This window comes from Chlorocebus sabaeus, chromosome 3 (genome assembly GCF_047675955.1).
Source record: "Chlorocebus sabaeus isolate Y175 chromosome 3, mChlSab1.0.hap1, whole genome shotgun sequence".
Taxonomy (NCBI): domain Eukaryota; kingdom Metazoa; phylum Chordata; class Mammalia; order Primates; family Cercopithecidae; genus Chlorocebus; species Chlorocebus sabaeus.
This window is the reverse complement of record NC_132906.1, coordinates 63,377,097-63,449,185: the sequence shown is the minus strand read 5'-3', so window position 1 is coordinate 63,449,185 and position 72,089 is coordinate 63,377,097. Positions and strand designations below refer to the sequence as shown.

Here is a 72,089-nt window from a genome sequence, read left to right as displayed (position 1 = left end):
CAAGAAGAAACTGAAGAAACAGCCTGTGCTAAGTCTCTCCCTCTGGAGTTTATTACCATCAGATAGTTAGTGGTGGCAAACAACAGAGTTGTGGTTGTGAATCCCTATGGGTCTGCAGTGACCTCAATTCTTGTCTCCTCAGAAAGAATTTGACTGAGGGGCATGAGGCAGAAAAATACACTGAGGCAAGTTTCAGAGCAGTAGTAGAAGTTTATTTAAAAAACTCTGGAGCAGGAAACAAAGGAAAGTGCACTTGAAAGCAGGTACTTTGGAGGTCAAGTGAGGCATTTGACTTGGGGTTTTATATGTTGGCATACTTCCAGGACCCTGCGCCCGTTTCCCTCTGATTCTTCCCTTAGAGTGGGCCGCCCACATGCAAGGTGGCCTGCTAACACTTGAGAGGTGAACATGCACAGTGTTTGCTGGAGTTGTGTGCATGATCACCTGAGGCATTTTTCCCTTTTCTGGTGGAATGCTTCTGGAAGGTTATACTCTGCCATTTTGTCTCCTAATGCACACGCTGGAGTTCACTCACCCAGTTCCTGAGATTTTATTGGAAGCTGCTGATTACCAATTTCAAATGTTTTTATCTCATGGGAAATTCCCTCTCCCTGATGCCTGAGACCAATTATCATTTTAGTGTGACAAAGGCTGGATCATCAGGAAATTGCCTCTCCCTGGCACCAGCCCAACCAATGATCACTTTTAGGCAGGCAGTGTAATAACTGCCAGACCATCACCTGATTGTCACCTGACATTTCCTTGTGGGTGGGGGATCCCTCTCCTGCCCTGTGCATCCCTAACTACCTACTGTAACAAGAGTGTACTCTCTTTGTCCAATTACACTTATACACACTGTCTGCTCTCCATCAAATTTAAGCATGAAAATACACAGTTTATCTTGTTTCTTTTAGGTCTTTGTTTCTGAAGGCTACCACATCACATAAAACTTGTAAGAAATAGATGTATGTGTTTTTTTCTTGTTAATCTGTCTTTTGTTATAGGGTCTCAGTCATAAACTTTTTAATTGGTAAGAAAAAGAGATTATTTTTCCCCCTGCTGCCTTGTAATTCCATATTTTATCTTACAGGTCGTGAAAAATTATTTTAAGAAAGTCATAATGAATACATATATATATATGTATACACACACACGTGTGTGTGTGAGTGTGTGTAGAAAGAGAGAATAAAATGCTTAGAAGATTAACTAGAACAAGCATAGGTAGAAGGCAGAAAATATCTCAATGTCATTGACATTATTTGACCAAATTCCAATTATTCTTTCTTCTAAACACACAGTAAAATTCTACTTTTTGATTCTTTGTGATTTATTGGAGCTTTTGACTAATTCTCACCAGTCAGTCATAAGTGAAAGTCACATGCCATTTCTAGCTGATTGCATTTAATTCCTGATTAGAAACTATTCATATTATCTTTTCTCTTTCCCACAATAGTACTCTTTCCTTCTTTTCACGTCTCAGAGAGAGGAGAACAAGACGAAACCAAGTGGCCAAGCAGCCCATGTGGATATATACAATGAACAAGAAATAAACCTTTGTTGTTTGATGTCAGTGAGATTTTTTTTTTCTTGTGTTTGTGGTGATTGGCGTTGTTACTGCAGTATAACCTATGCTATCCCAGTTCACACAGGTATCACTATGTCCACAAACTGAAGCAAATGTGTCTAAAGCAAAACAAACTTCTAGGTGTCAGTAGATTTTATCAAATAATTCTTAAATATTTGCTAAGTATGAAACACCATCATATTACTTCTGAGTTGTCAAGCAAATTTGTGACGTGTCTTGATGACAAAGAAGCATTTTGATTGGCAGGGTATTATCAAAGTTCAGGATGGCTCTGAGGAGTCTTATCTGGAGTTAGAAACCAATTTTCCCCATCTCTTGGACTTTGCTTGTTAGAGGTGCTTTGGGGAGGTTAGGACATACCCACCTCAATTCTGCTTCTTTAGCACTCTTCTGATAACACGACATTTGTTTGCCTATAAGTTTGCCAAAACTGGATCATGTCAGTGAGATAATCTAACTATAATTCCAAGTTCCTTCACTCCATCTCTGGCAAAGGGATGTGCCTATTTTCTTGGTGATAACTCTTGCATTTATTATAGTTCCAAAGGCAATTCATGCCTTGACTCACCATGGTTAACAAAACACCACTGGATCTATTACAGTCTTGTTTGACAGTCACCACTCTCTTTTCTTTTTTGAAATTCTATAGTGTTTTTTCAACATCAACAACAAGTTCTCTGGTTCTCTGGATACTAACCAAGTGTTCAACAATTTTATTCAATTCTGACACTAACTACCCTGAGTTAATGCAGAGCTTACAGGTTATGGACTTGATCCCACAAGATTGCCAGATCCCATTTCAGGTGCCATTCATAAGTCCTGGGTCTCTTATACCTGGCTGTAAATTAGGGGCTCCAAGACAATCTCCTCAGGTTCAATAATTTGCTAGAATAACTCACAGAACTCAGAAATACACTTTACTGGTTTATTATAAAGGATGCAAATGAACAGCCAGATGAAGAGGCACATAGGGTCCCAAGCATGGTAGTTTCAATCTCTGTGGGAAGATGGTAGTATTCACCATCTGGAAGTTCTCTGAACGCTATTATTTAGGGATTTTCATGGAGGTTTCATCACATTGAAATAATCAATTAATTTAATCTCCAGCTCCTTTTCTCTCTCCAGTGGTTGGAGGGGAAGGTTTCAGGCTTCTAATCAAGACTTGAGGTTTCTGGCATCCAACCCCCAATCCTGAAGCTATCTAGAGGCTGACAAGAGCCATCAGATTAGAATAAAATCTCCTCCTATCACCCCAATAACACAGGAAACTACAAAGGTTTTAGCTCTGTGACAGGAATCAGTGACAAGAGCAAATATATATTTCCTCCTGAAAAAAAATGTACTTACAAAAATGTTTAAAGATAGCTTCCAACTGTTGCAGAACTTTCTCCAGGGTTCAGCTAAAACTGGGTTTTTGTCACAGACCAGGAAAGATTAGGCTTGTGGACATAGAAAGGTGAGGAGTGGAATTAATTGGCAAAAAGGAGAGGAAAAATAACTCTCGGCAAAGCCAGAGAGAGTCCTGCTAGCAGGTCTCCTGCCTCGCAGATTGAATCCTAGGCCACCACACAGGAACTGAAGAGGCCAGGCTCCTCCCCCATGCAAACTGCGTGAACTACCAGAGGCTCCCCTTCGTCCTTCCAGTGTGTAGGTGGGCATTGTTCTGAGCGGATCAGTCGGGAAAGGTGGTCTTCTTCTGGGACCAGCAGTCCAGGTTTTCAGACTTCAGGCCAATTTAGGCTTGAAGGCAGAGTTTCCCTGGGGACCCTTGGCTGTCTCCCGTCTCTATCATAACTAGCCAATATTAGACATCCTCTGGTGAGCTCATGAAATTCTATGTGCAAATAGTTCTTTGTGTTAAATACATCTAGCCTCCACTTATATATTCTCCCCGAACTATAAAGCTCACATCAGAATAGTGTTATTTCCCTTAATTTGTAGACTTATTCCAAGGTTCATCATGGCTCATGTCCAGTTGACTTTAGTCACTGCATGGATGAATTGTTACAGCAAATATATACCTTTGTTTCTTTCTATTGTGATGACATTTTCCAAGTGCACTTTAGGTCCAATATCCTGAGAAGTAGGCTCAAAATTGAGACTCAGAAATAGACTTTTTATATTTGATTTTCCCTCCGAGAGGCATTTTTTTCTAACTTACTGTTTCTCGAAATATGTGATTTCCCAAAGTGGATAATTTTGCAGCCTCATTCCCCATACTGGAGACGCAATTTCCTTGCCACTGACAGGAGTGGTTATCAATAACCTGTAGGTAATTCATCACATTTCTCCTCAGTCCTTCTAGTTTTGAATAAACTGAATTGCAGACAAAGGAATCAAATAGAAATAAAGTTAAGAACTGTGCATGCCTTCAAATTAGGTGGGAAAAGCTGTATATCACTGAGTTAAGCAACAACATAGTGTGAGAACTAAAAAATGTTAATTACTCTCACTGCATGACTTTGACTTTTCGCTGTGTAGATCTTCCTGGTACTTCCTTACTAGTTTAGGCCTAGGAATGTTGACAATTTGCAGAGCAGACGTACTTTCTCTGAATTTCTCTAATTTGTACCATACTAAGCTACTGCCCATGATAGCAGGGAGAGAAAGAGCATACAGGATAAAAGTTTTTATTTATTTATTTATTTATTTTATTTAATTACCTAATTTATTTATTTGATTGAGAGGTAGTCGTGCTCTGTCTCCCAGGCTGGAGTGCAGTGGCACGATCTCGGCTCACTGCAACCTCGGCCTCCTGGGTTCAAGTAATCTCCTGCCTCAGCCTCCTGAGTAGCTGGGATTACAGGCATGCGTCACCACACCTGGCTAATTTTTATATTTTTAGTAGAGACGGGTTTTTGCCATGTTGGCCAGGCTGGTCTCGAACTCCTAACCTCAGGTAATCCACCTGCCTCGGCCGCCCAAGAGTGCTAGGATTATAGGCATTAGCCACTGCACCTGGCCAGGAGAAAAGTTTTTAACACATTAACTCCATCCACATGTAAATAAGTACCAATGGATGACAATTTATTGATATTTACCAATTGCATAAGTTATCTTTTCTCACACTAGAAGGAATTTATAAGGCCACAAATTACTGTATTCCAATGGAAGAAATTTCTTGAAAACATAATATGTCAAAAAGTATTATCCTCTCCAATTATTTGCAGCCATCTCATTTAGTGTAAGCATTGTGTGCATTTTCATCTATCATCCTCTGATTTGCATTCCCTTCTCTTCCACTGTGGGAGAAGTACACATCCTCCCCCATTCCATGTGGAGCTGGGGGCAAACATCCTGTGGTTTGAATTCTTATTCCTGAACTTACTCTTCGTGTGAATGTTGGCAGGTTCTCAACCTCAGTTTCTAACATATAAAATAAAGAAAGTAATAGTAACTTTTCATAAGGTTCAAATGCTAAGGTAAATATATAGCTTTTGTAATCTTTTTTACATCTATTTTTTAAATAAAGTATTTGATTTTACAAATTTTATAAAGCATAATATGAGTTGTCTTGGATAAGTGGCCCACTATTGTATCATCTCATAGAGTAATTAAAATAGAGTAAGTTGTTAATTTAAGTGCTTTAGCCAGGCGTGATATAATGTTTGCTATTGTTAAATCAAGCGTAGCCTAGAGCTGCCTCCTTACATATTTTAAGTCTCTGTACATCGTGAACTATAACCTAAAGGGAGTTGTAAACAGGCTGTAGCCTACTCTTATGCCAATCACTGAGTTTTGGCCAATCAAAGGTGGCCAACTGTTCAAATCATGTTCAAAAATAAGGCAAACACAGAGCTTAACCAATCTGGTTCTTTCTGTACCTCACTTCCATTTCTTGTACATCACTTTCCATTTTCTTAAATCTTTTTCCTTAAATCTCCTCCCACCATGTGGCTGCACTGGAGTCTTTGAACTTCCTCTGACTCCAGAGGCTGCCCAATTTGTAAAGTGTTCTTTGCTCAATTAAACTCAGAAAAATTTATTTTGGCTAAGGTTTTTCTTTTAACACATTGATGTTAAGGATAATGATGAAAAAAAGACATTTATTTCTTAACTCACATGGGTTATATTTATATTTATTGCACAATCCTTTTCATTACCTCATAACCACAAATAATAAGGCCCTAACCCACCTTTTAGTTTCCATCTTTATCAGAAGAATTAGAGGTAGGGGTGTAAGTTCAGATGAGTTGGGAAGCTCTAGTAGCATTTTACACAGGTTAAGCCATCTTAGCCATTTATCTTGTATGAAGCTTCTTTTTTTTCCTGAAAATAATAGAGAATGTTTCATACGAAACCTAGAAGTTCATCTAGTGTCAAAGTGAAAAAGCAGTGATGATACTGAAAGGCAGGAAGATCCTAGGATTTGTATGTAGATGTGTCACTTTTCTCTGGATCTGACTCTCCTTGCTAGGAAAAAACACTAGTTTAGTTTCCATTAGATTTCAGTATCTTAGTACAAGCAATAAGCATACTAATATAAATACAAAATAATATATTTCAGTCTGGGGAGATATGAATCATATGACTGATTTATCTGCATAGTCACATTGAGCTTAACACACTTGATTTTTTAAAAGGTTAACATTATCTGCCAAATGAGTTTTCTCTTCCCCTTGAAAAAGCCTTGTAATAAAAGAACTGTTTGCACTCCTAGAGAACAGGATCCTATGGGAAACAAAGAGCTCACTGAACTCCTTTACATTATAGTAATCTGAAGAGAAACACAAGTCAATATTTTTAAGGCATAATATATGGGCTGGAAACTGCTATTTCCCTTTGGATAAAACATTCACTACTACTAAAATCTAGGCTCAAGTGCAACTTGATGCAAACAACCAAAACTATTCTAAAAATTACTCTGAGGGACTTATTTATAAAGCAGAATGGACAATAGATTTACTTGTCACTTTTATTGAAGACAGAACTGTAAAATGTAGCTTCTAGAATCGTGGGATTTGGTAATCATTTTTACCTGCAAACTTTTTGATACATCCTTTGGCAGTTGCCAGTCTTCTTCTAGAAATTGGATGACAAAGAATAGTTTATTTTTTCTATCATTCACTTTGAATAAGTTTGTCAAGGTAAAAGTGAGGTACACATTTAAGAAACTTGTATCTAGATTTAATGAACACAAGAGTCACTTTGAGGCAAATACCTTTTCAGAAATCTTTAATGGAAACTTTCGTCTCTGAATTCCGTTTATGCTTAGCTCCAACATGCCACAACTTTTGATTAGCATACAACGTTTCTCTATATACATGTGATCTTTTAAATTAAACTCTGCTTAGGTCATATTTTCTGTCATAGAAATAAAATGTCTTTTAGGTCTCCCAGAAATAAGGTAAGAATAAATTTGAATAAACCAAGTGGATGCAAAATATGAAGTTTAAAAGTGGGGTAATAAGTATGATTCTTGTTAACTTTAAACTGTCTTAATTTCGTCACCATCAGCACCTATTATTTTTGCATATTTAAATATTTTCTAAGCTACTACACACTTTCCCAATCTCCAGCCTGTATCTTTTGAACATTTTGCCTCCATGTTTTTTTCCCAAAATTTGACTAAGCTTCTGACTGATCGACTTACTCTAGCATCAATTATACTATAGTGCTGAATATTCATTTGTTTGACACTTTTTTCATACACAGATTTCGAATGTGTTTATTCTTCTAAACTATGTGTTAGTCATCGAAAATCAAAACTTGCCCTTATTTGACTTTCTACTAAGTAATGTGATATTGGCTTTGTGCATATAATAATCGATAATTACTTATAATTAATTTAGTACTAATTTTGATAACAATACTCTGGCAGTCAAATTACAACAGAAGAATAACATGACAATTTTGGTTGTATTTCCTTCCTTTCAGAAAAGCATTTCACTTTCTCTGTTGGCAGTAAAACATTTTAAATTGACTGCAAATTTGTGCAAAATCATTGGGAATTGTTATGCTTCTATGCATTTTTAAAGAGTGTATTTTTGTTGTGATTCTTTGGATCAGTAATTTTATATGTTTATTTCCCACTTGTTATTTTCAGGCTAATTTAGAGCATCATTCCTAACATCGGTAATGGAGTTTGACATCCCTGGAGTTGTTTTGTAAATAGAAACTTAATTTGGAGACAGTTTTATATTTAGAGAACACTTTCTAATTTATAGACTATAAAATGGAAGACAAACTTAATTCTTTTCTGTTTACACATTCTTCTTAACAAGGATCACAGTTATTATTGTGGACAATCTGAATAGGTATAAATGTAAGTCCTATTAAGAATTTCTCAGAAAAAAAGATTAACCTGAAGAGTAGCTTAATTATTTGGCTGTTTTTATTCAAAATTCTACCCCTTGGGTATTTTAATGTGAAGGAGGTGTGCATATGTTTATAGATAAAAACTTTTGAAAAGGTACTTTAAAATTAGGCTCAATTACTAGAAGGTGTTTTCCTTTAGATTACAATTTCCATTGGTGCAATAAGTATGAATTTGGAGACAACAACTTTGCCTTGCCGGATAGACTATATATGTAATATCGTTCAATGAAATGGCTTCAAGTTACTAATTTAAAACATTATGTTGTGCAAAAGAGCATAGGCAACAGTTAGAAAGTAAGTGAAAAATGTATTAGGCTACTTTCAAATCAATTCCAGTAATATGCACCTAAATAAATTATATGATGCATTTAGAAAACTAAAGTGTATGGTAATAGCCGTTACTCAATACACCTCATAGGTGATCTTCCTAGACAGATGGTCATAATCAACTTCAGATATGATTTGGATTTAAGTATTATCATTAAGGAGTATAGTATATGTAATAAATGTATATTATCAGGAGTAAAGCGAGATGGTGCTTTAAAGTCAAATATTTAATAAAGATAATGCATTAGAAAAGAATGCAATCACTTGCCCTCATTTTGGAAAATATTCACTAATATTACTGGAAAGTTATATGATTCTATTAAAATAAAATACTCTTTCTATAAATATACACACAATTCTAAGTAGCTATTACTTTGTCACTGAAGCAATGGATACAAATCTCTGGAAATAGTTTCTGACAAGGTAAATAATTTCCTAAAATAAAACTTACACTCAATAATTTAAGATGGAGTATGTTATTCTGTTACTTACATTGAAGGTGCTATGGTTTGAATGTCCCCTCTAAAACACATGTTGAAATTTAATTGCTATTGTGATGTTGTTAAAAGTCGGGACTATTGGCCGGGCACGGTAAATCACGCCTGTACTCCCAGCACTTTGGGAAGCCGAAGTGGGCGGATCACGAGGTCAGGAAATCAAGACCATCCTGGCCAACGTGGTGAAACCCCGTCTCTACTAAAAACACAAAAATTAGCTGGGCGAAGTGACGTGTGCCTGTAGTTCCAGCTACTCGGGAGGCTGAGGCAGGAGAATTGCTTGAACCCGGGAGGCAGAGGTTGCAGCGAACCGAGATGGCACCACTGCACTACAGCCTTACAGTCTGGGCGACAGAGCCAGATTCCGTCTCAAAAAAAAAAAAAAAAAAAAAAAAAAAAAGGGGGGGCTATTAGGTGATTAGGCTACGAGGGCTCTGCCCTCACGAATGGATTAATGTCGTTGTCACAGAAGGGGCCTGACCCTCATCATGAGAGCGGGTGGTTATACAAGTGAGTTAGGCCCTCTCTTGCTCTCTCCTGCCTTCTTACCCTCTGCCTTTCCTCATGGGATGACAGGCAGGAAAGCCCTTAGCACATGTGGGCCGCTGGATCTTGGACCTTCCGATGGTATTTTGTTATAGCAATACAAAACAACGTCAAATAGACAGAAATAATGCAAATGCCAGGCACATTTATTTGATGATTTTAAACACAGAAAAGACCTATTTGGTTTAATTATCAGTTCTTATTAATATTCTGTTTATAATTCCTGCCTATAATGTTCATTAACTTTGAAAGTTCTACTTTTTAAAGTCAGAACAAATTTCAAACAAATCCGTAAGGAATAATAGGCCATTATGCCCTCATAAACTTACTAATTATAAAAGAACTAAAAAGTGTGTAGCTACCATGAAAATCTTTGACATAAATTCTAAAAGGTGTCTAAGGGTGACGGGAAAGTCAGTGTCATTCAAGGAGAAATATAAGAATGACTAACCAATATTGATAAGTTGTTTAAAGAAATATATATTTAAATGCACATAAAAATATCCTAAATATAATACATGTCTGTCATCAATTATGTAGGACATAATGCAGTGACCAGGTTTTTCAAATTAATCACAATTAAGGACAGACATAGATTAAAGATATGCTGTAGAATATTATACTTACTGCTACCAGTGTGTGGCAGATGTGGTGCTTGTAAAACTGCTCCTGTGAAGCATGATTATATTAGTGGGAAGGACTTCATCATTAAGAATAAGAAATGTGGCCTGTCAAAATTATGGTGAAAGCTATTTGCATTCTATTGAATTATATACTTAGAAAGCCTCATGTATTAGTCCATTTTCATATTGTTTTAAAGAACTGCCTGAGACTGGGTAATTTATAAAAGGATTAGGTTTAATTGGCTCACAGTTCAGCATGGCCTCAGGAAACTTAATATCATGATGGAAGGCAAAAGGGAAGCAAGGTACCTTCTTCACAAGGAGGCAAGAAGTGCTGAGCAAAAGGGGAAAAGCCCCTTACAAAACCACCTGATCTTGTGAGAAGTCACTCATTATCACCAGAACAGCATGGGGAAGACTGACTCCATGATTCAGTTACCTATACCTGGTCTCTCCCTTGACAAGTGGAGTTAGGGGGATTATGGGGATTACAATTCAAGATGAGATCTGGGTGGGACACAAAGCCTAACCATATCACCACATAAGAAGAGTATAGTGAGAGGCCCATAAATGTGTTGTTTGCATTTGGTTCAAAGAGTAATATTCTGTTATTTATCCCTTCAAAGTTGGATATTTTATCCAATTAAAGAGAAAATAGAAATTATCTTCCTGATCACCATTGACATCATTATAAATATCATCATGTTCAACACCATCATCCACAGTATCATCACAATAATGATGATCTTCATTATTAACTTCATCACTATTATCAACATGAATTGAGTTTTTGCCAGGTAAAATGCACTTTGCTAAATTCTTCAAGCGCACTTTTTTTCTTTAATCTCTATGATAATTCTGTGGTATATGCTCTATTGTTCCTGCTAAAAGATGAGGGAAATGAAGCTCAGGAAAGTAATTTTTACATGACCAGCTAAAGAATTCGACTCTCTAATGTCGTCTGTGTTCCTAAACACTATAGCAGGTCATAGGTCACATATTGAATTGACTGCTGAACATTATAAAATTAATTGCATTTATCATAATGATTTCCAAACATCTCTTTTCAACCATCAGCTGGTAAACATAGTAATAAAGCGCAGTATACAACTCTCTGATTTACTTCTTATCAGAACACAGAAATCCTTGTATCTTTCTGTTTCACAGAGCCACCAAAGGGAATTGCAGCCTACTTCCACCAATCATTCTGGGTTAAAATCTGTTAAAGGGTTGACTAATTGCAAACTTTACCCCACAGGTGGGAATTTTGTGATTTTTTTGTTTGTTTGTTTCTTCAATACTTCATGTTTATTCCTACTGTCATTAACTTGGTTTTAGAAAACATTTTATCTTACATATGCTATTTTAAAGTATCAAAATTATTTTCCAATCTTAACTCATGTTTCCAAATAGGCTTAGTTTTCAGCCTATTATGTCTAAACTACTCGTCATGACTGTTCTACTCCAAAATTTCTAAGGCTTTTTTATCTCTAACAAGCTAAGTCCAAATTACTTACCATTGCATTTGAGGATTTCAATGATTTATTCTCAGCTTCATATGTTGAACCACAGCTAATGTGGTTCATTCAATACTTTGTCATGTATGACATGATTTTCTAAATCTGCACCTCCTGGGTTTTTTGCTTTTGCTTTCTGTGACATCCTCCAATTTCTGTTTGTAAGAATAAAGTTACATAGCTTTCCCTCAAAAACTCCTAGTGAATTTTTTACAATTTTAGAAAAATATAAGGAAAATGAAATTCTATGGAGCTATACAGAACTAGGAAAGATTAGTGCTTGCATTTCATAAGTTGTAAAGAGTGTATATTAAGCATAATGCACACAGGAAAAGTTTGCAGGAAGGTTCTCTGAACTTAATTATAACTTTCTACTAAAAGAAAGTAATATGTCCACAAGGAATGCCAAATAAACATCATTATTATCACCTAATTGGAGGTAGCAAAGGCAGGAAATAGAGATGACACATGGAGTATGTTGGGTGCACGTATTTTTACTGCTGTAGTCAGTAGCCATTTAAAATAGTGACAGAAAAAGCTGCAAGGTCCTTGGTATCTACACAAGATAGAATAATGAAAGGTTGTCTCTAACTTGACAATATGTTTGTGGGGAATAAGCAAACTGGGCTTTCCTACAGCTGGATATGCCAAATAAGTCAATCAGGATATTGACTGAGTGACAGTGACTTCACACACACACACACACACACACACACACACACACACACACACCCCATAGCTCAAAGATAAATTATAGATTGTCCACAGGTCCATTTCTCTATCTAAGCCTTTCAGGTGGTAGTATTGCTGACCTGTTAAATTAACTCACCATATTCATTTATACCCTTAAAATCAAGGGCAAATATTATAATAGTATTCAGAAAAAATATCAAGAGAAAGTACCTACTCTAAGAATAGACCCTAAGACAAGGATGCTAGCTCAGGTATTTTATTTGAGAGGTACAGCAAAGGCTGATATAGGAGTGAGGAAATGTAAGGGGTAAGTGCTGCAAGTGACTGAAGCCTAATTCTGCCTGGGAAACTGTTTAAAACATCCAGCTCAATGTTATATGACCATGCTAGCCAAGAAATTGAAGAAATCACACATCAACTCTTGTCATTCTTGGTTTAGGGATAGGGGGTGGTAAGTGTTAATTTCTTGGCCTCTCTCTTTTGAGGCACAAACACTAACTTATGGGAAAAGCCCTGAGATGAAGAGAAGCAGTTCTGGCAGTTTGAATTCTACACACGCTGAGGTATAAGCCTGGAAACCTGTAGATGGGAGTATCCACTGTCTCGCCTATGGACAGGGGACTTGTAGAAATATTCTGCAACGTAAAGGAAAACAGGTTACTCATGAAATTTAAAAAAATGCATTTGAAATATTAGCTAAAGGAAAGCAAAATAAAATTTGTGCCTAATTTAATTTTTTTTCAATAAATTATCAAAAAGCAGGATTTTTTAAATCAAAAACTTAAAGGAATCACACTGAAAGTCTTTCACCAAAAAAATGGAAATCTGAAAAGAGAGAATGGATCAATAGTTTCCTACTTTTCTTTCTTGCATCAGAAATTTCTCTCTCTACTCTTTCCTGTCCTTCAACTTTTAAATGTACCAAGAATCTCTTTTTTTATATAAAAACAAATACATAAGTAAGAAACGCTCTGACTCCCTGGCTTTCTCCAGGTCACATGGCTTCTCTATTCTCCCTGCACTTGGAGGCTTCAGGAAGGGCCTCAAACCAGTCACCGTATTCATTTCCTCAATCTAATTCACTTTTAAAATTACCTCAAGGTAAATTCTACTTTGATCTCACTGAAAAACTGCTGGTTACAAACAGCCAACATTAAATAAACCCACAGGACACTTTTCAGTCCTTAACTTGTTTGACCTCTGCATAGCATATGACATTGTTCAACACTCCTTTCTTCTAGAAACAATCCTTCTAAGCTTCTTTAGTGTAACACCTTTTTTTTGTTGTTTTTTTTCCAATTGTTTTTCTCCTATTCCTTCTATTATTGTCGATTCCTTTGGTTAAAGCTACTAAATCTACTGCCAGGTGGTCAAGGAGGATCTGACTTATTATTTGGGATAGTGACAGCGATCTAGAAATCTGATTGTTTTTCTTACAGACTTTCCATGGAACTTTTGCTTTTCAGCTTCATCTAAGCCTCCATCTTTAGCAAAAAATTTGAATTTCGACCTCCTAAAACTTTCAGGCTACTAGCATGCAAAATTTCTTTCTTTTTACTTTCTCTTGCTACGAGTTCTTAGTTTTTCATTTCCTCTGCTCTGTGGAGTCCCTGGCTATTAATATGTTTTCATGCTTCTTAAAAGTTGATTATTTTCTCACTGATTCTTTTTGCACATGTAGGTATGGACTTTCATTTTTATTCCTTACCACCATTTTTATAGTATATCAGAAAAACATAGAAGTGGAGGTGTATCAGTCAACTTCCTTGAGTAACAATCACACAATGGAAACGAAATATATATATATATAATGTAATCATATATAATTGTTATTATATAATAATAATAGAATAGGATAGAATATTATATATATATTTCTGGTGCACACAACTGCAGGTCAGTTGGTGGGCTCATCTATAGTCTGAGAGCCATTTCTACTCTGTGAAACTCAAAGCATCCCTTGTAATGACAGATACACATGAAAACAAGTCAAAACTCTGTTCTTGCCAAGTATATTAATATCTCATTGTGACAGCAAGTTGCATGACTATGAGCTATCTGTAAGGGGTGCTGTTCAGTAATACAGGGAAATGAAAATTCTAAACCAACAATCCTAGCTGCTATAAGAATTACATACTTGTGTTCAATATGCCATGTCTAGCTAAACATCCAAATAATATTACATATTCATGTATTTATTTTGTTTTTAGCACTAAATAAATCACTTGAATGCTCAATTGTAAACACTCTATATACTTCACTCTCTTAAGTATAAGACCTACTTCTCAGTAACCCCAAAAAGGCATTATTCAAGGCTTCTGACAACTTTTCCAGTTCATTCTCCTTTTCTTTATTTCTTTCAACACATATATCTTGCACTCAGCACCGTTCTTAACTCAGCCATTCTTAACTATCAGAATTCCTAGAATATAATATGATCTATATTAACTTATGGAATTTAAAGGGAATTCCCTTTCATAGATTCTGAGAAAACCATTTTTAAGTCAATTTGGCTTAATCAGCCAAAAGTATTAATAGAAAAAGGACTTAAAGCTTCAATGGCTCAAAAGAATTTTCAATAAGCAGTATTATTGAGCCTTTGAAAGCTTCCTGACTAAGCAATCTCTTTCTGCCCTTGCTGATATATGTTTATCTGAGCTTCTTTTACTTAGCCCAAAATAGGCTAATGTAATTTACATTGAAAATCCATTGATAAAGCTAATGACCCCTTCCTTGTTTCCACTTCCTCCACATGATGCTATGCCTCAGAGTTTCAGAAAACACTTCTCCAACCGACATATCTTCATTTTATCAGAGTCACATCAGAATGTCACAAATGCAAGTTTTCCTGAGACTACGTCATTCTTCTAGTCTTTTTAAAATCAACAGCAGCACTATTACTTCAGTTTTTAAAGAAATCTGGCAGGTAATAGAGTTAACATTACTAATTTTTTTCCTGACAGCTGAAAAAACAATCAAGTACTACTCTGAGTACTGACAATCTAGAAGCAGCTAATGTTAAAAATAAGTAATGCAAAAAATATTATCCGTTACAAAAATAGATGAGCAAAGAGATAAATGATAAGCCATTTGAAACCAAAATGCCACCACCTTCCCAAGCAAAAATAGCAAAACAAATCAAAATAAAACCTATTTAAAAAGAGTTTATATTACAAGGAATAAAGTGCCCCTTGGAGTGTATCATCACTTTCAGATACTGGCAAAAAGTCTGTTAACTGTGTTATTTATTTGCTGTAGTCTCATAATCAAGTTATGTCAATGTAGAGAAGGGAAAACAATTATAGAGTAGGCAGTTCACATTATCTAAATATGAATCTAAAACACCCAACAAATTTGAGAGAATTATGTGATCATATGTTTTGGTGTCTGTGTTATCAGGTGTAATGGATATATGCTGTTTCTGTCTGCTTGGCGTATCTTTGAGGTTGACAATACTTTAATTATTTTTCTATTTCTGAACCACATTTAATCATTCTAAGTTAAAGAATCCAGCTCCATTGATGAGGATGAGACACAAGTTATTCAGGAAAAGTCTACCTGTTGCCTATGCAAAGAGTTTTACTTGGATGGCAGAAAGGGAGGAGAATTTTTATTTCCTGAATAACTGAGAAGTAAGATTTCCTAGGCCACTTTCCATTCTTCGGTAGTAAATATTTCTGGTTTTTCCTGCTACCTTGAATTTAACTGTGTCCTTGGCAAGCTTAGACTTATCTTGGCCAGTAAAATATAAGTTAAATTGATGTAAGAAGATTGTGAATGCAAGTGCCGTAGTCACCGTGCTCTTTAGCCCTGCCATAGGGACTGGTGATGTGCTTTATGTTGGTGGCCCATCACCCTGTGACCTCAGGTAAGGAACACTGTTGACTACTGAGGGACATTAAGTATGAATACATTGTTCTATACCACTGAGATTTTGAGATTCTCTCACAGCACTGTCTAGCCCATAATGACTAATACAAACGCTAACTTCTGACAGTTTTCACTTCTACTGACAAAACTTATGTGGTAACCGTTACCAGGATGTGGGACGTTAACATCTGTAAATTGCGGTAATGGATGAGCTGAAATATGTTAGGGTCAGGGATGACATTCGGTTTAAATGCAATGAATGAATAGAATGTGAAAAATTACGTATCAGTGCTAGTTAATAACTACCTCTTGTTCAAAACTTCCTCTATACTCTCCTGATCTGGCTTCCCTGGTTCCTTCCTCTGGGATCCCTGAACCTCCTCCATGAGCCACCTTATTAATCCAATAATGCCAGAGTTAGAGGTATCCTCTAGAACTCTGTTTCAATGTTGTGGTCAGTATCTGTACTTAGGTTTTGAATATCAACCCTGTGGAAGTATGGTTTGACACCTCTATCCAAAGCTGGCAGGTTGTAAAATATAGTGAATTATTGCTATGGTAAAATATAAAAATTAATCAACCAATATAACTAAATAAGACTAAATGTTACATTGTCTAAATTATGCCCATGAATGTTTGAACTCTAGGACATGAGGAAGAATTTTGCTAGAATGACAGTTTTCGTTACATAACCCTTAAATTCTGGAATAAATTCCTACAAGGAAATGACAAGCTTAATTTGGAAGTCTCGCTTCATAAAACAAAATACCTGTGAAGTTACTAAGATCTGTGGTGCTCACAGGATGGGAGACTTTCACTTTGGTGATACTTTTCAGTATTTTTCACATCTATAGAACAGCTCACAGTGGTTCATCTATAGCAAAGTCTCTTTTTATAGAAGCAGCACTGTGCAGAGGCTGAGTGACTTGCTGAATGGTCTGCGTGCCTAAAGCCTACAGCAAAGGCAAGAAGCCCTCAATAAAGCAACATGAATGATTGGACTTTAACAAAGTATCAAAGCCTGAATAAACTGAAATGAAACACTGACCAAGTAGATCTCAGCAGGTAAGTAAAAATGCTACCTACATGACCACGTCAGCCAAGCAAACATATAGAGTTGACGGAGCCTCAAGAAAGCATAGACTCTGAAGATTGCTAGCTTATTCAATTGGCCCAAAGGTGTCAGTTGTGTGATTCAACCTTAAATTATACTTGTTCGGATTATCAGAAATAAAGGGTATCAAGAGAGACTGGAACAACAGAGATATTAATAGGCAGATTTAGTTGAGGAAATGATTTAATTGAGGATAAGAGAGTGCACTTACATCATACCTTAAAACTTTAAAAGGCAGACAGATAATGTTAACTGCCTACTCTGTAACTGTTTTCCCTTCTCTTCATTGACGTAACTTGATTATTATCTTAAACGCTGGTGCATGCATCCTGGCTAACACGGTGAAACCCCATCTCTACTAAAAATACAAAAAAAAAAAATTAGCCGAGCACTGTGATGGGCACCTGTAGTTCCAGATACTTGGGAGGCTGAGGCAGGAGAATGGTGTGAATCAGGATGCGGAGCTTGCAATGAGCCGAGGTCGCGCCACTGCACTCCAGCCTGGGCGACAGAGTGAGACTCCAGCTCAAAAAAAAAAAAAAAAAAAAAGAAAAGAAAGAAAGAAAAAAGAAAGAAAGAAAGAAAGCTGGTACACGGTGGCTCATGCCTGTAATCCCAGCACTTTAGTAGGCCGAAGAGGGCAGATCACGAAGTCAGGAGTTCAAGACCGGCCTGGCCAACATGGTGAAGCCCGTCTCTACTAAAAATACAAAAATTAGCTGGGCATGGTGGTAGGTGCCTGTAATCCCAGCTACCCGGGAGGCTGAGGCAGGAGAAATGCTTAAACTGGGACAAGGGAGGCAGAGTTTCCAGTGAACTGAGATTGTGCCACTTCACTCCAGCCTGGGGTACAGAGCGAGACTCCGTCTCAACAAACAAACAAACAAACAAACAAACGAAAGCAAAAACATAAACAAAAAAGAAGGAAAGCTAGTGCATAGAATAAAATACAAAATGGTTCAGCTTGATTAGTCAGCATGGAAATTAAAGTAAAACATTTAGTATGATAATACCACACCATCAGAAACATGAACTTAAAAAAAAAAATCAAATGCTGTAGAGGAAAGGGAACTCTCACACATTACTGACGACGAGAAAGTAACCCTGTACATAAAAGTGAGAAAGTATTTGGCAATATCAATTAAATGTGGGCCAATATATAACTTTGACCACTCACAGTTATATACCCTACAGAAATGAATATACATGTTCACTGAGAGAAAAGTGTCAGAATAGACACAAAAAGAGAAAAATAACACGTGTTCAACAGTAAAACGGATAAGTTGTGTTAAATTTATGTGTGGAATGTAATAAAAATGAACAAACTACGATTACATGCAAAAACATTGACGAATATTATAAATAAAACACTTTGTGAAAGAAGACAAACACAAAATATTCCATTAATAACCTTACCAAACAAAAATAATCTATAATAACCTAAGTCAAAAGGGTGATTACTGTCAGAGAAGAGGGAGTGGTAATTACTGAGAAAGAACATAGAGCTGGGAGGTACTGGATGCCATGGGTATCCTGATTTTTAACAAAAAGGGTGGACATATGGATGTTCACTTTACCCAAATACTTCAAATTGTACACACATGACTTGTGTACTATTCTCTGTGTTTGTAATTGTTACATATTTATAAGTAAGATCTTGAGATCTATGTTATTATGCCAATGAAAGTTTTGAGGAACTAACTGAATAAATTATACCATTCCAATAAAAGATAGTCCAGTCTGTAACTCCAGAAAAGCAAGCTCCTTACCAAGGATAAATACCTTCTATATAAGTAGTAAATACAATAAGACATTAAAGAAGGCTTTAAATTCTTGGGACTTTTAATTTTGAAAGGTGAGGTAGTTGATTTAGGACTTAAACTCTTTGAGTTTTAATGTTCTGAGACTTGGATTGCAAAGAAATTAAATCTTTGGACCATAATGTCTCAGTGAGAATTTGATAGTGGAAGAGAGTTTGAATTTAAATGTGGATTATTTGTATGTTGATGGAATTTTATTTCTGACATATCTTTATGCATTTATCATTTTATTTTTAATATTTTATTCTACATCATTTCAAAAATACTGATAAACTCTATTGTAAAACTTAGAAGAACATTATTTGGAAACAAAAATGGAATAAAGAGTGACTTTTCAGCTGTTAATATACTCATAGGGTTGATCTATTGAATATCATATCCTTACTCATTTCAGAAATTGCAGCAAACACATAATATTGTAATTCCTTTTCAAACAGGGTTTACCTTTTCAAAAAGGATTTACCAAGAGTGATAGTGGAGCAGAACTGGCCATTATAGACTACTCATCTTCTCCAGTATCTTCTCGTCATACTGTGCCAACATGGACTTGTAGCTTAACCAAATGGGTTAAAGCCAATGGGGTATAAGAAAAACAAAACTTCAGTAATTTCATTGTCGGTGCTTTTTTCCACTCTTAGTGTTTCTTTTCATGAGGTGGAAGTTTCATTAGTATAAGCCTCTGTTTTTTCCTTCAACTCCTCACTCACACCTAACCTAAGAGGAATGACTTAATTTAACTGATGAGTTTAGAAATAGGAACTGCAGGTGTAGCTGTTTTATACTCTTTTCTTCCACTCTTCGGAGCCAAGTGCACATAAGAAGTATGCATTTTTATGTGCTCATTCATGTACACAGAGCATCTTTGTAGAGCAAAGACCCTAAATTGTGGGTCTCTGTGCAAGATGAAAATGGTGGGAAAATGTATTGTAAAGGTACTAAAGTATAAAGTTTTTCATTTGTTCTATGAGCTCTTTCTCTACTTGTCTTGATGTTATTTTTTTTCTTTGTTGTGTAATGTTCTAAGTAAAGAAAAAGTAAAATTTTAAATTATTAACAGAAATGTTACCATTCATCTTTATATTGTGTAATGTTCTTTTTTAATAGAAAAATGCAGTCAGTATCCTGTAGCTCATATTTGTACATGCATTTCATTCTTACTAAAACAGTAGAAATGATAAACAGAACTAATTAAAAACTTTTATTTCACATCTTGATGCCTACATTCTACACTCAACCTTCAGTTTCTGAAGAATAAGAACTAGTGAACAAAATAACGTTCACTTCTTATATGTTATCACTTTCAGTGTAAATTGTTGGCTAATTCAAGGAAATCACATAAATAAGAAAAGCTATAACAGAGTTCTTCAGTTGTTTATATTTTCTAGAACACCACTGTCTCCTTTCTACATTAAAAACAACTTAGTTTAAATAAGAAATGTGGCTTCCAGGAACTGTCAATTTCCCTCTTACTCAGACACAGAAGTAAGATGCTTACCTTACACTCTTATGTCTTCCCAAATGTCCATGTATTGTGGGTTCACTGGAATTCTCTATTCAGGAACATCACCTATGCTATATGCAAATAGAGAAGCCAAGGATGGGGGACACGAGCATTGTGTATCTCTCCTCTGCTCATACTCATGATTCTTTGCCCCATCAGGCTTTATTACCAAGCACAAATTCAAAGAAAAAAATTATTAAAAATTTCAAGATGGATACATGAAAACATTAAACTAAGTTTTTAATGTCTCCATGAGTGTTAAATGGACAGGGACTTATACAGGAAGTCCTATCTTTGTCTAATAATACTGTGGTTGTGTAAACAGCTTGTGAAGCTAATTTGGGGTGCCAAGAGTCTACTTGGCACTAAATATTTGCTTGGCAGCAGATATGAACCATATTCATCAGTTTTTAAAATGGTGTTTTGGTTCTTATCTGCCTTGATTTGGGGCTTATTTCTCAATTTCTGAGCCCTAAGACAAAGAAAAGAGGTATTTATTGGAGCTCATCTTAAACATAAACAGTATTAATTACCATACAGAAGACACTGTAGCTAAAGATGAAGCTTAAACAGAATACTGGGAGACCTACAATATTTTTCTCAGAATATTTTCAAAGATGTCATTGTTATGGTTTGGTATCATGAATTCTAACTTCTAACATTCAGTTTATCTATTTTTTTACAGGTAATCATAATAATATGTGGTCAACAAAACAATTTTTCTTAGTCTCCAAAATATTATTTTATGCAACAAATAGCTACTCATTAAAGTCTACCTTGGCATAAAGCCAATTAGTACTTTCCTTGGCTACATGTTGTTGTTAATAAATCAGGGAACATAAAAAACAATGTCACACTTTGTTAAACATACATTCTTAAAGTAGTTTAAGTTACAATAAAAGGTATCATCATGATAGTCTGGAGTAAGTAAGAAGATTAAATAAGATGCAAATTTTAGTAAATAATGTGCCTATGGGGAAAAATCAGTAAAAAGGACTTATAAGTTGACTTCAAGTTACGAGAATTCCTAGATGAGTACACTATAATGCAACCTAACAAAAGATGATATGAGGAGAAAAAGGACAAAGAGTTCAATAAAGCAGAATAGGTAGCTGAGAAACAGACTTGCAAAAATAGCCAAATGGTCTTTGACAAAGGAGCAAATGAAATATAATGGAGAAAAGATTTCCTCTTCAAAAAATGGTGCTGGAACAACTGGATATCCATTTGCAAAAAGAAAAAAAAGACACAGATCTTATACTCTTCAAAAAATAAAACTCATAAAACTTATAAAAGATAATATGAGAGATTATCTAGATGCCCTTGGCTAAAGTGTTGACTTTCACCAAAAGCACCGATGAAAGAAATAATTGATGTCAGACTTCATTAAAATTAAAAACTTCTGCTCTATGAATGTCATTCTCAAGAGGAGAAGAAAATCACACACTGGGAGAAAATATATGCGAATAACATACTTGATAAAGGATTTTAATCAAAATATACAAAGAACTCTTAAAACCGAAGAATAAGAAAATGTCATGCCTGTGATCCCAGCACTTCAGGAGGCCAAGGCAAGAGGACTGATTAAGTCCAGGAGTTTGAGACTGACCTGGGCAACGTGGCAAAACCCTGTCTCTACCCAAAATACAAACACAATTAGCCAGGCATAGTGCCATGCATCTGTAGTCCCAACTACTCTGGAAGTTGAGATGGGAGAATGGTTTGAGCCTGGGAGGCAGAGGTTGCAGTAAGCCTAGATCACACCATTGCAGTCCAGCCTAGGTAACAGAGCCAGACCTTGTCTTAAAAAAGAAAATTAAGAAAATAAAAACTTAATAGGAAAAAAAAAAAAAAAAACCTGAACAAATATGCCACCAAGGAAGATATACAGTTGACAAGCAAGCATATGAAATGGTGCTCAACATCATATGTCATTAGAGAATTGAAAATGAAAACAAAGAGATACCACTATACCCTATTAAAACGGCCAAAATGCGAAACATTGACAGCACCAAATGCTGGTGAGTATGTGCAGCAACAGGAACTCTTATTCATTGCTGGTGGGAATGCAAAATGATACAGACTGTGATGGTTAATACTGAGTGTCAACTTGACTGCATTGAAGGACACAAAGTACTGATCCTGGATGTGTCTGTGAGGGTGTTGCCAGAAGAGATTAACATTTGTCAGTGGGCTGGGGAAGGCAGATCCACCCTTAATCTGGTGAGTGTAATCTAATCAGCTGCCAACAAATATAGAGCAGGTGGAAAAACACAAAAAGGAGAGACAGGCCTAGGCACCCAGGCTACATCTTTCTCCAGTGCTGGATGCTTCCTGCCCTTGAACATTGGACTCCAGCTTCTTCAGTTTTGGAACTCAGACTGGCTCTTCTTGCTCCTCAGCTTGCAGACAGCCTATTGTGGGATCTTTTCATCTTGTAAATTAACACTTAATAAACTCCCCCATATATATATATAATATAATATATAAAAAATAAATTCCCCTATATATAATAAACAATAACAAATATATAATATAAAATATAATAAATAATATATATAATATTATATATAATATATTATAATAATATATATTATATATTGTTATATATTAGGTTTAATATATAAACATGCTATATAACATTAAACATAATATATATAAACAATATATAACATAAACATAATATATAACATAAATTAAACATAATATATAACAGTATATAATATAAAATATAATAAATATATAATAAAAATATATAGGGGAATTTATTAAGCATGTGTGTGTATATATATCCTATATATATCCTGTGTGTGTGTATATATATCTTGTTTTGTCCCTCTAAGAGAACCCTAATACACAAACATTTTGGAAGACAGTTTGGCAGTTTCTTATGAAACTAAACATAATCTTAACATGTGATCCAGCAATCATGATCCTTAGTATTTACCCAAAGGAGCTGGAAACTTATGTCTGCACGAAATCCTGCTCACAGTTTTTTATAGCAGTTTTATTCATAATGGGCAAAACGGAAAAACAGCCAAGATATCCTTCTATAGGTGAATGGATAAGCAGACTCTACTATATCCAGACAGCAGGATCGTTTTCAGTGTGAAAAAGAAACGAGCTATCAATCCATGTAAAGACATGGATAAATCTTAAAGGCATTTTACTAAATGAATGAAGAAAATGTGAAACTCTTCATGTTGTGTGAACACAAGGATATGACATTCTGGAAAAGCAAAACTATGGAGATAGTAAAAAGATCAGTGATTGCCAGGGGTAAAAGAGGAACAGGGATAAAGAGAACATAGAGGATTTTAGGGTAGTAAAAATAATCTGTATGTTACTATTATGGTGGATATATGTTATTATCCATATAAAGTACAACACCAGAAGTGATCACTAATACAAACTATGGACACTGGGTGATATTGATGTGTCAATGCAGGTTTATAGATTGCAACAAATTTACCACTCTGGTGATGGATATTAAAAGTGGGACTGCCTGTGTATGTATGGTGGTAAGGGGTATATGAGAACTCTGAATACTTTTTGATTAATTTTGCTATGAACTTGAAACTGCTGCAAAACACATTTATATATAGGAAGACACTAAGTTTATAAAGCAGAACTAGAAAATTTTTGCTTTATTGTATTTTTTAAAAGTGTTAATGTAATATTTTTCTTTATAGAAAAACAAAACAAATCATTTTTGAGTTTATACTTTTAAATTTAAAATTCCAGGTGTTCCTACAACATTGGCATTTTGATCCCTGTACTCAGAGTATGTCCTTACTCTGTCCATACATATTAGGCATTCTCCTGCCCTCTGTCTTTTCCTAATTATTATCCCTAGCTTTAATACTTTTAACTTCTTGTTTGTCCTTCTTTTCCTTAAATTTCAGCTTCATAGCTATCTTGCTATAAATTTGTCTGAATAGTAAAGCCACTCATGATCTCTTCCTTATCCAAATTTTTTTTTGTATTGATTGAATATAGCAATCATTTGATACTGATGCAGGATTTTTTTCTGCTCCTTAACTCAACTAGGTCCAAATTCTTGTCTCACAACAAGGAAGAATTGGGTGTATGGATACTAGAGAGTGAGTGGAGTAGAATTTATAAAGCAAAAGGAAAGTTCTCAGCAAAGAAAGAATGCAGGGGATGGATCCCCTACCTGAAAGCAGAAAAAATTCCCTGATATGACTAACCATGGGGCTTTTATGGGCTCAGAATAAGGAGTGTGTGCTGACTGGTTTCTAAGTGTGCAAAAAAAAAGGTGAAAGCAAAGATACTACTCAAAGGTGAGCATGACAGAGTAGAAAACCAATTAGGAAAGGGTAGGTATATGTAAAATACATGACGGGTGTGGATCAATCAGAGGACAGCACACCAAACAGAAAGACAGGTTCTTAATCTGGTCCAAGGATTTAACTTGTAGGTTGGCTTTCAGGCTTTAAACTGTTTCTGGCTTGTAGGTGGGGTTTCATTGGGGACCTGGGTCTGTCTAGCCTTTTCACTGCCTCCTGTTGCTTTCAATACTTACTACATCTCTATTTTCATTCTTAGTGAGCTTTCATCTTTTATGTTAATTATGAAGCCATGAACCTTTTGTAGTTTTACCTATGGGCATTACTTGTGGTTGGCACATTTGCTTACAAAATATTGATGTTTGAAATATGAATTGTGATTGACAAGATTCTTTACAATGTCTTTGGAGATCTGCTGGGGTTTTGGTGATTTTCCTTAGTAGTAAAATTCAATTATAAGTATACACTTTTTAAAAACTACAGTTAAGAAAACACTGCATGTACAAATTCAAATATGAACCAATGCAAGAGGCAGCATCATTTAATATAGAAACAACTAAATTTACTTTTCCATATTCATGGTTCTTTGGACTTAAATTCTCTCCAGGGAATTTCACCAAGCATGACTTGTCAGGGTGTTATTTTAAATGAAGTGCATGCAGCGAAGCCTCCTCTCTATTTGTCCTGTGATTTAAAAAAATATATGGTAATAAAACTCATTTGAGTACCATGATGAGCTAACTGAAAATACTAACCTCTGGCCCTTTACCCTTTCCAATCATGCAGAGAGTTTGCAGTTTAACTAAAGAAATTGACAGTGGAAACAATGCTGTTGTACTGTCCATCTTTGATAGCTGCTCAATCAAATCGCGTTTTATGAAGACAAAACATATTTTAAACTTTCATTTGGTACAAAGTTGCTGAGTGATGACAAATGCTAGATCTATCAGTCATAATTGGTTCTGGATCATTACCAATATCATGAAGAAAACTTCATAATCACCACATTGAAAGATCAGTTCATTTGCTATGATGTGCACTCATATTTGTCTGACAAAGAAACACCCAAATACTGTGCTGTAAATGCTCGAGATTAATATTCAAAACTGCTACAGTGTGTGTAGCACTGTATATATGTATTTACATATGTAATGCACATATATTTACATATGCAATGTATACATATGTAATGTATACATATATTTATATATGTAATGTACACATATATTCCATTCCCTAGATTAAAAAAACTCTTCTACAAAATAATCTTTTTAAAATTAATTATATGACATTTATTTTTTGTTGTTGAGTACATGGGAAAATGGATGTTTTTCAACCATACCTGTTCTATGATTGTTCTTAGATGATTGTAAGTAAAATCATAAATGTTTTATTAATATTTTCATTCAAATAATGTATCTGTATATGACTGTGTTACACCAAAATATAGTAAAGAAGTAACAATGAAGAAATACTGTAAACGTTTTCTAAATTCTTCATTCTCTGGAGCCATGTGGAAGAATAAAGTACCACTGGTGAAATTACAGTTGTCATTTTTGGTAGCTGGTCAAATTTTTCCATCCCAGCTTGAAGGTTTAAGAACACAAAGTTTGCCACCAGACATGACGAAGCTGAAGTTCTAGTCTGTCACTGACTAGCTAGGGTGTTTAGAGAAGTCGCTTCTCTCTAACCATGTTTCATGAACTATATGAGGTGATAGAAGCTAGTCAAAATCACGGGTTGTTCTGAGCATTAAGTGAGATGATACAAATTGTCTTTAGCATAGGTCTGAATCATATGAAGTATACAAAAATGTATGTTAACTCTATATATCGTTTTATGAATTTGAGATATATCTCTGTGCTTTGAGATTTTCTGTAAAATAATCCTATTGTCAGAGGATGAACGGTCTTTGTGGGCTCTGACTTCCAAGTGAGAGACTCAACTGATTTTCTGAACACCCCTAGGTAACCAAGCTCAGATCTGACCTTAAAAAAAAAAAAAAAATCTTCTGGCTTGGTGTAGTGGCTCATGCCTGTAATTCCAGCACTTTGGGAGGCTGAGGCAGGTGTCCAAGGTCAGAAGTTCAAGGTGCCTTGAGGTCAGAAGTTCAAGGTCAGGCACCAGAGGCAGCTGCCGGAGGTCAGAAGTTCAAGACCAGCCTGGCCAACATGGTGGACCCCATCTCTACTAAAAATACAAAAACTTAGTTGGGCATGGTGGTGGGCAACTGTAATCCGAGCTACTTGAGAGACTGAGGCAGCAGAATGGCTTAAACCCGAGGCAGAGGTTGCAGTGAGCTGAGACCACGCCTTTGCACTCCAGCCTGCGCAACAAGAACAAAACTCTCAAAAAAGAAAAAAATCTTCTTAGGGATAACCACACTGCTCTCTAACTTCTTTTTTACCTATCATAACAAGGGAAAGAAATTGAAATTCCCACTTTGGAGATTCCTTTGTATAATCCAAATAAAAATGTTTGAATTTGGGCAAACACAAATATATTATAAATAGTTTCAAATAGAAACAGTGCTGGATGTCAGGCTGCAGAACCTCTCTTGACTGTTTCCCCTGATTATATATAGGAAAGGTCATTACTACCCAGTATTTTCAACAAAGCAAAGCAAGTGGCATTCATTTTGAGAAAGTTTTCTCCTTTTCAAAAACTCTCTCATATCATCCTTTTTTGTTATGTGACACAATTTTGATAAATTCGAGATTGCAGAAATTGAGTTTAAAATAAATTAAGTCGTATAATAATTATTGATCAGATACAAAAAGTGTTGGACCATATCCAGAAATGAAATCATCCAGTGGTTCAATGCCACTAGTACCCGTACATTACATTCTCAACCTTTCTCCTCCCCTCCTTTCCTCCCTCTCCTCCTACTCCTTCCCTTTCTTTATTCCTCTTTCCCTCTCTCCCTCTCTCCCTCTCTCCCTTCCTCTCCCTCTCCCTTCCTCCCTCACTCCCACTTTTTATCCCTCTCTCTTATCTCTCCTGGTTTCATCTTTCCCCTTCTTCCTTTATTTCCATTTTAGTTTACATGTTCCAGCCACACTTTTAGGAACAAAATTCAGCATAAATAATAATTCTTATACCTTATAACAATCCTGTAAGATAAGGAACATTACCATACCTATTTTACAGATAAAGAAATTGAGGCAAAGAGAGGTTATATACTTCGCTGAAGGTCACATAAGTGGTGTCTAAACGTAGATGATCTGAATACAGAGGGCTTTTTTTAAAAAATAAATGATATATTTGAGTATATTTGTTGCACAGTATAAAGTGGAAATCTCATATAGTTTTCTATAGCTATTCCAAGACTCACTGATGTTTCTAAGATCCCATGACTTGAGCAATATTTACCTTTCTTTTCTGCACACAGATCCAAACATTTAGCAAGCATTGTAAAGGGGTGCTGTTCGATGTGTTTTATAGTGAGAAAATCTGAGATACAGGTGAGGGTTGAATTTTAGCTTCCTTAGAAAAATCAAATCTCTGTCATCATATGTGATTTGGTAGCCATCCTGCCATCCTTTATCCCTGAATTTCACTTCTGTTTGAGCCTATATTTATCCAAACATGAAAGTCAGCATTTCTACCTGATACTACAGAAAATCCAGTCACACCAAACATTTGGAATTGTTCATGGACAATTGAAACTCACAGGGAAATTCGTGAAGGGTAATACCATTCATTGAGCACTCTTTACCGTTCAACAAATCCCTGCTGTTCTCTCGACTCCTTATAGTCCCCTACCCATTGCCTCTATCTACAATTCATTTTCTCTCTGTTGTACATAGTTTTCTCCCACTTACTTCTTTAGCTTTAGTATCAGATAGTCTCTGCTCTTGAGGTCAGAGTTTCCATAGGAAATTTTATTTTCTACATACTTATATTCCTTTAAAATGAACAGTTTATCCATCTACACAGAGAATATGTTCTATCTTCATCTCATAAATTAGGATGTATATGAAGAAATGAATAGCTTGCATATTTGGGTATACGGTAGACCCTTGAACAATGTGGGGGTAAAGGTCACAGAACCACCATGCTATTGAAAATTTCCATATAATTTTCTGCTGCCCCAAAACTTAACTACCAATAGCCTGCTGTTGACCAGAAGTCCTACTGAAAGCATACTCAATTAACACATATTTTGTATGTTATACATATTATATAATTATTCTTACAATAAAGTAAACTAGAGAAAGTAAAATGTTATTAAGAAAAAGAGAAAACATATTTACTATTCATTTAGTAGAAGTGGCTCATCATAAAGGTCTTCATTCTCATTATCTTCATGTTGAGTAGGTTGCAGAGGAAGAAGAAAAGGAGAGGTTGGTCTTCTGTCTCAGGGGTGTCAAAGGTGAAAGAGGTGGAAGCGGAGACAGGAGAGATTGATTGAAAAAAGTCTGTGTATAATTGGACCCATGCAGTTGAAACCCGTGTTGTTCAAGTGTCAACTGCATATGCGTCTGTGTGGCGAGGGCTGGAGGGGGAGAGCAAGCACACAGGATGATGCAAATACACAAAAAAAGAACGGTAAACTCCAGTAAAGATAGAGAGTGGCATAACTCTAATAATACGTGCCCAATAATTTTAGTCCACATTTTCAAGAAAATGGAGTCCAAAGCAAGGTTTAAAAGTGTTCATAGTTAATTAAGAAAATAAAAAAACCCACAGTAGCAAAGGTGAGAAAATGAAGTGAGGCAAGGAAGGATGTGAAGCAATGCAACAGAATGCATTGCTGTGCTAGACATTGCATATGGTGATTGACAAAAAGTCACTTACGAAACTGATTTGGACTAGACAACATGGAAATTAGGCTTTGCGGTGCTGCCTGCAAACATGTATCTGCCTGGGTATTTCCTGTCTCTTACTTTCCATTGTCCTATATTTACCCCAGGTGTACTCAATGCCTCTGGAATGTCTAGCTGCTTTTGTGGCTGCTTATGCCAGATTCTTAACCCTGGAGAGGTCACTGGGGCAGGACAATTCATGCCCTGCAGTGTGATATTTCATTTAAGTCAGGAATATCTCCTGATTATGAGATTCAGGAATATGGCATTTATCTAGCTCTGGCAGTCAAAGGACAGGCCTGCACTTTAAAGCTGTGACCTGGGAGGACATTGTTGTCTGAGGGGCTAACCATACACTGGGAATCTTCAGAACAAAAGGCAGTATCATGTTCCTATGCGTACTCCATGCTCTAAAAGAAACACAATTAAGAAATGGAAATCACTCAGCTATGTGATAAGTCTCATTATAAACAGTTAACCATCCTCAGTTTTCTCCCTTGAAGGAGAGAAAAAAGTAAGAAACAACACTGCCTTCCAGTGAGAAGGGCTTCAACAGTTATCTTCCTAAATACAGAACCAAACATTTTCAGAGGGCAAATTGCTTATTGTGTGGGGCTGTCCAGATCAATTTTGGCATCCTTGGGCCTTGCTTGTTGATGCAAGTAGTACTCCCTGGTATTGAGACACCTAAAAATGACCTCACATATTTCTCAGGGTGGGATAAGTATGACCCTTGTTTGTGACCCATTGCTAATAATCCATGTTAACTGTATTTCAGTCGCTGACCAGTTCTGATTGAATCTCGAGATGACTTACAACTTTACCTCTAATATATAATTGATTATGCATCCTTTTTCAAATACAGTATTCCCATACCAATATTGTCTGGGTAACTTGAGAAACAAAACTCTTTTTCATCCTTTATCTGGTCCCTAAAAATGTTAATTTACTTCAAGATTCTATCTCCAGCTTTGCTCTTATTCTCTCTAGTGTATTAAATTGATGTCATTTATTCCCCTGGTTTCACTTTCCATCTATAAAATAAGGACTCCTAGAAATAAATTTCCAGCTGAGCCTTCTCCATTGAGCTTTAAAAATGAATGCCTAACGTGGTTTGGACACCTGAACTTCGATGTTTCCATGGCACCTGAAACTCATTATTGCAAAAGGTGAATTCATATTTCTTCCTCCAAACTGGCTTGTATTCCTGTACTTTCCATCTCATTTGGTGAAATATAATTTACTCTCTTACCAACATTAGAATATTAAAAAATTCTTGACTTTTATTTTGATCTTTTCTTTACCTTCCACATCTAATCATTTGGTGAAAATCTTAGAAATCTTACTTTTGAATAAGCAAAGTCTTCTTCATACTAGCTATTAGTCACTATGTAAAGGTTTAAGTATAATAAAATTGATAAGTATTCATTTATAACTGGATATTTATTATATAAACAGTATCGAGTTGTTGTTCTCTGATTTAATATTATATCTGGAAAACTTGTTATTTTGTCTAGGTTTGCCTTGTTGGTTTCTAGGAGCACATATATTATAAGGTAACACTTTACTACAATGATGAGGAAATACGACGTAACTACAATGATGAGGAAATACGACGTAAAACCAACATGAGAAGCATTTTCAGTTCCTTTATTGTCCTGGCATCTACATGTGGATTTGTGAGATGGGTTTGGAATGGAAAGCTTTAACCCTCAGAATTTTACCACATGTGCTTTGCTTGTTTTGTTTTTAATGCACTTTTCCTGAGCAATGAAGACATATGTATTTTAATTTATTTAAACAGACTATCCTTCTTGAACAGCTAGCCTATAATCACTATTTACTTAATATCGTGTGGTTACTAAAGCCAGGTTTTCAATTTGAATCTGAAAGTCCTTCATGCTGGACACAGTAAAAACATTAGTTGTTAAATAGACAAAGAGACAGATTGGTTGATCTTATCCAGTTGGCTTGTTCCTCATCCCCATATCCAAGTTCTCGTGCTGTTAGGAAGGTGTGTTGCTTTTATTAATGCCTGGTATGCTCTCTCTTCATGTGAATTGGCAGCCTTTATAGTATATAGTGTTAAATCAGGTGAAAGCTTCAGTATTGCATTCCACAATGGAGTTACCTTTCAAATATAAGAAAGGACATTAGTTGACCAGGTTTTGCTAAGTAAATGAAGTTCCTGGGCCGGCAATAGCAGATATGTTTATAGTTTTAGAGATTAAAGAGAAATTTGGGTAGGCATAGCCTGTCTGAATGCCCTTTTGTGAGCACTAGTTAATATGAGAGTAAGTCAGAATAGTCTGTCTTTGGATGAAAGGTGAGTATTGCTGTTCTAATTTATATCATAGGATTCAAAATTTAAGAAAAGTTTCCCCTTTGTCAAAATGCTTTACTAGTACTGGAGTAATATAGGATTCAGCAACTGAGAGAACCACGACTGTGTATGCAAGGGGGTTTCTAAATCCCAGAGTTTACTGTTCACTTATCAGTATTCTTTTGGAATGCGTTTTGATTAAAACAACAGAATTAAAAATTGTAAGAATTTAGGTTATGACAGAATTACTTTAGATATATTTTTTTTTGAAAATACTAATTTGGTTTTTCATTTCATCGTTTTTTAGGTCTGGAATTTGTATCCAGGAAAATGTAACATCTGATGGTAATTGCATTTTTATAATAAAAACGATAATCTAACTAGATACATTTTAGTTCATTAGAAGAGAAACATTAGAAGAGTACACTTTTAGGAGTTAAATTTGACTTGTACTTCTTCAATGCTTACTTATAGATCTTCAGGGATTATAGCTATAGTTTGTTTCCAAGGATTGGTTTATTCAGAATGAAAGATCACATACTTATTTTCTCAGATCTCAGCTTCTCAAGAAGATGAATGGGAGTGTTGTCTTGCTGGAACACCTTCAAGCTGTCTCAGTGTGTAGTGGTATTGGTAGGAGCATTTGGTGTTCTCAAGGATATTGAAAACATTATAATGCTCACATGACAATTGGAAGAAGTTTATGGGTCCCTTTGTGTAAGAATATTTCAACATTGAAGTATGTACAGCTGAGGCTTAATTATTTGCCTGGGAATTATGATGAGTCCAGCTCCACAGAGGCCTGATACGATTTGTGTTTCATAATCTTCGGTGGGGGAATACAGAGAGTTCTCAGAGTATTTCAGATTTCCACAAATTATACTTTCATTTCTTAGGCAAAGAAGAAATATTCATACGTTCTTGAATATGATTATTGGTTCACAGCCTTTATAGTTTTCATATACTATAAATATTTGTCACCTTATTTGATTTTTAAACTGGAATAACTTTAATTAGACAAAATATGGACAGTTTATAATGATATAGTTGTTTTTTAAACCCAAAGCCATTTTAATATATCAGTGTTAAATTTCATATCCAATAATGAATAGAAGTATTTAAAGAAAACATTTTAAATGCATTTTTTCTGTAAAAGGCATATTAATATAGTTATTTCTAAAAATATTATAATATAATTTTTATATTTAATATATTAATTTTCAGACACAGAATCAACATCATTAATTTTCTAAATATTTGACACTTGCAATAAGATGTCACTCTTAAGGAAACATTTGGATATTGCAGCTGCTTTAAAAAAATACCCAGGAAATTCAGAGCTCACTATGAAGGTTTCTAAAAACACTTTTAAAGTCAGTCAGATTAATAGTGATTATAGAAAAGAGCTACCAAAGATTTTAACATTGTTCAATATAAGGATTATTTCTATTAAAAATAGCATTATGTTATTTGTTGATTTTTAAACTTAGTAACACTTATTTCTGAAGTCAAATTTATCTTTAAAAATTGAAAGTACCTTTTATGACAAGTTTGTTTGGGTTCTAAAATAAACGCAGTTTAAGACAAATCTTTCTTTCTCCAGTTTAATTGAATAATTGACAAACAGGAATTACATATATTAAAGGTGTAAACTTAATACTTTGATATATGCATACATTGAGAAATTATCACCACACTCAAGCTAATTAACTTATCCATCACCTTACATAGTTACTTTTTTGTGTGGTGACAGTAGTTAAGATCCACTCTCTTCAAAAACCACAAATATACAATACAATTTTGCTAACTGTTTTTGCCACACTGTACATTAAAACTCAATAACTCATTCATCTTACATAACTGAAACATTGTGCCATTTTATTAACATTTCTTCATTTCCTCCTCCCTCTCTACCCCCACCCGTGACAACCACCATTCTACTCTCTACTTCTAGTTTTACTATTTTGCATTCCACATAGTAGTGATATCAAGCAGTATTTATCTTTGTGTATCTGGCTAATTTCACTTAGCATGATATCCTCTAGGTTCATTCATTTTGTTGCAAATTACAGTATTTCCTTCTTTTTAAAGCCTAAATAGCATTCCATTATATATAAAAATATATATTATATATTTATATAATATAAACTATATACATTATATATACATATTTATATATTATATACATATATTTACATGTTACTACATTATATATAACTGTATAATGCATATAATATAAAATTTTCTTCATTCATTCATTCATTCATTCATTCATTCATTAGTATTTAGGTTATTTCCATGTCTTTTCTACTTTAAATGATGATGCAATTAAAATGGGACAGCAGATATTACTTCAAGATCTATATGTGATTTTCTTTGGATATATAGAAGTGGGATTGCTGGATGATGTGGTAGTTTGATGTTTTAATAGTTGAGGAATCCCTATACTGTTTTTCATAGTGGCTGCACCAATATACATTCCTACCAACAGCACACAGGAGTTCCCTTTTCTCCACATCCTCGCCACCACTTATTATCTGTATTTATCTTTGTTATAATAGCCATTTTAGCGTGAGAGGTGATATTATTGTGATTTTGATTTGCATTTCCATGATGATTGGTGATGCTGAGCATCTTGTCATATACTTTTGAGCCATTTGTATGTCTTCTTTTGGAAAATGTCTATTCAGGTTCTTTGCCCAGTTCTCAATTGGGTCATTGATTCTGTTGTTGTTGCTCTTGTTTTTTGTTTGTTTGTTTGTTTCATTTATTTATGTTTTGCTATTGAGTTGTATGAGTTCCTTTTGTATCTTGAATATTAACCCCTTATCAGATATTTCGTTTGCAAATATTTTCTCTAATTCTGTAGGCTTCATTTTTACGTGTTGATTGTTTCTTTTGCTGTGTTAAAGACTTTTTAGTTTGATGCAATCCACTTGTCTATTTTTGCTTTTGCTGCCTGTACTTCTGGTGTTATGACCAAAAATCTGTTGCCAAGACCAATGTCAATAAGGTTATTGTCTACGTTTTTTCCAGCAATTTTACATTTTCATGTGTTATGTTTAAGCCTTAATAAATTTTAAATTGGCTTTTGAATATGATGCAAGATAAGGTTTCACATTTACTCTTTCACATTTAGATATTCAGTTTTTCCAACACCACTTATTAAAGAGATTATCCTTTTCCTTATGGATAAGGGTGTCTTGGCACCCTTATCCAAGATCAGTTGACAATAAACATATGGATGTATTTCTGGGCTCTCTGTTCTGCTCCTTTGGTCTACAAGTTTCTTTTGTGACTGACAATACTGTTTTGATTACTATAGCTTTCTAATATATTTTGAAATCAGAATATGTCATGTATCCAGCTTTATTTTTCTTGCTCAGGATTGCTTTTGAATTCTTGGTATTTTGTTCTTTTACATGAATTTTAGAGTTGTTTTTCTATTTCTGTTAAGAATGCCACTGGGATTTTGACAGGGATTGCGTTGAAACTAGATCAATGGGTAGTATGGAGATTTTAACAATATTAACTCTTTTTTTAGGGCCACTAACTTTAATAACAATACATATACCATGTTATCACCATGAAATGTAAATATGTAAATTCAGGTTAGACAAGAGCTTTTCACAAGTGCAATAAAGCATTCTATATTATATCAAAGTTAGCGTATAATGTGTGATCAAATCAACTTGCTCACAAATCATTAAGCAATTCCATTATGGGTAATTCGTTTAATGTTTACAACTAAACATTAAACATTCTTATGGAGAAAATAAACAGTGCACACATTTTAAAAGTGTTCTTCATGTACCTTTGCATGAACACTTAAAATGCATATTACTATTTCAATATGACATTTAAAAATTATTCTAACAGAAGCAAATATGTAATTCTGCAATTACAAAAGAACTAAAATAGAACTCATGATTAAATTATTCTTAGGTTTGCAATTGTGATTCTTCAGTAAATACTGCTACTGTGCAGCTCTCCTGTAAACTTTCTAGATTTGCTTTAAACACACACACGCACATATATATACTTGCAACTGTGGGAGGCTTTACAAGTTATATTCCATGCACTTTTTTTACAGAGTTTTAAAAGAGACAACCAGTCCACAACACAGACAGAAGAAAAGGTAGATTAACTGAGGCAAATAGGACTCTTATATAACATCCAAAACAATATTCTTCAGCAAACTGGGGTTTAGGGTTGGTCTGCTATCTTTTTTAGAATGAATTTCATCTTAACAGTTTAAGGAGATGGACACTTTAACACCATCAATTGCATTTAGGTGATGTGTTTCTTTTGTGTTAACTTGACTCCCCTGAATGACCTCGCGAGTAAACTAGTCACTAGTAATTTGGTCACCAGGCAAGTTTAGCCTGCAAGAAAGGAATTCAGTATTCAAAATACCATGTTATAATCTGAACACACTCAAATAGTTTATTTTCAACATTAACATGTAACTTCAACAATGAGATAGATGTCTAACTACAGCAAGTTCCTCCAACAAGATCAAGACAGCATCTCTTCATCTGAGATTTGTGTTTCTCGCAGAATTCCTGATATGTGGAATAGCTCATACCAACAGTCATTGCTCCCAAAACAAAGCCTTGAGCTGCCACCCACATGTGGATCAGATGAAGGGATACTTTAGTCCTGCTTTTCAGTTTGTATAACACATATGCAACAATTGCTGGGAAATCAGCTATTCCAATGGGGACAAATGGTGCCTCATTAGCTTTTCTAACTTTTCGGTCCCTGATCTTCATCATATGAAGAAAGGGAAACATCTGTGTCTGTTGACATAGTAATTGCTTGAAGAATCTCCCTAAAGTGAGAAAACAACAATATTAACTCTTTTAATTCATGAACACTCCATGTCTTTCCTTTTATCTGTGTCTCTTTTAATTTCTTCCATTAGTGTTTTATAGTTTTCAGTGTAACAGTCCTTCACCTCTTTGGATAAGTTTATTCCTAAGTATTTTTGTTGTTGTTAATATTGCAAATGGGACTGTTTTTTGAATTTCTTTTCTGAAAGGTTTGTTGTCAGTGTACATATATTTCACTAAATTGATGTGTTGATTTTGATCATGTAAGTTTACAGAATTTGATTTTTATTTCTAACAGTTTTTTGTTGTTGTTGTTGAGTTCCTAGGGTTCTCTACATATATGATCGTGTCATCTCCAAAAAGAGAGAATTTTACTCTCCTTTCCAATTTGAACGTCTTTTTTTTTTTTTTTTTTTTTTTTCCCTTATCTAACTCCCCTGGTTAGGACTTTCAGTACTATGTTGACTAGAAATGGCAAGACAGAGGCATCTTTGCCTTGTATCAGATCTTAGAGAATAAGTTTTCAGTCTTTGCTCTTTGATTACGACTTTAGCTGTAGGTTTTTCATACATAACCTCAATTATGCTGAGATAAATGCTTTCTATATGTATTTTGTGAAAATTGTGTTAATGTTTCCTTTTTTTAAAGAGGCATAGGTCTGAGAGGAATTTGTATGTGTGTAAAAACACTTTTATTAAGATTTTTTCAGAAACTAAAATGAAATTAATTTAATATGCATACACTTCAGTAAAATACATATCAATATATAAATTACATATTATTCATAAAACATATTATTATATTAGTATTAAGGAATATCTATCTATCCATCTATTCCCCATTCTTCTATCCATCTATAAATGTGAGGCAATATTATCTTGCACTTAACTGTAAGAAGTTCAATGAGGCCGGGCCCGATGGCTCACGCCTGTAATCCCAGCACTTTGGGAGGCTGAGGCGGGCGGATCATGAGGTCAGGAATTCAAGACCAGCCTGGCCGAGATGGTGAAACCCCATCTCTACTAAAAATACAAAAATTACCTGGGTTTGGTGGCGAGCACCTATAATCCCAGCTACTCAGGAGGCTGAGGCAGGAGAATCTCTTTGAACCCAGGAGGTGGAGGTTGCACTGAGCCGAGATCAGGCCACGGCACTCCAGCCTGGGTGAGAAAGCAAAATAAATAAACAAATAAAATCGGGAGGTTGAGGCAGGAGAATCATTTGAACCCTAGAGGCAGAGATTGCGTGAGCCGAGATTGCGCCACTGTACTCCAACCTGGGTAACAGGGCGAGACTCCGTATCAAAAAAAAAAAAAAAAAGTTAAATGAAATTAGACTCCCTAGAGTCAAAACCCACAAATAACCTCTCATATCATCCAGAGTGAAATCCAAAATATGCCACACATGATTTGCCTTCCTCCTACTTCGCTGTCTTCACCTTCTTTTATTTTTAGTGCTTTTACCGCTTTTGCTCTTCCAACCTGACAATTTGCTGATTCTCGAATTCAGTTGCAGAGTTCTTGCCAATGGGCCTTTACAGTTGTTATTTTTGTCGGGAATGCTTTTCTCCACTGTATCTGCAAGGCTCATTTTCTCACCTTCTTTAGGCTCTAAAATCCCATTCTCACTCAAGCCTTTTTTTATAATCCTATTTCAGATTGCGGTCTCCACCTCAGCATTCCCTATTCTCCTTTGTCTAAGCGTGATCACCACCAAGGATGCTGTATATTTTATGTCTAATATGTTATAATGTTCACCTGTTGTCTGTCTTCTTCCGGTAGAATGCTCATTTTAGAAAGGTCACAATTTTGTCTGTTTTTTTCCACTACTGTGTCTCCTGACATAAATTAGTTATTCAAAGAATACTTCTTGAATTGATGAATAAGTGAATAAAAACACAAGGTTCAGTGATAGGCAGGATTTAATTGTTAATTGTCTTAATAGGTCTGTCATACAGCATAACTAAGAAGAGTATATGAGTCATGAGCTTTATTTTTAGTGACTGTTAATTATTTGGTCAATATTAGTCATATAAAATTGGGATAAATTAATTGGATTACAGTTTTTAGATAGTATGCCAATTGATTTATGGAATTAATTACACATGAATGATGATAATTTAAGATTGTATTGATCAGATTTCAATTTTTGTTTCTATTATATTTCCATTTGCTTTTTAAATGTTAGCAGATAAGAAATATGGGAGAACTGGGTTGGTGGACAGGTAGTTAGCTATCACTAGAATGCCATGAGCAACTGAAGTACAATAAATATCTGATCTTTTTCCCTTGGTTCAGGGTGTGTGTGTGTGTGTGTGTGTGAGAGTGTGTGTGTGAGCTTGAATGGGCGAATAGGTTATGTTTCCTTTAAAAACACATTTGATCATTAAAACCTAGAAAAGCTTAATCATAACTAAAGAGAAAAGCTTCACCCTAGGTTGTATAAATAGTACAAATACATGAAATTTCCAAAGGACTTAATGAGAACAAGTTCTTTGGATTCAAATTATTTTAATTAAATAATTATCAAAAGCAGGTATGCAATGGTATTGTAATATAATTTCTAAAAGTTTAATTTTAAATCTCTTTTCTGAAATTTAACTTTTTAATGTTTAAAATATCAGTAAGGAAGATGACTGCTTCCTATCATAGATTTTAGTTCAATGACTGATGAAGGTCCTCCAGAGTTTGTGGCTAAATGAAAGGAGCCAGCCTATGAGCTAGACATGCCGTGATATAGAAAATTTTATTTATTTCAAATTTATAGTATTTTTAATTTATTTCATCTTTTTAAAAGTTGATTCACCCAAATGTTGTCATTTTTAAAGAAAAAAAAGTCCCTTTATAGTATCTATTATTCAGAATTTCAGAGCCATTCTAGCTATTGTTTTTAGTTTACAGACTTCTTTTCTAATGGCCTAGAAATTTTCTGTACTAGGACTTAATTAAGGGCATTGGATGTCCCCAGTGACCTGATAGAAACTTGACTAGAACTTGACTTAGGTTACTTCTAGCATGCAGGAACTCCGACCCTTGAGTTTTCTGTCTCCCTAAATAGCTTTGGCTCATTTCTGGTATCACTCTTGAGAGACCTGAGAGCTCATCCTTCCATAACAATCTACCTTGAGTTCATCACCTGACAATTGCCTTACTGTTATGCTTGATTTCCAAACTCAATTTACTTCTGGACTTCTGGTTTGTTGACCTTCTGCACTTATTCACAATAAACAACTTCTTGTCAGTACACTTCTACAACTCGAGCCCGTATCATTGCTGCTCCTAGCTACCAACCTAACCTGAAAAGTCAGAACAAAAAACACAGAAAACCAGAATGAACTGTCACTTGAGGGATGACAGTCTGGCTGTCCATCAAATGACACTCTAGGATAAAGCCAGTGTATATGTCTGAGATCACAAGGAGGGAAGTGGTGAAATGGACATCCTTTTTATTTCCAGGTGCACAGCGATATCAGGTATCTCAGGTAACAGAGTGTCCAACTTCTGATATCTCTTACCTATTGAATTCCTTTTTTTTTTCACATTTTTATCAAGCTTTCTTTAAACATTGTTGACAATACAGTTGTAATTTAGTTGTTAAATATATTATTTTTTAAAAGTGAGGTGTATACTCTAATCATCATATTCTGATGTTCCTTGACTTGATAAACATTTGCTATATGAATCATTTTTGTGATTAATTGACTGAATTAGTCTGGGTTTACATTACCTGAAATTTGTTATTTTAAAAAATCATATCTGTTCAAAGTTACCAGATGAATCATCTTCATAGAAATAACTGATCAACTCATTCTAAAAGCCACATTTTCAAATATTCATAAGCCACAACAATTCTCATTGTTCATGCCAAGTGTTAAGTATTTTATTTAGTCTGACCCACTCACTGAAATCATGTATCAAAATGGATTGTAAGTATTTTCAAGATTCATCCTTGAAAATGTCGTATTTTAAAATGATTAAGTTTCCTGAAGCTTTATGGAAAAATTTGAGTCTAATTCAGAGAATTTTAGGATATCTATATAAGCACATAGAGTATGTTTGATAAACGACTATATTCACAAGGAAAGATATACCTCCCATGAGGCTTTAATAAAAGAGATAAAGTGTAGCATTTTTGTGTAGTTTTATTTAAAATATGGCATATGAATCATGTATATTATAAATATAGCTTGCAGAAAAAGCTATGGTATACTTACACTAGTAATCAATGTGGTTGAATTGATTTTAATAGTCTCTGCACATTCAGTTAGACACGAAACATGCAAGTTTAAATTAATAAGTTCAGAAAAAAAGTTGTCTCATGTATGCTTCTTTTCTTTAGATATTACTATATTTCAGAAAGATGAGTACTTTATTTCACTCAGTAGAGAGGTTAATTAAGTAAACTTAATGAATAATAAATGAACTGCTTTCATTTAGAAGTCTGCTTTTATATGTTTAGAAAATTAAAGAAATATTTTAATGTTATATTTTATTTGTTCTTTCTGTGCCCAGATGAATACCTGTGCTGTGCATGTACCATAAAAAGCATGATAAGGCAGAATTCTCTGTCCACAAGGCAGACATTATTTAACTAGAATAGCAGCATAAACAATGGGGATGGAGGAGAAGCTGGTTTAGTGGCTGAGAAATCTGGTAGTACTATTGGTAATGTCCTGGATTAAAATTGTGAAGATTTGTCTCATTCAGAGGAAATGGTCACTTTTAAAACTTGGTAATTGTTTTAAATCTACATGGAAAATCCAGTTGTAAGACAGAACATTCTAACCACCAGATAGAAAGTTATGTAGATAGGGCATCCTTGCCCATTATCACAGAAAATCATATATAGAATGTGTAGCAATTGCTCATCATCAAACAAATTATGAAAATACTAATTTTTAAAATTGATCTTTCAAAAAGAAACAGTCATGTTAGATGTCTTTCGTTAACAGGGTTTAAACATTTGTAATAATTTTGTGGCATTTTTTCTTAGTAATACATTAATGTTGCATTTGTTTTCAGAAAGTACAAAGAATTTATTTTTTATTAAAAATTTTAAACAGACAATTTTATTATCATGAAACTGCAAACAAAATGGCAACATTTTACTAAGATGACTGAATAATATATCACATTGGATATGAAAAAGTTGTTATGATATAAGTAAATTAAATAGGACACAATATAGCTGTAATTTATACTCACTTCAATTTAGAATTCTCATGGTTCCCAGGAAGCAAACTGAGTGATCCATAATTGCATCTTAAATTAAACTTTTTGCAGTGATTAACCACTCTAGCACTGCTTGTTTCATGCATATACAATTTTTATATTATCAAAAGTGTTTTCTTTCAGAAATGTTAAAGACTAGTTATTATTTCTCTGTTTTATAGAAGTGTTTAAAAACAATTTGTGAATGCACTTAGAAAAAGGCTAACAGATATTTTCTTCAAGTTGTATCCAAATGAGCAGAGCTTACTACAGAAGTAGATGCTTTAGCTACAGAGTAGGGAACCTGTGGTTTAAATCTAAAGGATTATAATGTGGCACATTTATTTGAAGAAATCTTCTTTGATCCTCTAACACAAAAAGACAATGTGAGAATTAAAGAGCAAAGAACAAAAGCTGAACTGTGAATTTGATGACTCCCCATGTTTGCATCCAAAAAGCTATGAAAAGCATTGATTGGAAATTAACTTCAAACCACATTTGCTTCTTAGAAAAATAAAAGTTTTAATGTTAAGTTGTAGACCATTGACATGTGAATAAATTATAAAGAGATAAAAGGATGGTGATTTGCTTCATTGCTGTGATTATAAATAATCAAGGTTTTGCTTTAAGAAAATGATATCAAGTTCTGCAATGTTAGCATTTCTATGAATCTTTTTTTTTCTTTCTTACTTTCAATGAGTCTCATCATATTAAGTAGAACTTTTGCTATAGATGAAAAATGAAGCCAGTGTTGACACAGTTGGGAATAAAAATTATCTCCTTAAATATCCTCTTTCCAGCAGTCAAGATATCCAGTTTTCTCACAATTCTGTAGATGGCTGAAAATTAAATTTTTATAAATACCAATTGCAAACTGCATAAGAACAAATGAAATTAATGCAATGGTTTAAAATTATAGATATATGATAAGACATTTTTGAAGTGTGTTCGCATGGTTCAAAATTAAATTTAAAAAGAGGAAAAATAGGCAAAAGCAGTGGTATTTAAGGGGGAAAGAGATATAAAAATCAATGAGGAACAGCCAAACATGAGGTGTGGGAGGAGCTACATAAGTCGGATCTAACTTTCCAAATAAGTAATGTCTTCCTTTTCATAGTATTGAATGCAAATAAAGCATTGAATCAGGAGATATCAGTACTGTCCACTTACATCTAGAAATTCATATCTGTGGAGCTCTATTTTTCAAAAATCATTGAACTGTTGCAGATCAGAAAATGTTGGTTTGTGTCTTTAAACAATTGGATATACAGTTACCTAAATTATGAATGCAAATGAAAAGTTCTTAGGGAAATTAAAAGTGCTACTCCAGTGAACACAAGAATTATAAGAAAATAAGATGGCCTTATTGCTAATATAGAGAAAAGTTTGAGTTGTCTGGATAGATCAAACCAGCCACAGTATTTCCTTAAGCCAAAGCCTCATCCAGAGAAACATCTTATGTCTCTGCAATTCTGTGAAGGCTGAAAGAGGTGAGCTGCAGAAGAAAAGTTTGAAGCTAGCAGAGGTTAGTTCATGAAGTTTAAGGAAGGAGCCATCTTCATAATATAAAAGTGCAAGGTGAAGCAACAGTGCTGATATAGAAGGTATAGCAAATTACTTAGATCCAGCTAACATAATTGATGAAAGCGGCTACGCTAAACGACAAATTTTCAAGGTAGACAAATAGCCTTGTATTGAAAGAAGATGCCATATAGGACTTTCACGAGTGTATATACAAAAGGTAGCATGCTGTAGATACTATTTTACACATTTCTTTTTTCTATTTAACCGTATATCCTGAGAATCCCTCCATATCAATTCATAGGCATCATTGTGATCATTTTTCATCTTTATTATTAATGTATAGTGGTATGTATCACAATCAAAAAATTTGGCTATATAATTCTGTAATTTCGTGAGGTTACCACTGGTTTGTATTAGTTGATCTTCTTTTTTTTAATTTTCATTTTTAGCTTTTTGGGCAGGGGCCATGCTAATTTTCTTTGCATCCTTCCAATTTTAGTATATGTGCTACAGAGGCAAGCACATTGATCTTATTGAAACAAATCTTCTATTAATGCTGTGGAAACAAAAAGTATAGATCAGTACATTTTGATTGTTATCAGAAACTCAATGTTATGTTTATATTTGAGAGCTGGACCTATCAATTTATGAGATGTGTGCTAAACTGGACTCGATATTAATGCCTTCCTAAGGTTTTCTCTTAAAACTTTTAACACTTTTTGTTGTATCTGCTAGAGTTCTATTTAATCTATAGTGTGTTTTCATCATAATCACTATGGTTCACACTCTAAAAAAATACAAGATCTTCTTTGACTAAGTTAATATTTTTGTTCTAACTTTAACATTATCTAGCATGTATTATCTAAGTATACTTTTGCTTTGCAATTATTGGACACATTTTTTTCTCCATATTATTGCCTTAAACTTTCAAAGCAGATATGTTCTACATTTATTTTCTGTAAATAGCGTACATGTAGATATTAATTTTTGACCCAGGGTAATGGTTTTCTCAGTATAGTAGTATCAAAATAATCTACTTGGTCTTAGTTCTGTTTTTTTATGCTTTTCATTTGCTGTTGTTCCTTTTTGTTGCTGATTGTTTTTCTCTAAGTTTCTCATAAGCATATGTTTTTATATTACTGTATTTGTTGCAAATGTACAGTTTCATACTATTTTAAAAATGTATTACCTTAAAATCTAAGTTCAAAAATGTCCATATTTCTTAAATAACCCAGTTAAGGAAATAAAGTATATACTGACACATACCAAGGTAGATTAACAAAATTCAATTTTATTATTTCTGTGTACTGATTTTCTAAGAATTGTCTACATTATGTCAACATATCACAATTAAGGAATGTTACACTAGTATTGCTATTACTATTACTATTTTATAGCTTTTGTTTTAGTTATATTTATAGTTGACTTATTTCATAACTATTTTTATAATTGTCTACATGTGATTTTACATGAACTGATTTCATAATTCATTGAAAAAATGTATTCTATGACTATCACTTTCTAAAGTTCTTATTGTGATCCAGCTCTTATATTGTAATGTAAATGTAAAACTTTTACATTACATTAAATGTAAATGTCTTTACAATGTAAAACTGCCTTTTACATTGGGGCATATGCCTGCAGCCACTCCTGTAGACACACACTTAATATTTTGTTTGTTTGGCTTCTTCCCATATTAGTTAGTTTTCTTGTGTAGAAGTGCTTGGTTAACAATCCAATCCTTCAAGAAACATAGTGATTTACCATTTTATCTTCCAAAGTTTAATATTATCAATACAAATTCGGAGGCCTCCATGGTTTTTCATTCTATGTAGAAGGAGTTTTTATTTTTCTGCCTTTTTTTCTTTACTTCTTGAAATTCAAAAAAGTTAACCATACTATACCTCTTCCTTATATTGCCTGATCCGTACCAAACTTTGAAAGTCACAGACTGTTTCAAGATAGTTTTGTCATATTTTAAATGTGATTATTGCCTCTGTTACTACTTCTGATTCACATGATGTAGGCCATTTCTCATAACGTCTACTTGAGGATGTATGACTTTATATATTATTTTTCATCTGTTTTGTTCTTTATCATTATACTATTATCAGAGCAAATTGAAATGTGTTGTCCCACATTTATCATCTGATACTTTACATAATTGATTCTGAACCTTAATATTTCTAATAAAATTCTGATATTTGTATTTCTTTAAAATTTTCATGGATCTCAATAAACTCTTTTTATACTACCCACGTACTTTTAGCATCCAAATTTACATAAAATTTTAAAGTATACATAGATGCTTGCTAAAGTTTATACACCACATTCCTGTGATCTTTGTTTCAAAAGTGCATTGTACTTCATACCTCGAGTTCTATATTCTTCTTTGTTTATGTTGCTAAATTTTCATGTCTCTTTTCTTTCTCCTTTCATGTACGTATTTGTTTAAAGACCAGTGACAGGTTTAGTATTGGCATTTGCCATAACCTAGGTAGATCCTTCTTCCTTAGCCCTTCTTTCTCAATATGAAATAGGCTGTTAGGATCCTCTGTTCACACATTACACAGAAGAGTTGATTGAAGAAAATACATGTTATTACTTCAGAGGTTTGAGAATCTAACTGATAATAGGAGTTTCTAAGATCTAATGGAAACCCCAGCATGAAAAATACTTTCAGTGGTTATTTGTCTATGCCTGAATAATCCTTGACTCACTCTCTATTTTTCTGAATTGGGATTTCTGTTTCTTTTGTTACATATCTGATGTGTCAGTGATTGGGTTCAAGGTCTTTTAGATATCTTCTACACAGTTAATAAAAATATTGAAAGAGTCACTTTTTTATTGAGTCTGAAATTGATACATGTAGTCTAAAAATTGTAGCCTGACCTGTCCCTTCTGAACTCAGATAACAGATTGGGACTGAAGTCTTGCCAGATAATCAGAAGGCACTGTGCTGATCTAAAGTACCTAACAGTGCTAAGGACACAACAATCAGTCAATAATTTGGGTTAAATTGAATAATTTATTGTGCTACAAGCACAGTAAATTTGCAACTAAAGCAGTAAGCAATCTCTTAATTTGCCTTCTGTTTAGTTTCAGCTTCTATAGACAAAACAGTTCTTCCAACTCTTTACCTAGTTTCTAAGAATATTTGTTTATCGACAGTTTAAGCTCTGTTCACTTACTCCATTTTCATTAAAAATGTAGAAAATTTTATTACATTCTTATTATAGAATATATGTCTGATAGGATCATCTTGATTTGGCAGTTTAATGAAAAATGAGTTGGTAAGTTTTCTATTGTTTTCATATAAAGGGATATTGGCTAGTATTAAGTAGATGAAATGTTTTTATTCAAACAAATATTCATGTTTGTTACTGCATGTAAGTTTGCAAACCTTACTGTAAAACTTAATGTTTATTTTAAAACACATGTATACACCCTTACAGCGACCACACTAGTCAAGATATAGAATGATATGGAACATCTGCGAAACTTCTTTCATGCCAACTCCATTCCAGAGTTAACCATAATTCAGTTTTCTAACATAGTAAGTAAAATTTGCGGCCGGGCGCGATGGCTCAAGCCTGTAATCCCAGGACTTTGGGAGGCTGAGACGGGCGGGTCACTAGGTCAGGAGATCGAGACCATCCTGGCTAACCTGGTGAAACCCCATCTCTACAAAAAAATACAAAAAACTAGCCGAGTGAGGTGGCGGGCGCCTGTAGTCTCAGCTACTCGGGAAGCTGAGGCAGGAAAATAGCGTAAACCCAGGAGGCAGAGCTTGCAGTGAGCTGAGATCTGGCCAGTGCACTCCAGCCTGGGCGACAGAGCGAGACTCCGTCTCAAAAAAAAAAAAAAAGAAAAAAAGTCTGCTTTTGAATTTTACATAACATAAGTCATAAAGTTTCTTGTGTGTCTAGCTTATTTTGCCAATTTATCAATAAAACTTTTTTTAATTGTTAAGTGATTCAAATAATGGTTTCTATTATCAAGCTAATTTTCATTATATGAATATAATAGGATTTATTTATACATTCAGCTATGATGGACTATTTTTTTCTAGTTTAGATATATAATGAATTAAGCATCAACGCTCTGGTCAATGTCCTTTGTTGAACACATGTAAGTATTTCTATTTAAGACTAAAAGGTCTGGGTCATAGAAAATGCATCATTCAAATTTAGGAGATACTGCAAAACATTTTTCTAATTTTTTTTTTCTAACTTCCCCTTTCATCAATAGGACCTGAAGAGTTCAAGTTGCTCCATATGTTTTTGATGCTTGATTGTTATAGTACTTTAAAAAGAAAAAGAAAGTAATGGTAGATATGCTGCTGGCATATGTCTCATTGTGTTTAGATTTGCACTTTGATGACTGATAACTTTGAACATCTTTTGGTAAGCTTAGGACCTGTTGGGAAGACACTTAGATGAACACCTGTTCAAACCCTTTGCCCATTTTTTATTGAGCTCTTTGTCTTCTTTTACTTATTATTTTGAAAAAGTTTTTAAATACTTTCTGAGAAAAATTAAATATCAAATATTACGTTGTCTATATTTCTTTAATCTTCTGACTTGACTCTTCGCAGTCTTAATATGCCGTTTGATGTCTAGACCTACTCACTTTAAAATGGTCCAATTTACTGGTAGTTGTTTTTTTGTATAGTGCTTTTTTTTTCTGTTCAAGTAAAAAGGGTGCCACTGGCAAGTTCCTTATAATATTACCCTTTGTTATCTTCTAAAAGCTTTATTGATCTAATTTTATATTTAGATGTAAATCCAAGGTCAGGCGCAGTGGCTCACATCTGTAATCCCAGCACTTTGGGAAGCAGAGGTGGGCAGAAAACCTGAGATCGGGAGTTCAAGACCAACCTGACCAACATGGAGAAACCCCGTCTCTACTAAAAAACAATTTTAGCCGGGCTTGGTGGCGCATGACTGTAATCCCAGCTACTCAGGAGACTGTGGCAGGATCGCTTGAACCCGGGAGGCAGAGGTTGCAGTGAGCCGAGATCGCACCATTGCACTACAGTCTGGCCAACAAGAGTGAAACTCTGTCTCAAAAAAAAAAAAAAAAAAAAAGATATAAGTCCATCTGGAAACACTTTTCTGTGTACCATGTTAATTAGGGAAATATATATATATTTTTGGTCTTTTGTTTGTTTACCTTAAGTATACCAAATTGATCCAATATCCTCATATATATTTGTAACATTAAATCTATTGGAAATAAAAAGAAAGCTAAGGATGTCTTAGTAGAATAAGATTTTTAAATATGAAAAATAATTAGATGGGCATGGTGGCCCAAGCCTGTAATCCCAGCACTTTGGGAGGTCAACGCAGACGGATCACCTGAGGTCAGGAGTTCAAGACCAGCCTGGCCAACATGGTGAAATCACGTCTCTACTAAAAATACAAAAATTAGCCGAGTGTGGCTGTGCTGTACCTATAATCCCAGCTACTCGGGAGGCTGAGGCAGGAGAATCGCTTGAGTATGGGAGGTGGAGGATGCAGCGAGCCTAGATCAATCGCACCACTGCTCTCCAGCCTGGGCAACAGATTGAGACTTTGAGAGAGAGAGAGAGAGAGAGAGAGAGAGAGAGAGAGAGAGAGAAAGAAAGAAAGAAAGAGAGAGAGAGAAAGAAAGAGAGAGAGAGAGAAAGAAAGAAAGAAAGAAAGAAAGAAAGAAAGAAAGAAAGAGAAAGAAAGAAAGAAAGAAAGAAAGAAAGAAAGAAAGAAAGAAAGAAAGAAAGAAAGAAAGAAAGAAAGAAAGAAAGAAAGAAAGAAAGGAAGGAAGGAAGGAAGGAAGGAAGGAAGGAAGAAAGGAGGGAGGGAGGGAGGGAAGGAAGGGAAAGAAAGAAAATTTAAATAGTAGAAATATTCAGCAGCAAGTCTGATAGCTAATTTAACTTTTCAAATACCATAAGTTGAAATGGCATTTCAAGATTTCTTCAAGAACTGAAAAATCTGTGATTTTTATTGGTGACAATTTCCAAGTACTGCTAGTACTAAATCTATTTGCTGCCTATATTCATATGTGAAAGGAATAATAAACCTTGCTTAGAGATTAGCAGAGGTTAAATTGTAATTTTTTCCCACTCAAGTCCATGAGTCCCTTTAATTTGATATCCTAGAATTCAAGTTAAAAATCACAGATTTATTGAAAATAACACTTCTGCTTCAAGCCATGGCGGTGTCATTGCCGTACTTTGTTATACAATTGGTGATCACGTATATATTAGGTTGTTTTTTCTATCTTGTTACATACCTGTATCTATGTATTCTTTCACTAGTAAGACAGTTCTTTAATTACTGCATCTTAACCAAAGGACTTGAAATTTGGCAGTGTAAATATTAAGCTTTATTGGTCTTCAAAAGTATTTTGGCAATCTTAGCCATTTTGACTTTTATGTACATTTAAAATGATTTTGAAAAAACTGCCACTGTTTTCATTAGGTTTTGTTCAACAGATCATTTCAGGAAGCCTTGACAATATAGAGTTTTTGATCTAAAGTGTAAAATTTTCATCTTGTTATTTATAATTTTAAAGTCACTCAATTATGTTTTACAGTTTTCCATATAAAGGCAATGTAAATTTTTATGCTTCTAATGATATGATCAATGGCTTATCTGATTTTTCTAAAATATGAAAATACAATTAATTTTTTGTATATTAACTTTTAATCAAACAACTAATACAATTATTTTAAATTTTTATAGATTGTCTTCATTTTCCTTTGGAGATTTTAACTGAATGTGGATAGTTTAATTTATTCCATTTCAATATTTATATGTGTCTTTTATTTGCTATCCTAACTGCATTGTTGACTAGAATTGGTGGTAGTGGACATGTTTATGTAATTTATCTCAGAGGAAAGATTTGCAGGTTTCAATCACTGATGCTAGTTTTGCCTTATTAGCTATTGGTTATACTTCATCAGATTTAAAAAGTTCAATTTTATTTTCAGTTTTCTGAGATATTTAATCATGAGTAAACCAATTTTTGATTTATCATGATTTTTGTCAAATGTCTTTGCATTTATTGATAGATTTCCCTTTATTTTGTGGGTATACTAAAATTTATTGACTTTTTGAAAATTAAATGAAAAATGAATTGGGATAAATTCACCTTAATCATGATATATAATCTTTTTATGTTCTACTTTATTTAATTTGCTAAAACTTCTATAGACATTTGTGCATCTGATTTCAAGTAAAATGCTAAGAAATAATTTTTCTTTTCTTACAGTGTTTTTATTGTTTTAGTCATTATTACACTTACCTCTTAAAGAAAATTAAGAGATGCTTTATTTTTTAATTTGTATTCTCTAGAGAGTTTAAGATGGGTGTTAATTCTTTCTTAAAGTGTTGGTAAATATAACTGATTAAACTATCTGTGTTTGGAGTTTTCTTTCTGGAAAAAATATAGAAGTTCACTTTGTTTATTTCTTTATTTTTAAATTTTTACCTCTGTGAATTTTAGTAGGTTAGCCTCACTCTGTAGTTCAGGATCTTTCTGAACAACTCCTAGTGTCCGTGGAACTCCAAAATGCCAGTCTCTGTCTTCTAGTTAGAACAAATATTTTGTGTTTCTAGACTACCATGTTCCTCTTAAAGTAAGGTAAAAGGGCAATTGCCCTATTTGATGTGCAAATAAGAAAAAAAAAAAAAACAACTTACCCAACGAAAGAGTCAAAGAGACTAATTTGAAAATCTTAACATACTGCATTTCCATTTTCTCTGTTCTTTTGACCACTAAAGTTCAGGTTGCCTGAATTATATAATGAAGAATTCAAGCAGTTGTTTTATGTTCTTTATCCAGCTTTCATAGTTGCTTTCAGTAGGAGGTTAGCAAAGTAAAAGTTACCCAAACGGGGCTGGAATTTGAAGTCCCAAAATTGGTTTTCATGCATTGTTATTCTGATGAAGGCTTCTATTCTCATTATCTCATTTTCTATTCTTATAACTCATTAATATTTATGGCTATCAACATGAAAGATTTTCTTTGAAAAAGCAATTAAATGCTGTGCTTATTTTTAAAGCCCTTATCCAAGATCTTATTTTTTCAGAGCCCAAGAAAGTAGAAACAATATATTAAACTTAGTCCGCTCTTACTTTATCCTCTTGCCAACAACAACAAATGGCTTCAGAACTAGCTCCATCAATATATATACACATCCCATTAAAATTTTTTCTTTCTTTCCCGTATTTTTCAACATGGCTGAAAACTCTATGTACCATGAATCTTTATGTACAAGTAAAACAGCAGTATTTATTAAGTTTAGTGCACAAGAGAAAAAAGGAGAGAGGATTGGCAGCAAATTGATATCTCCCTGAAGCCGTATCACTGCTCAGCGGATTGTGTTCCTAGGACCTGTAAATCACGTCTCAGGATGTGTGTCTGGTCACATCTGAGATTTTAATAAATCTGTTCAATCATGGCTTGTCAATATTGGGCCCAGTTTTTTCCTATTAGTTGGTTTTTTTAATGAAAGCTAATTTTAGAGTCAATTTGGGCTGAAAGCATCATTAAAACATGCAAGATGCAAACTGCAAGAAACTTCCCTCTCTACTGGGCATTCATATCCTTATAATATGGAGAGGCCATTACTCCCCTAACTGCTAGTCATTAGAAGGTTATACACTCATGACTGGGAAATTGTATGTAATGCTGGCCTTTTCTCTAATGCACTGAATGTTGATATAATGAATGGAAACATTTCTTTATACAGAGTTTGTGACCAAGTGCTAAGTTATGTATAGTCTATAAAATATTTGAAAACAGATGGTATATGCACTTATCTTTGAAATCCAAGTTTAAAAAGTCATCATACCATCTTTCTGAGGATTTTCCTCTTGCCATCTCAGAGAGAGACTACAGTAAACTTTAATTTTCAATACGTCATAGTGAAACACATTTTACTGTAGTCAGTTGTTAATATGTAGTTTTCTCCATTATGTGTATTCCTATCCTGAAAAATGATAATGTCTTCTTTTTGGTGACAGTGTCTTGTTTTGTTGCCCAGGCTGGAGTGTAGTGATGTGATCATGGCTCATTGCAACCTTGAACACCTGGGCTCAAGCAATCCTCCTGCCTCAGTCTCTCAATAACTGAAACTACATTTGCACGACACCATACTTGGCTGTTTTTCTTTTTTTTTTTTTTTCTTTTAGAGGGAGAGTCTCACAATTTTTACCAGGCTGGCCTTGAACTCCTGGCCTCGAGTAATCCTCCTGCCTCAGCCTCCCAAAGTGATGGGATTACAGGCAGGAGCCACTGTCCCAGAAAGAAAAAAAATGACAGTTTTTCATTCATCTTTCTGTTCATCTAATGTCAAACAAAGAAGAGCTTCACAATCAAAATGGTAGTTATATTATTTGGATATCTGTCTCCTCCAAATCTCTTGTTGAAATGTAATTGCCTATGTTGGAGGTGGGGCCTGGTGGGAGGTGTTGGGACATGGTGGCAAATCCCTCATGAATGGCTTGGTGCTGTCCTCAAGATAGTGAGTGAGTTCTCACAAGATCTGGTTATTTAGAAGAATGTGGCATCTCCCCTGACTTTTTCTTGCCCCTCCTTTGACCACGTGAGATTCTGGCTCCCTACCACCTTTAACCATGATTGTAAGCTTCCTGAGGCCTCACCAGAAACAGATGCCAAGATCATGCTTCTTTTAAAGCCTGCAAAATCATGTACCCATTTAATCTCTTTTATTTGTAAATTACCTAGCCTTGGATGTTTCTTTGTAGCAATGCAAGAGCATAATAACACAAGTAAAAATCAGTTAATGAAAGTTCTCGGTGTAAGGTTATTAATTTATTCATGAAATGTCTGTTTTACTTTCTTCAAAGGCATATTTTGCTCAAAATAATTGATCATCTGAATAAAAAACTACATAAACACAACTTTAGGCTAAAACTATGGCATGCCAATTCTCTATTGTGTCTGAAATTTTTAACATAGAAGTTAGACTGTCAATAGTAATCTTAGTCACCTTGAAATGTAAGCTTAGATACACTTAAAAATGTTACTGGAGAGTTGAACTCAGGGAAATAGAATCAGCCTAGCCAGAAAATGCAATTCAAATCACAAACTTAAATAGAAGAAAAAAAAGGCCAGACAACATTTCAAAGAAACCTGAAATTACTTTGTTAGAAATACAGAAGGGGATAATTGCAAGGAGATGATCACTGACTGCTTAAAAGTATTCTAGACAAAATATATTTAAAACCCAAATGTGTTTGTTCTGTAACAGGCAAAACTGAGCAGAACTGAACAAGAAACTAGACTCATTTGCTGAACCAAACTTTTTAACGGAAAAGCATTATTTTCAGATATCCAATTTTACTTACTCCTTAATAAGTATTAAGAAGTTCATTAATACTCTAAGAAAAAAATAATGTTCTCTTTGAAGTAGTATGGAAAGAATGGCACACTCAATATGAATGCATATATAAATAGAATCAATATGTTTCTTCAGAGTTATTTCCAAACATTAATGACGGATTCACACATGTTATGACCATTTAACAAAACCCATGTTGTAAGTCTTGGGGATTTAAGTGGTTTTACATAAAAGACAAGATTTGTATTAAAGAGCACTCTGCCATTTCTACTTTCTATAGACTTTTGTGTTTTCTATAGTTAATTATTTTGTCCAAGTAATAAAATGATTTGGAGTCCACAAAGCTTCATTACAATTTTAAACTAAAATATTTGTTTCCATTAGCAATACCATTTATATATTTTGCTTGAGTATTTCATTTGAAATTTAATTGATAAAAATGCAGTCATTCACTTCGTAAACAAGGCATTTACTAATTACCTGCTATGTGCCAGGCATTGTTCTCAAAACTATGAATATCAAGTCAAACAAAAAAGGATTCATTACTTCAAATAACTTCCATTTAATTGGGAAGGACAGGCATTATTTAATGTAATAGCTATTTTCATCCTTTATCTTTCTTCCTATGTTTAGAATACATTGGGCATAATTAAAATTTGACATCTTTGAGGAAGAAAAACTAGCAGTTGAAATAATAAAACACTGAAGTTGATTATTACATGGCTAAATCATCTTTTGATTTTTAAAATATGGTTCAAATATTAATATAATTCAATGTAAAAACAAATATTTTAATAAAAGAATCTACTCATAAAACCAGAGACATCCATAATCTCTGTAAAATTCTGCTATTTGGATGGATATATTTATATTCCAGGCTTAGTTTGCTTATTAACTACAATATTATGTGTTTCTGAATTTTGGTGAATCTTACCTTGAAGGTTTGCCAAAAATGTCTATATGAGCAGTGAGGTCATTAGAATGGTTAGTAAATAACTCATTCTTCTCATCAGAGGATTATAAACTTGATAAAGCAATTTGTAATTATAGTTTTAATCTAAATAGCTCAATCATGTTCTGCACAAAAGACATCCCTTTGCAAATATTATATAATGAAAGTGGGGCTATTATAATGATTGTTAGGAAAGTGCATAAATGCTGACTGAATTGCAGACTAAGTTTTGGAAATTGGTTCCATTCTGTTTATATTTGGGTAATTACACTGAATACACATTCTAGTCTACACTGTAAAAAGTATTTTGGTTTCATTGATCATTTTTATTTACACAGAAGTCTCATATTGTCTTTTATGAAATTCTGCTTTGAAACTCCTAGAAATGACTATAGTTCTCTAATTAAATGTACTACTTTCTGTCTTCTTGCTGAACTTCCTGAAATATCTGAATATATAAACTGATTCTAATCTTTAAAGGATGTTTTCTATCCCTCAGAGCACAATTGCATAATAAGTTGTTAGGAAGATGGAACATGTATAAGATTCTGGTAGGTATTTCTAAAACAGAAAAATAACTTATTTAAATTACAAAATGTTTCTCAAAATTATATATTCCAAAAAGCGTAGACATTTCTCCCCTCAAAATATGTAGAATGTGTCTGTTTATCTAAACACGTATTAAAAACAATCTTATTACCAAACTGTTTCTTTAGCAAACATCATCCAACAATAGTTATCATTTAGCCAGTATTTCCATCTACTAGTAGCATTGAATGACTAACTTCTTGTGCCAGAAACACTTTTGACGTTTCAGCAAACACACCTTAACAAAACATAGTGTTCTGCCTTTATGTAGCCCCCAACACATTAAAATGCTGTTAAAAATTTACAACCATGAAATAAGTATTATAACAATGATTTGTAAAGAAAATGGAAGCAAATAGATAAGTGTAATTTTCTTTCTCTAGAAACAAAATAAATAAAATATGTGAAGATGAGTAGGAAAACATCAGTTAGAGAATGGAAGTGAGGATGGCACTACCAACAAAGGAATGTGTGTGTTCAACAGCAGTGACTTTAAAAAAAACAAATAGGCATATCCACGAACCAGGAAGGATTTTCTGGGTCTGGATTTCATATCCATGCTAGTTGTAATGCAAAGTGTGTACTAATAATTTATCATGAATTGGAAAATTCTACAGCAAATAGAATGCATATTGTATTTTAGTAATGCTAAGGTTTTACCTCTAAAGAAAGCTTGAGGTGCTTTGTCAGTAATATGGTCAAATATTTTCTAAAATCAACAGTAAATTTATATTTAAGGCTATCTACTTCATATCTGATACACAATGGCCCCTTCCTTTACTTACTGTAATTTATTAACAACTTGTAGCATGTGTAGGATTATCTTAATTACTGTGTAAAAGATACTGAATCTTCCACAAGTTTTACTCATTAAAACTACTACATAAAGAGGAAAGAAAGAAAGAGGTACAGTTAGGAACTGGGATACTACCACAACAGGAGGCCCAATACATAACACAAATCAGCTTTGAGTATTTGCAACTATCATTAGCAATTATAGAAACCTGCTATGGACTGAATGTTGAACTGGAGGCCATTATCTTCAGTGAAACAACTCAAAGACAGAAAGTCAAAAACTGCATGTTGTCACTTACAGGTGGGAGCTAACAGGGACATGGAGTGTGGGAGGGTCGGGGAGGGGATGTGAGGGATGAGAAATTACTTCATGGGTACAATATACATTATTCGATTGGTGGTAACAATAGAAACTCAGACATCACCAACACACCAGATGTTCACGTAACAAAAACTGGGCTGGGCACGGTGGCTCAGGCCTGTAATCCCAGCACTTCGGGAGGCCAAGGCGGGTGGGCCAGCTGAGGTCAGGAGTTCAAGACCAGCCTGACCAACATGGTGAAACCTCATCTCTACTAAAAATACAAAATTAGCTGGGCGTTGTGGTGCGCACCTGTAATCCCAGCTACTTGGAAGACTGAGGGAGGAGAATTGCTTGAAGCCGGGAGGCAGAGGTTGCAGTGAGCCGAGGTTGTATCATTGCACTCCAGCCTAGGCAACAAGAGCAAAACTCCATCTCAAAACAAACAAACAACAACAAAAAGAAAAACAAAACAAAACAAAAAAACTGCACTTGTACCCCTTAAGTTTATAAAAATAAAAAACACTCAAATGTTGAAGTCTAACCCCCTAGTGTGATGGTGGTCAGAGATGTGACCTTCGGGAGGTCACTAAGTTTAGATGAGATCATGAGAGTGAGGCCCCGTGATGGGATTCAAGACCCCAGATCTTTCTCTCCCCACCACCTTCTAATGTGATAACACAGAAAATCATATGTAGTCCCACTGCAAACCAGGAAGAGGCCTCCATGAGGAACTGAACTTGATTCCCCAGCTCCAGTATTGTGAGAAGCAAATTGTTGTTTAAGCCACCCAATCTATGACATTTGTTATAGCGGCCTAAACTGGCTAAAACACTGAAGAATGAAATATTAATTTAAAGAGACTTACAACCATTTTATGCATGCAAAATACTAATACTACTTTATACAGCTGCAAAATATTATCTTTTATTTTTTTTAATTTCACCATATATGGACTATTTCTATGCTGTACGACCTATGAGCCACTCATGAATAAAATCAATAAATGCAATTCAATTTAATCCTCTGCTCATCTAGATAGTCACAAAACTCAGCAATAATATACATGATGGCACTACAATTTACATAAAGAATAAATAGTTCCCAGGGTTTACCAGATAATCAATACATTGTTTTGTTCTATCCATTTGAATAAAAGGAAGTGTAATCTTTTCCAAAAATTTCCATCCTCAAAGACAACTGATAAACTGTTTTTACTTATTCAAGTTTTTATTTAATTAACAATACACCATTGTGTGCAAAGAGTTTGTTTCCTTTTTTTTTTTTCATGTATAATCATAGTCACTTCCCTGAGCTGTGCAGTGTTATCTCTGTTACATTATCAGCTCCGTAAGGCCAAGATTATCACTGTTTTGTCTACTGCTGTCCAGGCAGAACCTAATATTCGTTTTTAGTATTTTAGTTTCTTTGGAGAAGATATTCCCCTTGAAAAATTCTATAACACATCCTTATCCTTTTTATCACAGCTCTTTTCTTTCCAGACAATATTTTTCTAACTTTATGCCAATTACTTAATATTTTCTTGATTGTTTTAGCTTTCTATTAGGTCTTGAAATCAGGTAGTGTTTCTCCTTAAAGTTTATTCTGCCTTTTCAAGTTATTTAGGCATTTTAATTCCTTTGAATTTTCACATGCATTTTAGATTCAGTTTGTCAATTTCCACACCCCCCAAAAAAAAGGTCTACTGAGCTTTTGATTGGGATTGTATTAAATCTACAGATATATTTGGGGACAATTGATATCCTAACAATGAAGAGTTTTTTCATTAATCTTTAATATGGTTTACCTCTCCATTCATTAATGTTTTCTTTATGTACCTTAAATTGTTTTGTATTTTTCAATATGCAGGTTTATCATATGATTTATTGTATTTATCCTGAAGTGTTTCATGTTTTATACTTTCGTAAATGCTACTTTTTTCCCAAGTAGCATTAATAGTGCCTAGAAATATCACTGATTTTTAAGTATTGATTTTTTTTATCTCTCATCCTTGCTAAACTCATTTCTAGCAGCTTTTTTTGTAAACTCTGTTGAATTTTGTACAGAGATAATCATGTTGTCTGCAAATAAGGACAATTTTATCTCACATACTGCAATTTTGCTCCCTGTAAGTATGATTTGAGTTTTCTAAAAAATATCTTGTGTCAGTGCTTGACTTTTTAAACCTGTGGAGTATAATTACAATAACCTTTAATATCCTATTTAATTCTAACATCTAAGTCAGTCCTGAGTTAGTTTACAAGGAACGGTTTTTCTTCTTATGGGTGATATTTTCCTGCTTCTTTGCATGCCTGATAATTTTGTATAGGGCGCCAGACATTGTGAATCTTACCTTTTTAGATCTTCAGTACTTCTGTACTCCCATACATTTTCTTCATCTTTATGAGATAGTTATGTGAAACAATTTGACCATGTTGGTTATTTCTTTTAAGATTTGTTAGATGGTAGTGGTCAGTCTAGGACCAATTATTCTCACTGCTGAAGTCAAGTTCTTCTGATACACTACCCAGTGCCCCATGAATCTTGGGGAATTCCTGCTTGAATGATAAGACCAGGCTTTACTGGCCCTATGTGAACATGAAGCACTGTTGACTTTAATCCTTCAGGTGGTTCTTTCCCTGGCCTCAGTTTCTTCAAATGCATGCACTGATCTCTCCTCAGCTAAGTAATTAAGAGAAACCCTGATACCTCCAAAGATTTTTATCTGCACAATTCTCTCCTCTTCAACATTTTCTTCTGTGAATGCTAGCTGCCTTGGCTTCCTCAGACTCTGAGCTCCATCTCTCATCTTCTGTAATGTGGACTACCTAAATTTACCATCACTGACCCATGGCCAGAAAACACCCCAACACAGTTGTAGGCATTGGCAGATTGAAGGACCCCCCCATTGGTTTCCCTTCTCTCAAGAATCATTGTCTTTCCTTGCGTCATACCCAGTGTTTTGAAAACTGTCGCCTTATATTTTGTCTCTTTTTTGTTTATTTTAAATAGGAGAGTGAACCAGTTTCCTTTTAGTTCACCTAACTGAAAAGAATATTAACCTTTGTTTCTATTTTAACTATTTTAAAATTGCATACCTTACAATTGATACTTACAAGTACAGTGTTTCTTTTTCATTGTATAATAAAACTGTTTTATTCAATGTAACATTCTTCCTAATGAATTTCATGTTAAAATGGAAGAAAAAATAAATCACACCAGAGCCAGGCTTTATATGTGTATTAGTCAGAGTTTTCCAGAGAAATAAAACCATAAATTGAGATCTACAGTCTATAGGTCATCTATTTAAGAGATATAATATATATTTATAAATATATGCATATATGAAAAGATTTATTATGAAAATTGACTCACATGATTCTGGAGGCTGAGAAGTCTCATTATCTGCCACCTGTAAGCTGGAAAACCAAGAAAGCTGGTAGAGTAATTCAGTCTGAGTTAAAAGGTCTGAGAATCAGAGGAGCCAATGATGTAATACCCAGATCAAGGCTGAAGATTCTAGAACCAGCAGGGGGTGGGGGTGAGGATAGGAGGCTGTTAGTATAAACCCTGAGCCCAAAGGCCCAAGACCCAGGAGCTCTTAATGTCCAAGGGCAGGAGAAGATAGATCTTCCAGCTCAAGAACAAAAAGAAAGAATGAGCCCTAACTCTGCCATACTGTGCTATTTAATCTTGGATGATGTCCACCCACCTTGGTTGAAGGCAGGTCTTTCAGATACAGCCTAATAACTCAAATGCTAATTTCCTCCAGAAATTCCCTCATAGACAAACCCAGAAATAATGTCTTACAGGCTACCTGGACATCCCTTAGCACAGTCAAGTTGGCACATAAAATTAACCACCAAGATATTCTAGAAGTCTGATTTTCTTATTTAAAAGAAAAATAACTACATACATATCCTGAGGGAGCCTGACTGGTCATTCTCTAAGTTTAGCTGCCTGGCACGTATGCTTAAACAGATGGACACATTTCATGTGGATGTTGGCCTCCAAACCCTTGGAAACAACCAAAAGAGCTTGTAAGAAAATGGAAATTTAAATCTACTTAATCATTGTTAAATGTACTACAATAATTGCCAGGATTGTCTCCCATAAATCATGAAAGAGACAGTTTGGCCTAAACAAATGTAAAAATAATTGAACTTCCTTCCATAATTTAGCAGTGATTTGTTGAACCTGTACAACTTTCCCCAATAAAGAATCTTCTTTCATTTTTCTTTTGTGTCAGTAATAGGTTTTCTACATTTATGTCAAGTTATCCAAAGGAGAAAACTAACCTACGATGTTAGAAGTTAGGAGAGTGGTATCTTGGGTGGAGTGAGAATGCGGTGATTACAAGGGGACAGAGGGACATTCTGAGATGCTTTTTATGCTACAGCTCTCACTCTTGATGGTAACATTGAAGTGTTATATATGTGCTAATTTTTGAGCCCACTTATGGCTTGCACATCATAGAAAGGTATTAATTTATTGAGGCCACTCATTGCTGATGTTCTTTCCTGTATCTGGTGTTAAGTTAAACTACAGTAATGGGCAGCATAAGGACGTGTTGATCAGTGAATGATCCTTTATCTAACAGTGACCCCATTAATCCATTAATATTATAATGGAGATGAAATATTCCCTTTGCCTAGTGGCTTCATAGCCATAGTCATGTCACAGCACAATGCATTACCCATGTGTTTACGATGACGCTGGTGTAAACAAAACTATGAGCTGTCAGTTGCATAAAAGTATCACACATTTACAATTATGTGTAGTAAATAATAATAGGCCGGGCGCGGTGGCTCATGCCTGTAATCCCAGCACTTTAGGAGGCCGAGGGGGGCAGATCACGAGGTCAGGAGATCGAGACCATCCTGGCTAACACAGTGAAACCCCGTCTCTACTAAAAATACAAAAAAGCCGGGTGAGGTGGCGGGTGTCTGTAATCCCAGCTACTCTGCAGGCTGAGGCAGAAGAATGGCGTGAACCCGGGAGGCGGAGCTTGCAGTGAGCCGAGATCACGCCTCTGCACTCCAACCTGGGAGACAGAGGGAGACTCCGTCTCCAAAATAATAATAATAATAATAATAATAATAATAATAATAATAATAATAAATGACTGTTACTGATGTATAAAGTTAACTGTAAAAAGGTCTCAGGCAGGTCCTTCAGTAGGAATTCCAGAAGAAGACGTTGTTATCACAGGAGATGACAACTCCATGGGTTTTATTACCCTTGAAGACTTTTCAGTGGGACAAGATGTGGAGATGGAAGGCAAAGATATTGATGATCCTGGCTCGGTGTAGGCCTAGGCAAACAGGTGTGTTTGTGTTTTAGCTTTTACTAAGAAAATTTAAGAAGGGAAAAAAAATTAAAAATAGTAAAAATGTTACAGAATAAGGGTATAAAGAAAGTAAATATTTTGGTAGAACTGTACAATGTATGTTTTAAACTATTACAAAAGAGTCAAAAAGATTTTTAAAAATTAAAAATTACAAGGTAAAAAGGTCACAGTAAGCTAAAGTGAATTCATTACTGAAAACATGAATTTTAAAAAATAGATTTAGGGAAGCCTAAGTATGCAGTGTTTATTAAGTCTACAGTAGTGTAAAGTAATGTTCTAAGCCTCCACATTCCCCCACCACTCACTCACTGACTCACCTAGAGCAACTTCCAGTTTTTGCAAGCTCCATTTGTAATAAGTACTCTCTACAGGTATACCATGTTCTGTCTTCTACACTGTATTTTTAGGTATGTTTTGAGTATACAAATACTTACCATTGCACTACAACTGCCCACAGTCCTCAGCACAATGTGTGCTGTATAGGTTTGTAGCCTAGAGCAATAGGCTATACCATATAGCCCAGGTGAGCAGTAGGTTTCTAGGTTTCTGTAAGTACCCTCTAGGTTTCTGTAAGTACACTCCATGATGTTGCATAATGATGAAATGACCTAATGACGCATTTCTCAGAACATGTTCCTGCTGTTAATCAACACATGACTATATATACTTTAATACTACTTTGTCTACAATCAAAGAAACCATTTGTCTCCTAACCTAATCTTTTTGTAATTGCTTGGCAAAAAATCTTAATTTGCAATTTTGTTAGAATGAATGAGTTTAACACGTGAAATTACATTTATTAAATGTTAACTTATTTTTGCTTTTCTAATAAGTACAGCAAATGATATTCATATTTTGTATTGATTTACAAATCCAACTTGCATACTGAGGACATTAAGGTCTGTCTGTCAGATAGGATCCCAATATTTTTGTAAACTGTTGCTGGCATTTATATTTATGATATTTAAAAAAGTGTTCACAAGTTTTCATTTTGACATTTGAATTTTAATTGGTTTATCTGTATAAATGTTTCCTTGTACTTTAAACTTATAAAAATTTTATCATTCAGAAATAAGTAATCTGAAATATTTTAGTATACTTAGTTGATTGTAATGGTGTGATTATGTCTAAAAATTTTTTTGTTTTGAGATAATTAACTAATTGCCCCAGAATAGTAAGTAATTAAAGAAGCAGGACCACTAACTAGGAGTATTGCAGAATAACAGATTTATTACAAGAATTTGACCTCAGGTAATTTTGGAAACTGGTTATACAGTGTGTGTGTACAGCTGTGGTGTCTGCATCTGAGGCCAGGCCTAAAACCAGCAGGCCAAGCAGTGGGGAAGGAAGGATAGACATGAATTAGGAGACAGCAAAGACAAACCGGAACTCGCCTTGCTGAACTGGGTCTCACCTCTGTGCACCTCTGTGTCTCACTCCCTCCAAGCTGCCAGCTTTTGATGCGGTTTGAGAGATGCAGGAGAAGCTGGCACCTCCTGCCATAAAGTTAAACATACACCTAGCCCTGCAATGACAGCAGTTGGAGCTAGGAATCTGACAGGAGCTAAATAAACTGCATGCAGCCCATTCCCTGCTCCAGCAGCCGCACCTGCCTGCCCATGATTCAGAGAGAGTGAAAAAAAAGATCTGGCTGATGCTCTGTAAGGCTGGATGCCGCTCCACTTCCACAAGGAGTCAGAATATCAGCAACAATATGCTTGAACAGTCACACTGTGCCTGGTGCCTCGCACCAACATTCTGAGTGTGACAAGAAAATAAGTGCTGGTGTACTTTTGCCTTCCAAATCGTAATGCATGCACGTCTCTTGTGGCTGACTCTAATCCAGAACGCTGCAGGAAAGCAAATTATACATAATGTATTTCCAGCTTAGATAAACAGACAACAAAATCCATTTCAGACTAATGCGTGTCTCTCTCTCTCCCTTTTTTTTCCCCTTTCTGTAAGAGATGGGGTCTTACTTTCTCGCTCTGTCACCCAGGCTGGCATGCAGGGGTGCGATCAAAGATCACTGCCACCTCAAACTCCTGGGATGAAGAGATCCTCCCACCTCAGCCTCCAGAGGAGCTGGGACTAGGGGCACGCACCACCATGCCCGGCTAATATTTAAATTTTTTTAAAGAAACAGTGTTACCATGTTGCCCAGGCTGATCTGAGACTCCTGGTCTCAAGCAATCTTCCTACCTCGACCTCCCAAAGTACTGGAATTTGGAGGTTTGAGTCATCATTTCTGGCCCAGACTAAGGTGTATCTTAAAATAAAAACACATGTACCTTTGTCCAATGCACACATATAAATATAGCTATAACTTGTCTCATTGATACTTGTAAGTTTTAAAAGTCATCTTTTTAAATTATTTTAGCTTTAATAATTTTTATAGCTACATACAATATCATGAATCATTCACAAACTTAATGTAATTCGAAATAAATAAAGAGCAAATGGTTCTAATTGTATGAATTTCAAAGAAATAAGCAAAACAAGTCTATACAATAGAAGGCAGGATTTTATTACCTTTAGAGAAAGGAGTGAAGTTAGTTATGGACAGAAGGCCTGAAGAGTGGTTTTGGTATGCTGGTAACATTTTATTTCTTGACCCGGGTGCTGATTATCTAGATATATTGATTGTGTGACAAGTAAGCAACCTTTACTTGTGACTGGTGCCTTGTGTCAGTGTGTGTACATTATTACTATACAAACTGTTAAAATGCTATTGTATTTTTAGACTTGATGATAAAATGTTTCTAAATCATCTGTGTTGTAAAATGCATATTTGAGTGGTATTACTTTTGTAACCCATAACAGTATGATCATTATAATTTATTTTACGAAAAGCAGCCCTAAGTTTAAATCAACTTTCTTCAAATTTACCTAAAATTTTAACCATTTCAAATTACATCTTATGTCACTATCTGTACGTTGTTCAAACCTATATTATTCTGATTATCTTTCTTGAGAGTATTTCTGTTTAGATCGAGATTATAGTAAGCTTTTGTTTTAATAAAAAGAGATCTTGAAATGGGTTAGAAACGTCTCTTTTATTTCAGTATAAGGCACAAAATGAACCTAAAAAAATAGCTCCCTTTTTCTTTCTAGGAGGCATCTTTTATCTCTTCTTGCCCCTTTCCTCTCACATTTAATTAATTTCCAAATTACTTTAAACATATTTAGCCCCTTTATCTTTTTCTTTTACCTATCATCATTCTAGTTAAAATTCTTATAGCAGTTGATAGAATACGTATACTATTTCATCTCATATAGCTACCCCTAATGTAACTGTCTGATTGACATCACTTAATTTCCGTCTGTCTTCCAGTTCTTCCCACACATTCACAACAACTTTAAAAATTTGCTTCAATCCTTTCCTCTGAACAAATACTTGCTAATTCTTCATTTCTTTTCTGAAGAAGTTTGAAATTCCTGAATTAATTTTGAAAGTTATCTATGAATTGGCTTTACTCCCTTTTATCCACATGTCAATTTCCTCTACAAAGAGTCCTCTTGGGCTTCTAGAATTTACCATTTTAATGGAGGAAAGCCGTGCAGGGCAGGTGGAGATCTGTTATAGAAGATCAAATTTAGCCAAACAAATAATGGGGGAAAATGTACAATGGAACAAATTGTGTGTGTGTGTGTGTAACTTATATCTTAGAAAAGATCAGAAAATATTAAAATATAATTTACAATAAATATTTTAGCATATACACTTTTTAGTTTTCTACTTTTACTAAATTAAGTCATCCAAAAATGGAGATGGAAACCATAGTAGCAAAATGGCATTATTTGGCTGATAGTCATTGCTCTCAGGGATACTGTGGTCATTTAGGGCTGTGAAATTTGGGGCATTTTTGATAATATAGCTAAGTTACTGGATAGGAAGATAAAAGGATTCAAGGAAAATGATGTTCCCAGTAATACTTACTCTAATGGCCTTTGTGTTTTAAATCTTTGGAAACCAAGATGTCAGAAAGGATGCAGAAAGCAGAGGCATCTCAATTACCCTGACCTATTTGTCTAGACTAATTCTTAAACATTTTCAAATATAGGTCTAGATTCCTATCAAAGTTGACAAGTGACTGGCATTAGAGAAATCTTAAACCTTTTTCAGAGTAGAAAATGTAGCAATATATTTGAGAAGCCAAATCAGAGATATGTAGCATATAAAAAAGGAAGGGGGAAGGGTGCTGAAAAAGTATAGAAAAGCATTGCCAAAATTAAATTTTAAAAAGCTGCTCCTTGAGTAACTAGCAAAAAGAAATATAATAGCAGATGGCACTAAACAGGCAGTAACTTTCAATTTTCTTTTTCCTTCTGTCATTATCCAAATTGTCAACTCATATAAGAAAACCCAAGGAAGATATATAAGGAATAAGAAGGCACAATTTCTAAGGAGAATAAAGAACGTGTGAGCAATGGATAACTTGAACTATTTAAATATGCTTAAATTCACAGCTCCAGTGATATCAAGGCTAGAATATATATAGTTACTAAAAGTTTCAATAAAGTTATTAGCAATCATTTCTTATAAATCAAGAAAATGTAGAGAAAGATGTTAAAGGTGAAAATGCTACAATAGTGTTTTTCTATGAGACAAAATCATGTCTTTTTCATAATTTTAATTCACTTTTACCACATATTCCTGAATTTCTACTCTATTCCAGGCTATGAACTAGAAAATGGAGATAAAAAGAAGACTACATCGGGCTGAACTAAGAAGATAATAGATTTGTGGTGGATGTAAGATCATAAAATTGAGAGTATATTAGAAAGTCCTCATTTATAGATAAGTCCAAAATGTTACATAGAAGAGAAAATATCAATATTCACTCCAAGGAGATATACAAATAAGTCTTCCGCAAGAAATAACATCGTAATAGACAGGAAGAAATCTGAAGGCCATAGGGAACTGCACGGAGTAACATAAATAATTGTGGCTTATTTAAAGAATGAGGAGTATATTGGAGTAACCAGAATATAGGACACACAAACATGAAATAGGGAAGGGAAAAATGGTAGGAGGTAAGAGTTTTAAGTTAATGTGTGCCAAGATTCTATGTATGATGAGAAAGAGCTTAAATTTTTATCTTTAAGAACCTTAACTTACTTTCTTTCTTTCTTTCTTTCTTTCTTTCTTTCTTTCTTTCTTTCTTTCTTTCTTTCTTTCTTTCTCTCTCTCTCTCTCTCTCTTTCTTTCTTCTTTCTTTCTCTCTCTTTCTTTCTTTCATTTTCTTTCTTCCTTCCTTTTTCCTTCCTTCCTTCCTTCCTTCCTTCCTTCCTTCCTTCCTTCCTTCCTTCCTTCCTTCCTTTTTTTTTTTTTGTCAGAGTCTTGCTCTGTTGCCAGACTGGAGTGCAGTAGCACAGTCTTGACTCACTGCAACCTCCACATCCCGGGTTTAAGCGATTCTCCTGCCTTAGCCTCCTGAGTAGCTGGAACTACATGCCAGCGCCACCACACCCAGCTAATTTTTGTATTTTTAGTAGAGGTGGGGTTTCACCATATTGGCCAGGATGGTCTCGATCTCTTTACCTTATGGTTCAACCTGCCTCAGCCTCCCAAAGTGCTAGGATTACAGTCACGAGCCACAGTGCACAGCCAAGATACACTTTCTTTTTAATAAAAAAAAAATGTTTATTTGTGGGGGGTACAATAGTAATAAAGAGATTTTATATATACATCTGTTACCAACATACACATGGCCATAGAAGCTTCAAAAATCATTGTCAAGGCCAGAAGGTTGGTCTTCGGTGTGACACCTATAGAGTGTAGACAGAAACACACAAAGAATTGGTCTTACAGGAGCTGTGCCTGGCTGCTTCTCCTGAGTGGCAAGAGAAAGAGGCAGGTAGTGGCAAGAGGAGGAGGAAGGTAGTGGCAAGGCCTACGACTGTATGCCAGATAAGACCTCTCCATGTGGAGTGCCCAGAGCACGAAATGGTAGGGGTTATACTGAGCACTTGACTGAAAAGCAAAGTGTTCTCCTATGTACCACAGAAAGGAGTTTCTATGCACAGGCAGTAATAAATCACCACATTTTAAAAGCAGTTGAATAATGAGTTTGTGCAAGACAACTTTGGTAGTATGGGAGGAAACAATTGCTTCAACCAAAGGGAAACACTTAGAATAGAGAAATCAACTTAGAAAACATTAGCATTTGGATCACAGTTGTATCAATGCAGAATGTCCTCTCTTCAAAGAAAAGGTGGATGCAAGGTAGCACTGTTGGTCAGGATCTTCAGTAGAGTTTAGTCAAACTTGGAAGTGAAGCAACCATGAAGAGTGGGTAGGGAATGAGGCAGCTAAAGCAATGCTATATACATATAATAAATTTTGCTTTCAAAGTGATCTTTGAATTTCCTTTAATCCTCATGATTATTAGATTTTACACTTGCAGGAGAAAGTGACATTCAGAAAATTTAACTGATTCAAACCAAATTTAATAAGTAGAAGAATGAGAATGTAAAACTAAAGTCAGGGTTTAGCATCTTTTCACTACAATACATGAAGAACAAAAGCAAGCAATCTGGCAACCAGAAACCCATGAACAAACAGAGAATATCTACAAAAACCTTCAATATTCAAAGTGACAAGCCATTTTTATGATTTTATGTTACCTAGCGGTAACCTAAAAAAGATTTTCTGTGACTATGATTGATTTTATATCAGTATTTGACAAAATATGAGGCTAAACTAGCCACTTGTTTCCATAGATAAAGTTTAATAGGGATCCATTGGACAAATACATTTGTTTACCTGTTTTGTATGGTTGCTCTGAGCTCCAACCACAGTTGAATTTTAGCAGAAATGTATGGCCATCAAAGCCTAAAATAATTACTATCTGGATCATTAAGAAAAATACTGCTTATCCCTGGTTTTAATAGTGAAACATATGATCTAAGCCTTTGTACTTAGCATAACCAGTTACTAAATATATTGAAATATAATCTGATATCATTGATTGTACACTATAACAGTAGAATTTTAAAAAGGTCATAAAATAAATGAAAAGTTTTATTCATTTATTTAGAGATAGACAAAACAGTTTCATGTTTGCATTTATTACTGTCTTTATGTGATTTATCATTCTTAACTCTTCTATTCCAACGGTTTGCTTTTTAATTTTGATGATGGGCAACTTATAAATTTTTCTCTTATCAGTTCTGCTTTGGGATTTGTGCTTCAGTAACAAACATTTTCTACCATGTTCTTTTCTTAGAAGTTTTAATGTTTAAATTTAGTCCTACATTTCACACTGGGTTACTTTATATGTATTATACACACACACACACACACACACACACACACACACACACACAGTGGCCAGAATAGGTTGAGCAAGCGTCAATCTCTCTCTGTCTCTTTCTGTCTCACACATTGCATATGGATATCCAATTGTTCATATACCATGTTTTTCTAGAGTTCATCCTTTCTCCATTTGACCTTCCTGTCAAAAATCAATTGCCCATATATATGTGGAAGTATTTCAACTCTGCTTTATTGATAGATTCATCAATCTTTAGGATAAAACCATTGTATATTTATTATTGTGGTTCCATATAGTAATCCTCAAAATCACTTACTATTTAATAATAGTATGAGTTATCCACCTTGTTCACTTATTAAAAATAATTGGTCTAGATCCTTTGTTTTTCATGTAAATTTTAGGTTTAAATTATAAATTTCTACCAGAATCCATTCTGAGATTTAAATTATGACTGTGTTTAACCTGTAGATCAACTTGGGGGAGGATTTACATCTTAACAATTTTGACTTCTCCAGTCTATGAATGTAGTATATCTCTCCATTAATTTAAGACTTCTTCAATTTCTGTCATCAACATTTTATAATTGTCTGTATGTATCATGCCCACATTTGGTTCACACCTAATTATTAATGGCTTTGGTATATTATAAAAAAGGTGTTAGTTTATCAAAATTAATATTCTCTATAATTCCTTCAGACTATATAGATTTTCTTTTCATTTTGACCTTCTATTCTGACCAGTTTGATTTTCATAGTTAAATAATATTTCTTTTATACATCACTGAAGCTTAAGTTTAAATTTTTAGTGTTTTATAAATATAGCGTAACCAATACATCTAAAAAAAACCTCTTAGCAATAATGCACCATACTAAGACATACAACTATTTCTGTTTGTTGCTATTTTACTTAACAATGCTAAAAAATGTGTTGGTGGTTGCTAAATACTGCTTCAATCCCGGACCTTAGAAATATATGGAATGATATAACAACTTTCCAAAATGTCATTGTAGCTCCTAATGAAATATCTAACAACTAGGGTGTTAGAAAGTATGGGGCAAGAAAGCTGCCAAGTGGAGGTAAACACTTGAGTAGCATTCTAGAATATCACCAGTGTCGGCTCACTCAAGAAGAAAGAGTAGTACTGCAAAGAGCAAATATAATATGCCTAATATCCCCAAATTGTAAAAAAAGATTGTATTTTCATGAAATCACAAGTTATTTATTATAATTGAAGTGTTTTGTTGAAGTGGAAAGAGATTAGAGTAGAGAAGTAGGCAACAAGAGCAAGTGGAGAGACTTCATTTCAAGCTATAGAATTTAAAATGTATAAAACTATAGCAAAAGCAGTTTATTTAGAGAGACATTATTGAATTTATATGGAGTGGTAGCCAAATGGATATGGGGTTTAATAGAAAAGATCGATTCTGTAATTTGTCAGATTGGGCAATAGAGTAATTTCTTTCAATTTGTGTTAGTGGGCACATAAAATGTCCACAATACTTTAATGATAGTATAAGTAAAATTTCTATTTTTTTCACTTAGCAGTATGTATTCTGATCATTCTTGAGATTTCTGTTATTATTATAACTTCCATACTATTTTAGTGAGTATACTTTATTTAGTTACTCAGTTTTCTATTGCTGAACATTTGGTTTATCTTTAGCTTTTCCACCTTTATAAAATTTGAAAAATGTCTGTGTGCATGAGGAAAATAATTTTTGAAGAGTTTTATGATTTTTAAATTCCCATATTGCTTTCCTACAGTACTGCATAAAAATTCCATGTACCCAGCATTTTCAAAGGTTTTATCTGTACTGTACCTTTTTTTAATCAAAATGGCTACTAAAAAGATTACTTTTGTTTACCTAGTGTTTATAGGAATAGTATCATAAAGTACCAATAGTATATGAAATAGCAAATATAATAATAATTTTTGCATAAATCTACTTTTAAAATTACTTTTGCATATACTTTATAAAATATTAGAACTTATGAGCTCTTAACATATTTATTGTATCTTTTATGCAAAGATTAATAAAATTTGGGCAAATTTATAATACCAAAATTGAACTAGACATCGTTACCCCCTTTCCAGTAAATCCATAAGGTAAAAAAAACAAAAACAAATTATTGCTAATGTAAAACAGTAAAAAATGTTCTTTGATATCGACTTTTTAAGGGACATTCTAGGATGAATTCAACAGTTTTGCCTTAGACTTTCAAGTGATTAAGTGCTCCCATTTTTTTTCCTTAACACAGAATAAATTCATAATAGAGAAAGCAGCCTTAGGTGTGTGAGTTTATGCATATTTACCTGAGTGTCAAAGGGATTGTGGGCAGTTTATCATTAGAGTAAGAAACCTTTCGATAGAGCATCTTGAGCTCCTTAGAGGAACAGAGCAATAAAAATGCAAAATAATATAGACGGTTTTATAAGCCTGCTTTACAAGATGGAATGCTTTTATTCTACTGCCTCTGGATAAATGAAATATATCATAATGAAATAACAGTAACTGCCATTTCATGTATCTAGGTTCCTAAATATTCCTGGTAGACAGGTCTATATATTATGGGAGCTAATATGAACACATTTAAACTCTGAAGCATCACTTAATCATAAGCTTAAGGATACAGTTTAAAGAAAAACTTAGGAATCTTTAAGTGAAATATATCTACTAGAAGAGAATTCTGAAACATTATCTTTGCATGTGAATAAAAACACTACGTGATTCATGGCTCATTCAACGCATCCTTCTTTCAACAAGCATTACTAAATACCAACTACATTCCAGGCATTGTGCTTATTACTAGGATACAAAGATGAAGAACTCATATTTACCTGTTAATTCTGCGCTAATAGTAATGTATGACATATGTTAACATTTAAAGGCATACGCTAGTTATATTCTAAGTGTTAAGACCAGCCTTAAAATTTTAAGGCTGATGATGCATGGCTAAACCCTCAGGAAATGATATTTTGTGGATTGAGCATAATGAGAAGTTTCTAGGACAGATATCTTGGCATCACAGGCCTGGCTACCAAAATCA

At 34.4% G+C, this 72,089-nt stretch overlaps 1 non-coding gene and 1 pseudogene across 1 annotated transcript; both read right to left on the bottom strand.

The window, feature by feature from the left end:
• Window positions 1-36,342: 36,342 nt before the first annotated feature.
• On the bottom strand, window positions 36,343-42,000 carry LOC119627516 (HIG1 domain family member 1A, mitochondrial pseudogene; annotated as a pseudogene).
• A 1,835-nt stretch (window positions 42,001-43,835) lies between these two features.
• On the bottom strand, window positions 43,836-43,944 carry LOC119627591 (U6 spliceosomal RNA). Its single transcript, XR_005243790.1, has one exon. It is a non-coding gene; the product is annotated as a U6 spliceosomal RNA (small nuclear RNA).
• Between the last annotated feature and the right edge of the window lie 28,145 nt (window positions 43,945-72,089).